This window comes from Panthera tigris, chromosome B1 (genome assembly GCF_018350195.1).
Source record: "Panthera tigris isolate Pti1 chromosome B1, P.tigris_Pti1_mat1.1, whole genome shotgun sequence".
NCBI lineage: Eukaryota > Metazoa > Chordata > Mammalia > Carnivora > Felidae > Panthera > Panthera tigris.
Genome location: NC_056663.1, coordinates 194,748,344 through 194,820,432, shown reverse-complemented (window position 1 = coordinate 194,820,432; position 72,089 = coordinate 194,748,344). Strand labels below are relative to the sequence as shown.

The following is a 72,089-nucleotide window of genomic DNA, read 5'->3' as shown; positions in this document are numbered from 1 at the left end:
GGGGCGTATGAGGAATGGCCCATGTTTGCACAGCTTCCTTAATGGAAGAATGTTCTGGCCTGCAATGCAAGAAGATGAAACCCAAGCAGCTCATGATCTCGCTGAGCTGAGGAGGAAGAGATGGAAAGAACAAATGAACCTGTGCCTGGAGGGAGATCCAGAAATATTCTGAGCAGTCTCCTTGAGTCCTCGGTGATGACTGAGCTGCGTAAATACTAGAGGGCAACTTTGCGAGTTTTGGTATATTCGTTTCCTAGGGCTGCTGTCGCAAACTACCACAGACTACGTGGCTTAAACAACAGAAATTTGTCTCACAGTTCAGGAGTTCAGGAGGCTACGAGTGCAAACAGGATCAAGGTGTAGGAAGGTTTGGCTCCCTCGAGGGCTGTAAAAGGAACGGATCTGTTCTCTATTTTTTTCTTTTTTGCTTTTTTTTTAAATGTTTACTCATTTAGTTTTTTGAAAGAGAGAGAAAGAGGGTGCAGGAGTGGCAGAGAGAGACACACAGAATCTGAAGCAGGTTCCTGGCTCCAAGCTGACAGCGCAGAGCCCGACATGAGGCTTGAACTCACAAACCTTGAGATCATGACTTGCGATCCAGCTGGACACTGAACCGACTGAGCCACCCAGGTGCCCCAGAAACTATCTGTTCCGCGCCTGTCCACTGGCTTCTGATGGTTGCTGGCCATCTTTGGCCTTCCTTGGCTTGTAAACACATCATCCCAATTTCTGCCATGGTCGCCTGCCGTTCTCCCTGTGCTCATGTCCGTGTTCAAATTTCCCCTTTTTACAAGGACTCTGGTCACGTTGGGTGGGGTTCCTACCTTACTCCCGGATGACCTCATCTTAATTTAACTAATTAGATCTGCAATGATCCTGCTTCCAAATAAAGTCACATTATGTAGTAGGTTAGGAGTGCAACATAAGAATGGGAGGCCTGGGGGACGGTGAATGACACATCTCAACCTATAACACCTGGCAAAAAATATGACCAGGGATTTATGGGCAGAACAGATTTCAGGGAGAGATTTTACAGCTCCAGCCAGACTGAGCGCAGAGAACTTGCTAAACCAGCCAGGCCTTCAGCTGAGACATTAGAAACATCATGTGTGAGGAGGGGTGCCTCCGCTAACACTAAAGTAAAGGACTCCCCTTACTCCAACAAATCTTTAAAAATTCCTCCAAGTCCAGACAGGTCCAAAAGTACGTTAACTGGCTACCAGATCACAACTCAACAATGCTAAAGGGACACAAAATCCAGGCATTCAACTGTGAAGAATCCACCATCTCCAGAATAAAGTACAACGTTACTGGAAATGCGGAAAAGCAGGTAAAAGTCAAGTCAGTAGAAGCCAGTGTGTCTATTTCTATTTAGCAGGATCGGATTTAACAGATGGGGACGCTAAAATAATTATCATAAAATGTGTTCAAAATATTTAAGGAAAACATGACACAATAAAAACAGAAAACAGAATATAAGATAAATGGAAGCTGTAAAAAAAATTTTAAAAACTAAATAAAATCTCTAAAACCAAAAATAAAATTATAACATCTGAAGTAAAGAATTCAATAGAGTGGTTTAGTGACAAATTGTGTGCTTCTGGAGAAAGAATAGTGTCTTGGAGATAGGGCAACAGAAACAATTCAAACAGAAGCAAAGCACAGGAGAAAGAAAGGCCTGGAAAAACGAGCAGAGCCTTGGCCGAACAAGCACAGGTAAGCTAAGAGGGGTGTGATTGGGTTCCCTAAGAAAGGAGGTCAGAGAAATCTGGACCAAAAAATTGACCAAAAGAACACAATGAAAATATCTGGTCACCTATTTTCCACATTTGATGAAAAAAATATAAACCAATAATATTATCACCCAAAGAAGGAGATAATACATCTAGGCATCTCCTGATAAGAGTGCTAAAAAACAAAAAACAAAAGGTGAAAGGAACAGCTTAAAAGCAGCTGTAGAAAGAAATGCATTACCTGTAAGGCAACAGCAGATGTGACTGCTGGACTCTCATCAGAGACAGTGTTATCCAGAAGACAATAAAACAGGTTTGAATTGCTTATTTTTTTCAAAAAAAACTAGAGTTCTATACCCAACAGAAATACGCTTCAAAATAAAGGGGATATAAAGATATGTCTCATAAAACAGAGAAATCATCAGCAGAAGACCTAAACTCAAAAACAGTAAAGGAAGTTCTTCAGGCTAAAGGGAAATTATAGCAGATGAGTACTCAGATGTACTCACACACACAAGTACCAGAAATGGTAACTATATGGATAAACATAAAATAATTTTGATTTTGGTGCTTAATTTACTTAAAAAAATAATTGACTCAAAGCAAAAATAACACGAAAATTTAAAATATATAAAAAAATAGCACAGGGGCACCTGGTGGCTTAGCGGGTTAAGCATCTGACTCTTGATTTTGGCTCAGATCATGACATTACAGGGTCGTGAGCTCGAGCCCTACATCAGGTTCTGTGCGGACAGTGTGGAACCACCTTGGGATTCTCTCTCTCTCTCTCTCTCTCTCTCTCTCTCTCTCTCTTTCTCTCTCTGCTCCTGCCTGCTCATTCTTCCTTTATCTCAAATAAATAAATAAATTCAAAAAAGAAAAGAGAAAAGAAAAAATAGCACAAAGGATAGGAAGAACAAAGAAAAATAAACGTTTGTAAGGACTCTTATGTGAAAGACGTGGCCTTAATTAATTCATAGTAGACAAAAAAATCAAAATCATAGATTAAATTTTAAAATATCTTGGGGCACCTGGGTGGCTCAGTTGGCTAAGCGACCGACTTCAGCTCAGGTCATGATCTCACGGTTGGTGAGTTCGAGCCCCGCGTCGGGCTCTGTGCTGACAGCTCGGAGCCTGGAGCCTGCTTTGGGGGAGCCTGTGTCTCCCCCTCTCTCTGCCCCTCCCCTACTCATGCTCTGTGTCTCTCTGTCTTTCAATAATAAATAAAAACGTTAAAAAATAAATAAATAATAAAATAAACAAAATATCAATAATCATGTAAATAGACTAAGAACACAAATCAATGGTAGAAATTCTCAGATTGAATTAAAAACAGAAGGCAAGATGCAATCATATGCTATATATTTTTGATACACTTTATATTGAAAGACAAGATATATTAAAGATAAATAGTGGAAAAACAAATATCATACCAACACTAATTATAAGAAATTTGAATGTCTATATCAGTAACAGAAAAAATACACTTTAGACAAGGAATACGAGAGATAACAGGAGACATTTTTAAATGATAGCATAGTCAATTCATCAAGAAGAAAGAGCAATATTAAATATATACTTACCAAATGAAAACACCTTACAATACATGAAGCAAAAACTAAATAACTAAAGGGACAAATAGATAAACATAAAATAACAGTGGGAAAGCTCAATACTACTGTCTCAGTATTTCATACCAGAAACAAACAAAAATTTAAGAATTATCTAGAATATAGGAACAGCCCTATCGACTAAATTGTCCTTGTTGGTTATTTACAGAACACGACAACCATCAGCTCCAAAATTATACATTTTTTTCACTTCTCAGTGGAATATTTACCAAGATAGATTTGGAAGGAATGAAATCGTACAGAGTATGTTTTCTAAATACAACAGAATTACAATAGAAATTGATACCAAAACAAGTGTCATGTGGAAAATCTCCAAATACTTGAAAACTAAGCAACACAAACACTGCAAATCAACTGAGGTCAAGGAAGAATTAGCAAGCTAAATTAGAAAATATTGTCAGGGTACCTGGCTGGCTCAGTTGGTTAAGCATCCAACTTCAGCTCAGGTCACGATCTCAGCGTTCTGAGTTTGAGCCCACATTGGGCTCTCTGTTGTCAGCACGGAGTCTGCTTCAGATCCTCTGTCCCCCTCCCCCCCACTCACATTTTCTCCCTCTCTCAAAAATAAATATTTTTTAAAAAAGAATATTTTTTCAATGGAATGATAATTAAGACATCTAAACATCCGTTGGGAGGTAACTAAAGGGAAATTTTTAGATGCTTAGCAAAGAATAGCAAAGAATTAGCAGAGAATAAAGGTTTAAAGTCAAGGATCTAAGCTTCCATCACAGAAGCCAGAAAAAGGAGAGGAAATTAAGTCTAAAGTCAATAGAAGGAAGAAATAAAGTACAATAATACACACTAATAAAATAGAAAATAAGTAAGTAGAGAGAAAATCGGTAAAACTAAATGTTAGTTCTTTGAAAAGTTCAATAATATTGATAAATCTCTGCCTAGGTGAAATTATTAGTATCAGGAATGAAAGAGGGAATATCGCCATAGATTTAAAAAAATATATTTATTTGTTTTGGGGAGAGTGCAATTGGGGGAGGGGCAGAGAGAGGGAGACAGAGGATCCAAAGCAGGTTCCTTGCTGACAGACTGATGGCACAGAACCCGATGTGGGGCTCTAACCCAAGAACAGTGAGATCATGACCTGAGCCAAAGTCAGATGCTCAACTGGCTGAGCCACCCAGGTGCCCCTACCGTAGATTTTACAGACCCTAGAAGAAATAGAAAATCTGAGTAGCCTTATATTTATTAATAAAATCAAATTAGTATTTTAAAATTATACCATGAAGAAATCTCAGAGCCAAATGGTGACACTGGTGAATTCTAGTAAGTGAGTAAAAAATTACAATCTTGCACACTTATTTTTTGAGCACGGTATAACCACAATCGCAAAATCATTCAAAAACACTCAGAGAGAACTAATGGTCAACATTACACATGAATATAATAGAGAAAAACTATTTTTTAATATTAGCCATTCAAATCCTGCAATATATTAAAAAAGGCGATGCATTATGAATCAGAGGGGTTCATCTGAGAAATCAAAAGTAGGCTTAACATTCACAAATCAATCAGTGTAAAAGTTTTCCCCTAAGGACGGGAACAAGCAAGTTGCACACTCCTACTTACATAGTCGGCTAAGTTTTGATAAAATACACAAAGCAATTCAACGTAAGAACGTTTTTCTATCAGTTCTGCCAAAATAACCAGACACGTGGGGGGAAAGAAGGTGTAAACTCTCCCCTCACACCACACATAAAAAAATAACTCAAAAAAGATTATAGACCCACAGGTAAAAGGCAAACTGCGAAATGCTGAAGATCACCATCCTTGGTGTAGGTAAAGATTTTCAGAACCGTGAAAGCACTAAAATTTAAAAAAAAAAAAAACCTCATAAAATGGATTTTATCAAAATGGGACTTCGATTCAAAAGACTCCCTTAAGAACATGACTGAACAGGCCAAACAATGGGAGAAAATATCTGCAGTATAAGTCAAACAAGGGATTGTATCCATAATCTATACGTACTTACAACTCAAAAATTAAATATCAAGAGATCTATATAGACACGGTAGGGGTGGGTGGAAAGCAAAATGCTTGAACAGACATCTCACAAGAAAAGATAGATGAAGAGCCACAAAGTACAGGACAAAGTGCACAACATCTTTAGTCGTCAGGAAAATGCAAGTTAAAACCACATGGAGATATCACTGCTCACCCACTAAAATGACTATAATTCAAGATTGAAAATACCAAGAGGAGGTGAGGATAAGGAGCATCTGGAACTCTCTTACACGGCTGGTGGGAGTATAAAATGCTACAATCGTTCTGGAAAGTTAAACGTACTTCTACTCTCTGATCTATGAATTACACTTCTCTGGATTTATCTGAGAAAAATGAAAACTTATGTTCTAGGTCCTCGAAACTAGCGGTCCAAGAATGTTCAGAGCACTTTATTCACGAAAGGCAAAATCTGAAGAGAGAAACACAAGCGTCCGATCAGAAAAATAAATGAACAAAATTCCGGGCTATCCAACGATGAAACAAATGTCAATATATTTACCTCATGGAATATGACCGGTAAAAGGATAAGATGCGTGCAACAATATGGAATGAATCTCAAAACACTGTGCTAATAAGTACATAAAGACAAGCATGAAAAGGCACACACTGTATGATTTCATTTCTATGACATTCTAGGCAAAGTTAAACCGACAGTTAAAGACATTAGAACAGTGGCTGGTTTGGAGGAGAAGAATGCGCAGGAATTGACTAGAAGGGGGCATGAGGGCATTTCCCGGACAATAGAAATGTGCTACAGCTGAGAGAGGTGTGGGTTAGACAGCCTGGATGCATTTGTCAAAACTAATTAAACTGTATACTTAAGATCTTTCTATTTCTTTGAATGTAAGCTATTATCTCAATAAAATATGACATCTTACTGATAAAAAAAAAAAAATGTTCCAGGGCGAATATAAGTGGTTATAATAGAAATGAGTGACAGGAACCACGGAAGTGGTCAGACTTGGCTGGGTGAGGTGGGGGGTCTGAAGAGAAGAACGAGATCTGGGACTGGATAGGACACAGAGGACAGAACCCAAGTGGAGGATGGTATTTGGGCCCAGGAATGTCCTGGAATGACTCAAGCTAGTAATTCAGGAGAGGCAATACAGCCAGTAGTGAAGAGCTTGCTATCTGAAGCTAATCTGCCTAGGTTTATATTTAGCTCCACCACTTACTAGCTGTGAGAACTTGGGACAAGCTCCCTAACATCTCTGTGCCTTGTGTTTCTTATTTGTAAAGTGGGAAAAACATTACTTAACCCAAATTGTTATTTGATAATATGACACATTTGATACTATGTTTTTTTCCCATTGGTTGTACTTATACATTTATTCACTCACCTATTCATTCACTCATGTGTGAAGACAAATGCATAGAGGGAACTCACAGTTGTTTTGATGCCACGAATGAAATGGAAATGGTAGCCCTTCACACTCTAGTAGGAAAGTTAAGAACTGCATGGATGACTCATGGGCTCTTAAAACTACAAATTCATGATGTTAAAGATGTACTTTATAATCGGTAAATTTGGGGAAAAGTCCTAATTGCATCACATTTAGTTTGGCATAATACCTTCCAGTTATTTTGCATATACATACATGATTTTATTTTACTTATTTTTTTGATATGAAATGCATTGTCAAATTGGTTTCCATACGACACCCAGTGCTCGTCCCAACAGGTGCCCTCCTCAATGCCCATCACCCACTTCCCCCCTCCCCCACCCGTCATCAACCCTCAGTTTATTCTGTTTTTAAGAGTCATGGTTTGCCTCCTTCCCTCTCTGTAAGTTTTATTTCCCCCTTCCTCTCCCTCATGGTCTTCTGTTAAGTTTCTCAGGATACTTAGAAAAAATCTGGTGCACACTTAGTGCTCACTAAACACTAATTGTCATCATTATTATGTTTTCCTGAAGACAAAGAATTTTGACAATGAGTCCTGGGGAGAGGGGAGTGGTAGGAGTTGAGAAGAATGGAGAAGATAGGAGGTTGCTGAAATATTGTGATTTATAAAAATATAGATATGTATTTGAGATGCCTGTGTGGCTCAGTCAGTTGAATGTCTGACTCTTGATTTCAGTTCAGGTCATGATCTCAGAGTCATGGGATTGAGCCCTGGATTGAGCCCTGCAGCAGGCTCTGCACTGAGCAGGGAGCCTGCTTGGGTTGGGATTACTCTCTCTCTCTCGCTCTCTTTCTCTCTGCCCCTCTCCCCTGCTTGCACACTCTCTTTTTAAAAAATAAAGTAAATCTTTAACAAATATATATATGTGTGTGTGTGTGTGTGTGTGTGTGTGTGTGTATACATATATATATACACATATATATATATGAACATTCAGATGATCAGATACATATTTCATATATTCTCATATATTCCTCATATATATCTGGTCTTCATCCACATTTCCTGGCTCACCAGGTCCCAAAAACCCTAGGAGTTTCCTAAATGATGAGAGCAATAAAGGGGCCTTTTGTTATGTTAAGGAGGTGACTTTTGGACCCTACCTAATCAGGAGGACTGGTCACCAGGAGAAAAAACCTGGGGATTAGGAGGTTGGAATTTTCAATCAGGGGACCTCCTCAGAGGGGGCAGGGGCTGGAGGTTGGATCAATCTCCAATGGCCAATAATTTAATCAGTCATGTCTATGTAGTAAAGCATCCATAAGTACCCAAAAGTCCATGCTTCAGAGAGCATCCAGGTGGATAAATACGTGGAGATTTGGGGAGAGCAGCACGTTTCGATTGGGCACAGGAGCCCCATGCCCTTTCCGCATCTTGCCCTGTGCATCTCCTCCATTTGGCTGTTCCTGAATTACATCCTTTATAAGAAATAATCAAGTAAATAAAATGTTTCCTGAATTCTGTGACCTGCTCTAGCAAATTAATTGAACCTAAGGAAGGAGGGGGTCATGGGATCCTCTGATTTGTAGACAGTTGGTTAGAAGCCCAGATGGCAACCTGGACTGGGGGCCAGCATCAGAAGTGGAGGTGGGAGGGGGTACTCTTGAAGGACTGAGCCCTCAACCTGTGGAATCTGATGCTGTCTCTGGATCGGCTTAGAGTCAGAATCGAGTTGGATTGTAGGACATACAGATGGCGTCCCAAGGATTGATTGGTGGTGTGGGGAGAATCCCCTCCCCCTCCACACATTGACATGGGGTGTTCAGAACACAAAGGGATTGCCTATTCCCCTATCAACCCAGTGAGCTGAATCATAACACCTATGAAAAAGGCAGTAGAAGTCAGAAAGATAAGATGCTGTGTAGGACAACTTTATGAGATTTCAAGGTATTGTTCCAGTGCCAGTGATGAAGTAGGACCCGCGGCTGGAGAGAGGTCATTCTCACCTCACAGAGTTGCCACCAACAGAGTTCTATGCAGGGGGACTAACTAGGTCACCTGGAAAAGCTGTAACTAATGAAAGTGACAATGATCACCATGGATGGGGAGGTAGGGGATCAATTCAATCAGTCCCTTTGGACACCATTTTTCATACTTTGACAACCATTCTGAAACATTTTCAGAGAAGCACAATGAAGCAGAAAGAGTGTGGGCATCAGGGTCAGACAGTACCTCATTCTGTGTGACATTTATTATCTATGGCACTATCAGCAAATTACCCAACTTCTCTGAGCTTTGATGTTGCTGTTGGTAATTGGTGAAAATAATAATATATCACGCATGTATACTGTTTGCTAAGTGCAGTATAATATAGAAACTACGTTCTGTCTTGCATGTTCCAATTAACTAGCACCATGACACCCCGTAAGGTAGGTCCTGCCATGACCTCCACTTTGCATTTTAAGAAACTCACGCACAGGATTGCATCATTTGCCTACAGTCCCAAAGCTAGCAAATGGTGGAGCTCAGAGAGAAACCAGGCCATCAGAATACATATTTGAACCTTAGCACACATTGGGTTGCGGCGAGGGCCACATCAGATCATGTAAGCAACAGGTGGGACACACGGTGGGTGTCCAGTGCTCAATGGGATAGGGAGAGGATGTTGTTTGCCGTTCCTGATCTTTCCCTCCACATAAAAGGAGACCTATCAATGGAGTGTTCTCAGCCCCACTGCCCCTCACTCACTACACCTAGTGGAAGAAGAAAGACATAGCCAATGGGTGACTTTTAAAGAAAATTTAAAAAGGCATGCCTGATCCTTCTCTCCATCCTCTTGGGGACATATCCATCACAGGGTACATTTGTCCTCTGGTGGCCGATACCCCAAGTCTCAGGATCTTGCCTCACCTATGACTTAGGTCGTCTGTTTGGCTGCCTCACCAGATATGTGGTCTAATCTTGCCACTGTCTCTCAAAGGTGGCATTTTGAACTTATCTGCCCGCTCTTTTATCCTATTTCTCACTGCAGATAGTGATGCCAGAGCAGGGGTCGAGGGGAGGTAGCATTTATTGTTCCTCCGCATCTCTTAAAGCCCCGTTGGCCCTCTCATCTTCTATTTATCTGTAATGGTCTATGAGATTTCTCCTGAACTGTACATCTCAGTCCAAACTTTTTTTGTAGATATCTAGAAACCAAAATAAGGCTCCTACGTAAATGAGGGTGACTTTATTTGAAGGTAACTTGTTTGAAAGGCGACATCTTGCTGCCTTTCTGAGTGACTTCTTTCAAACTTTCGTACCCAGTGAACTGCAACATTCCTCCATGAATCAGCTAATCCAGGATGGCCCTTGCCTAGCCGTCCCCGGCCAACAAACACACTCCATTCCAGAGTGGAAACTGTCCAAGGCACCGTGAATTTGGAGGAGCTGGTACCAAGATGATTCAAGCTGAGAGATATTTAAAACAGACTGAGCCTCACAGGGCCTTTCTGAGCTCACGCCATTCAAACCTGAGAGAGGCAGTTTCTTATTAATGTTGCCAGCTGAGAGTCTCACACAAATTATTACACTCCATCCTTCCCACCCTGAGAACATATCCAGTTCTTGGACTGGAAATAAAGACTCCAGCTCCCTCAGTTGAGCTGCTGATGTTTGATGTGCTCTCCAATCTCATTCTCTTGCTCTGCCAAAGTGAGTGCAATATTTCCACCACTGTCCCTGAGGCCATTATAGCACATGGGGTGGGTCCAGTTGACCCATATATACGTATAGTTTAATGGGGCTAAATTTGGAAATGAAAAAAAGACCTGCAATGCGACCAGATGAATTCTGTTCATAGAAAGCTTAGGACTAGGAAAGTGAGTTTTATCCCTCCTCAGCGTGGTTCCTGGATCTAAATGCATGTGTTCATTCATTCCAGAAATACACTTACTGTGTGACAATGAGGGTAGTTAGTATCAAGAATATACTGGGGCGTCTGGGTGGCTCAGTCAGTTAAACGTCTGACTTCAACTCAGGTCGTGATCTCACGGTCCGTGAGTTCGAGCCCCGCACCTGGCTCTGTGCCGACAGCTCGGAGCCTGGAGCCTGCTTCGGATTCTGTGTCTCCCTCTCTCTCTGCTTCCCCCCTGCTTGCACTCTGTCTCTCTCTGTCAGAAATAAAAAAATAATAATAATACATAAAAATAATATAAAATCCTTTCCCCCAAAGAGTTTATAGTATAGGGGGATTGACAGAAAAGCGAATCAGTGACAAACAAGCATAATCATATATGGTAAATTATAATATTTAGCGCATTGAACACGGACATGATGGAAAAGAAGCAGCACAGAGTGTGATAAGAATGGAAAGGCTGCATCTAATCCCGACCTCCAGCTAAGGAAATGATTTTCTGGTGAGGGGACCTCTGAATTAGACATTAAGAACACCCAGGGGTTGACCTGTCAGAGAAAGAAAAAAGGTGGTTCCTGTTTGAGACCAAGAACACGTGCAAGACATGGAAGTGTTAAATTGCAAGGCATTAAATTACATTTGAGGAACTATAAGAACATTTCATGACTGGAGGGAACTGTGTGCACACAGCTTATCCACTATCAGACATTTGGCATCATTTAGTATCCAAAATCTTACACAAAATAGTTTGGAAAGATACGAAAGAGAAGAAGACTTTGTGACCGCCATTTTTTCAAAAGACAACCATTTCGCTGGGACAAATGCTTACCGTCCATAAAAACAATACTCACCGAGACAACATAGAGAAAAGGAAAGCAGAACAGCCACCCAGAATGAGAACATAATTTATCAGGATACTTCGCGAAAGGGGATAATGTGATTAGCTGCGTTGTTTTCTGGTGAAATCATCACCTCTTTTTTTTTTTTTTTAGCAATACCCTTGAAACTTTTTAGAATTTGATGCCATGTTTTCTGTTAAATAAACACGAACTTAGAATGCCGTCTGGTGAGAGCAAGTATTACCTAGTAGTGGCCGTGGGAATCGCGGCAGAAAGTAGTTCCAGTAATAGTAGCCATAGGGAGGGCAGAAATAACGATAGAGCAGTAGCAGAAGCCATAGAAATGGTGGTAGGGTGAGCATAAAAGGACAAACAAGATACAACCTTGCTTTGTTGACCCTGAAACATGCAAAAATCCCAGAGTTCCTGTTAACCGTAGTATTCCTCTTTGGCCAGGCCCACAACAGAATGCTTTGGGAAACTATAACCTAATCAGAGAAGTTTCGAGTCAAAGAAGCCAGGTACCTTGACGTTAGCTTTCAAAGTATCTCTGCTTTCCACATCGTCACTCTCGCTCCTCGCCTCCTTCCCGGATGCCCTGAATTTCTACTCTGGCAGCAGCCCCATTCCCTCTCTGTGTTCGCGAAGCACTTTTCACCTGAAAAGCCATACCGTGTCGTAATTGCAGAGGTCTCTGTCTTTCCTCCTGACCGCCACTTCCTTGAGACCGTACTTCGTGTCTTGTCCCCATGGGCGTCTCAGGCACTCAACAGAGTCGCTGGGTCACAGCAAACGTTCAATTAACCAACACGACACTTAACGGACTCTCCTTGTTAATTGTCTCATTCTACACGTAGAATGTAAAGATGAAACTCTGGTGAAGCGAAAGTTCACATGACTAAGCTCCGGCCATTGAAGTTTTGCTTTTCCGAAGGGATGTGGACTAATGGAGCCCACCCGTAGCACACACGGAAAACATGACATCTTAGTGCTCAGTCGTACAGTTCACATGGTATGGAACTCCAGGGAAGGCCTGACAGTGTTCGAGGAATATCGTAGTGTTTCAACAAATATATATATCAGAAATCAATTTAAAAGAGAGAACATCTCAGTGTCAGGAGAGAATGCCCTGAGGGTGTTGGCGTGTGAGATCCTTCGTATCCACTCACGAGAAAAAGGAGGAGGACCCAGGGCCTGGCTGTTTACCCACCAACAGGGCACGGCAGGAATGAAGAGGAGCGTTCCAGCAGAGGGGACCACAGGGGGCCATTGCCGAGCAGCAGGGGATAGTGGCGACAGTCCACACCAGTCACCCAGTCAGCGTGGCCTCACGAGCTGACGAAGCAGGAAGCAGGGAGAGAAAAGACCACGATGGGGAGTCTGGGAGGCTTGCGCATCCATCCACGCAAGCGGAGATGGCCACCCCCACAGACTGAGCTGCAGGTCAGCGATCCCCTGCCAACCTGGGTTCCAGGGAAGAATCCAGGCCCTGGGAAGACAGGCGGTGGGAGGGATGGACAAGTTGGGTAAAGGAAACTCTAAATGGAAGGACAGTCATTACCCGTTTCATAAGCACTTGTCATCTCTCAGGTGCTATAGCAGAGGTGGGGGATACAGCGTAAACACAAAGCCAACCTCAGCATCACAGGTACACCTCAAGTAAGCCAGCATGGACAGTGTAACATGGTAAGTTCCCCCAATAAAATGAAATAGCTAAACGTGTTGAATGCTTAGTATGTAGTAGTAACTATCTAAAGAGCTTTATATGTAGGAATCCACATAGTCTCACAAAAACCCTATTCAGTAAAGAAAATAAAGCCCATTCCAATAGTTCAATAGAAAGAATTTAATGCAGAAACTTGGTTCCAAAGGTCCTGGAAAAGCTGCAAGAACCTAACAGAGAATGGTAAGGCAACCCAAAGAAGAGCAGAAACATGAAAATACAACCACACCTATAAGAGCTAGGTGGAGGGGACACAGGGATGGGGTGAGGAACCAGGGTGACCAGAAGAAACTTGATCCACAAATGACTACCCAGCAGGGGCTGGGGACCCTGGAGGAATGACTCCAATCACCTTGCTTCTCCCTTCCCTGACTTCCCAGTCTCTTGCTAGTGTCTCCCATTCACTGGACACAGGTGGGAGGCAAGAGATAAGTTTTCAGAAGAAAAGTGAATAATGGATCTGAGCGCAAACTGGCAACACCAAACCAGAGAGGTGGGTGCTATTGTAAGGAATGCAGATGAAGAAATTAAGTCACAGAGGAATAAAAACACCTGCTCAAGATCACAGAGTTGAACCCCAGAGCCCACGTTCTTATCCATCCTGCCACACAGCCACTGATAGATAAATAATGGAGTTCAGTGGGAATGCTAATACAGCTGGGGTGGGCAGGGGGGCAGGGACAGCTTCCCAGGAGACCAAAGAAAATACACTTGATCCCAAGAGCAGGATCACGGAAGAGATTCAAGCTCAGAAAATGTGCAGCCTCAAGAACTAGCAAATAGCACAGTACCCGCTACATATAGAGGGTTTAACAAATGAATCTATTAAATTTATAAGTGGATGAATGGGTCCCTTAAGTTGAACAGTATCTGGGGTGGAGAATAAGCCAACCCCAAAACTAAGAGGGACGGCTCGCCATCACCAAAGGGCTCTGTGCCCTTGTCAGTCTAAGAAGGAAGAGAAGACTAGGGGTAGCAGTTGGTGTTTACTGATCCCTTGTAGCATCGTGAAAGTGTACTAAGAGGATTGATTATCTCATTTAACCTCATGCCACAGGGACTATCATTATCCCCATTTTACAGATGAGGAACCTAAAACTCCCAGACTTAGGTACCTTGCCCAAGGTCAGCCAGTAACTAAGAGAGCCAACATTCAAATCCAAGGTCTTCTAATTTATCCCAAGTCCTTCCTCCTTCAGTATGGATTAGCCAAGGAACTAGGGTGGACAGAGGCTACCTTCGGGAAGGGAGAGGATGCCAGGGAACCTATTTACAGAGAACTGAGGAAGGAAGGGGCCGGGGAACCAATGGGGTTGCAGGTTGGTAGAAGCCAAATAATGAAAAATGAAATTACTCAGATGCCAACAAAAATCTTTTCCAAATTCTACCTTTGCAAAGGCAATTCCACTTGTACTTTGATCTTTGACCCGAACCCATACAATTAATTCCACATCATATTTCTGCATATTGCTCTCCAAGGAGAATTGAGTTTACACTTCCCCCCAATCCAAACCATAACAGTACTTAATTAGGTGATAATTTATGTAGTACTTAGCATGAACTTTTGGCACTTGCTGGAGAAGGCTGTACAAGTGTATACATGTTATCACCTGACTACATCAAGTAACGGGGCCCAGGCATTGGTGAGGTGTCTTGGGCTTTACAAGGTATCAAATGACTTTTATAACCCTGTAGTACCTGGCTTTCTAGTAGGCAGAACTGTCTCTGGTGTGTATTAATATACTGAATATTATGCCCACATGCACTTAAAACACTGATCCTGAGCACTTCAAAACGACAAGGAGGCTGGAAAATCGGAGAAACAGATGTTGGATGAATAGTCAGCCTACTCAGGGTCTATCATTCAACTTCAGGGACGTTGTATAACAGCCGAAGGGGATCTCTCAGACCTTCATAGTGGAAAATAAACAGAACATTCCCTGCTGGCAGACATGGTCCGTGGTGATAACGAGGCTTTGCTCGCTCCAATCCAACCCTCACGCCCCAGCCCTTGTCGACAGGACTGACCCAGAAATGGCTCTTTTTTGGAACATCCCATCAGGACTGAGAAGGTCATGACTGTGTGGCCCTGAAACACTGCAGATGCTCATTTACATAACACGTGCTTGTCGAAAGAAAGGAAATCCTGGGAAATGGCAGATGCCTGAACTTCAGTGAGGATACAAGCTTGGGTCCAAGCCTCTGAAACACAGAACCTAGAAGATTGCTTTCCAGTTGTCCCTAATTCTCCTTTATGCTCGCGAACAGAAGAAGAAAGAAATAGAAAGGGACATTATTTTGGCTCCTGGCTACTACATTGCATCTGGCCTCGCTCAGAACTCAAATCAATTCAAGAGAAAGTACAGTCCCAGACTTGGCCCTCTTCTGTTGAGTCCAGGAAGAAACAGAAATATGGAATATGTTCTAAGGACCACCAGTTTCTTCGAGGCCCATGGCCCTAGGTGCACTAGAAAAGTAGCTCATATCTGAGCACCTAAGATAGAAGGGAATCCACAAAGATGACTCACGCCATTGAGTCATGGCCCCCACACACCACAGACAACTGTTCCCAGCAAGTTCAGATCCCCCTTTAAGGTCATTCCCTCTCTGACTCAGGTCCACCTGGCACATCACCCTTGGGTTTATCTTATGGCTGGGGCCTTCATCCCGCTCCACGGGTGGGCTTTCGACGTGTGTCCTGAAGCCCTGCCCCTCTGCAGGCCCTAAGGACTGCATCTTGAGGTTGTACCTGGCCTCCCCCACCCCACCCCTTTAGGCCTCTCTCCACCACCTCCTTGTACTGGCTTTTTAGTTTACCTGACTCTCTGCTTGGACACACCCTCCATCCTCCTGCGGTCAAAAGGAAAGCAAGCAGAGGCTTCAAACTTCAGCTATGAGATTGAAATTTAACATGAACCCTCTCTTCCCTTCCTGGTACACTCCAGTCAAAAATAGAACTATTATATTCCTAGCTCCCACGCCTACACAAATACTACAAATCTAGTGTGGGTCTAAAATAGTGTTGAACCAAGCCTATAATTGTTTCATAAACCATATGCCTGTTCTTTCTCCAAGAATTCTTTTAAAATTGAAAATAAGGAAAACATTGTTCTGGGTGCTCTGAGGAAAACAAAGATGAATAATGTGCAATGTCCTTATGGAGTTTACAACCCAGCTCAAGAATTAAGACACAAGAGCCGTGTGGCTCCAGCAAATCCAGAATCGCAGATGACTGAGATCCCCGGACTGGAAGATTTCTCAAAGAACATCCAGTCTAACAGCCTGTTTGCCTCTGCCCGAGCACCTCCAGGGATAGAGAACTCATGACTTTTCAGTCCAAATCCTTTCATCTTTGAACAGCTCTGGACGCTGGACGTGTTTTACGTAAAACTGAAATCTATTCATCTGGGGCTTCTGCCAATAAGTTTACACTGGAATCTCTCAGGAAAATCTCAGTATTCTCTATTCATCACGGTGGACATCAATTACTCGAAACTGTTTCTTATATCTCCACCCTGTAAAATTCTTCTTTTTTTCAGACATGATATCTCTAACGCCTGAATCATTTTTATGCTGCATTATGCTTTTCATAATTATCCTGTTCAATTTTCCCTTAATTCTGTTCAGGCTGCTTATCCTTTTGAGAATATGGAACAATGCTAATATATGACATGTGGTTGAATTACCGTAGAGAAGAATCAAGCTCTTGCCCCTCTTTCCTTTGGTAATGTATTTTAGTGATATAACATTCAAGTTTTTTGAGAGCCACATCATACATATCAAACCTACAGCAACTCCGATCCTCAAGGGTGCCAATGGGACGGGACGACATGGTTTATCTACCTGGTTGGTTCGGGGAAGCCAACCACTGAATAAGTTATCTCGGGCTCACTGCTCCAGTTCCTCTTACTAATCCTGGATCCCTGCTCCATCACCCAGCAACGTAGGCCATATGCTCTAGGCAGGTCTTGCGAACCTGTGTGCTTCACAGATTGCCTGCTGTGGATGTAAATGTTAGTGAGAACCGGGTTAAGGACAGAGCTCTAAGACACCCTGCCAAGGACATGTCCTCTGCTCTGGAACATGCCTTCCCAGAACCCACCCCCCCATACCACCTGCACCTCCCCCGCCCTCACTGAAGCGATCTCCATATTGCAATGGGATTAATGCGAACACAAAGTTTAACACCTGCCCCGTCTTCACCCTAGCTCCCCACGGTCTATACTCAACAGCACAGCCAGACTCTGTTAGCACCCAAGCCAAATTATCTATGCCTCCGCTGCTGATCCTCCAACAGCTTCCCACCCTGATCCCAATAAAAGCCTTTAAATGGCTGATGAAGTGTGATATTGAACCCTCTCCGGTCTTCTGCCTCCCCTTCTACCCCTCTCAACCTGAGGCACTCTTCTCAGTCAAACTGGACTCCTTGCTGATCCCCAAACACACTGGGCAAGCTCTGGCCTCAGGGCCTCAGCATTTGCACTTCCTTTTCGTCCTTCCATCAGATAGCCCGTGGCTTACTCTCTCATCAAGTCATTTCAACATCACCTGCTCCTTACATACCCTGACCAATCCTCTGGCACACTCTCTCCCTAGGCCCTGCTTCACTTTTCTCTGTGGCCCTGATCAATATCACCTTCTGACCTAAGATCAAATTCACATATCTTTCATGGTTATTGACTCTCTCTACCAGAATGTGGAATGTTGAGGTAAATGACTTACTGATGCTTCTCCAGTGCCCTGTGGCACATGACACAAGGTAGGCATTCCTTACACATTTGTTGAATGAATGAATGAATGAATGATCTTTTAGTGAGATGTCTCAGTAGCTTATTTGTATTGATATGTTTCACTATTCATTTGTTTGGGGAACAAAGGATACACTCAAAGTTGGCAGGGAAAATCAGGGTCTCCAAGTTCTCAGGCTCCACGTTGCATCTCCATTCCTAAACCATGGAGGTAGTTCACCTCTCATTGGCTCTCCCATCTTGGCTTAAATGACCACCCTCTACCGTCAGCCCCAACCCATGGAAGCTGCAGACACAGACTTCCTTTATGGGCTACTGCCCATATCCCCAAATCCCACCCACAAACTTAGAGACCTACCTTCTCTCAATAGCCTCATTAACCAGGCAGCACCTTGGAGAAGGCAAAGGAAAGGCCTCAGGCAAACTTATCCTATGCTTTCACTGTAATTTCATTCGTACATCAATTAAACCATAGACCTAGAACCCCACAAGGAATAAAGGTGGCCTTATTTTCCATACTTTCTGCATGATTGTCAATGGAAGTCTTTGTTCTGTCTACCCAAAAGATCTTGGAAGTCTAGAGATGTCACCTTAACCTTTGAACCTCTCTTTAGTAGATAGCAACTGATCTGGGATAGTAGTTATGAGCAGGAAGCCCATCATCACGTGTCTGGGGTTCAAGTCCCAGGCCTACCACTTTCTACCTAGATGATGCAAGTCAGGTAGTTCAACCTCCCTGGACCTCATTATCCTCGTATGAAATCAGTGATGGTACCTACATCACAGATGATTGAAATTGTAATGCCAGATAGTGTCTGCGACATAGGAAGCATTCAGTGAATATTAGCTAAGAGTACAGTCTATTAACTTAATATTTAATAGCTTTATAAAACAAATTGAATGTTTTCTGTCTTGAACACTGTGTTATGTTTGCGAATTATGAGGAGAGATGAGTCACAGCTCATGCCCCCAAGGAGCATGGAATCCAGGTGGGTAAAGTATCAGCCGGGATCCGGGTAGGAAGTGGACAGCATGCTCAGTAGAATTTGTGAGGTAGAATTTAAAGAAGAGACTATTTACAGAGATATGTCCAGAGCTAAAGAAACCACATGAGGGGCGCCTGGGTGGCTCAGTCGGTTAAGGGTCTGACTTCAGCTCAGGTCATGATCTCGTGGTCCGTGAGTTCGAGCCCCGCGTCGGGCTCTGTGCTAACAGCTCAGAGCCTGGAGCTTGTTTCGGATTCTGTGTCTCCCTCTCTCTCTGGCCCTCCTCCGTTCATGCTCTGTCTCTCTCTGTCTCAAAAATAAACAAACATTAAAAAATAAAAATAAAAAAAAAAAACCACACGATTTGTTGAGGCACCAAGAAATGAACAATAGCAGGAAGCTGCGACCACACATGGGCTTGAAGAGGCAAGAGAGGAAACAGTTCCACTGGAGTGAACCCAGGTGAGATCAGAACCCTGACAGGGGTTGTCTGACACAGTCAGAGCACCTTGAATCAGGGATGGGGAGAGAGAAATAAATGCATCAACCCCCGTCTCCTCTTTCTCTCTTATCCCTTCTCTGTGTTTCCCAACCAGAGGCAGAGAGCAAACGAGCCTGGGTGGAGCAGCTCTTAGAGGGAAAAGGGGGGATTGGGTATAGCGGTAAGGGGATTGAGAATAAGTGGTACAAGAAACAAGCCACAGTCATTTTACTATATATCAGTGCTCGCACTAATTGCTTTGCATAAATAATCTCTAACAGTCAAAACAAAACTGAAGGAAGGTATCCATTTTCCTTCCACATTTCTCAGAAGAGGAAGTTGAGACTCCATGAGACCAAGTGGTTTTTCCAAATCTATACTGTCTGGTCTAGTCTCTCCGTGGGTGCAGGGAGTGTTCTTTCCATTGGGCCATAGTGTCCCCTTCACTCATTCAACAAACATTTATGGTGTTCTGTAGCAAAGACAATAATATTCACCAAATATTACATCTTCTCCTTGTATTTCCTCCTTGCACAGTTAGGTGTAGCCATGACCTGTAACCATTGGTTATTACCAATGAAACATGAGTGGAAGCTCCATGTATCACGTCCATGTTGGGATCATGAAGAGGCTATGAATAATTCTTGACCGTCTCTCTTTCTTCCACTGACATAGCACTGAAGAGATTACAAACTCCAGATCCTAAGCTAGGAGATGCTCAAGCCTCCCTCAGCCTAGACCCCTAAGTGACTGTGTGGAGAAGCACCTCCTGCTGTCATTCATGTTACATCAGCAAAGGTAAGAAATAAACTGTTGTGTTAAGTCACTGACGTTGGGGTTATTTGTTACTTAGCATATTCTAGTCTGTCCTAATACATGTGCTAACTTTATGTCAATTTCTTTGTGGTGCAGAAAGCACAACAGTAAACAATGGCTCCACTGCTCTTGGAGTTTCAGTCAATGCCATATGACAACTGCAAACAATGGCAAGTAGATAAAGGAGGAATTATTCCAGAGGAGTAAAAGAAAGAATAGGCAAGATGCTTTAGCTCTCTTGAAGGACACGTAGAACTTTGCCAGCAGAGAAGGGAGAGAGATAACTTTTCTGGGAGACAGATGGCAAGGCAGATACTTGGAGATTTGCAATATCAGGTGGCAAGAAGCTGGAAGGTCCCGCCATCGAAAGGAATCCACAATTATACCAAGTCTCTTACATGATTGGGTCTAGATCACCAAAATACAATCTAGAGGGGAAATGGATTAAAAAAGGAGGAAAACCTGTAATCAAGTAAAATGAGGAAATAAACTGTTACAGAACTTGATTTCAGTAGTACAGGAGAACCAAAGCTCTACCTGTGATCACATGGAAATGTAGAAATTTAAGGCGGGATTTGAGTGTGTGGAGCCACACGAGCTGGTTCAAGGGTTTGCTGTCGGCAGTGGCAATAACAGTGGGAACAGTAGCAACTTTCCTCCTTAAAGAAGTAACAGAGCCCAATAGTAACGGAGCCCTGACCCGTGTGCCCGTAAGGCACACATGACTTATATGCATTATTATTGTTTAACTGACTTATTTAACAAACTGTGTGCCAAACACCATTCCAATTACTTTCCAAACTATTCAATTTTCATAAGAACCTTAGTGGTAGATATGACTATTATTTTTATCCTTTTTTTTTTTTTTTTTTTTTTTTGCAGATGGAGAAACTATAACACAGAGGTTCCATAACTTACCCAAGGACACACAGCTAAGGAGTAGCAGACCTGGTCCGAGGCAATTGAACTGCCGTCTTGAGAATGCCGCTTTATGTTTTCATCAAATCCTCACCATCAAGCATTTTATTGTTGTTACTGTTATTGCCTCATCTTACAGATGAGCAAATAGGTTCAAAGAGCAGTATTTTTACCAACATCTCGTGGCTACTTTATATCACAGCCCAGCTATAAGCCAGACCTACGGACCCCAGGGCCCATGCCCTGCCCTTACATGGCCCTTCCAGTGGAGGCTTTGGCCTTCTGCATTTTTCATCAAGTCATACAAACCCACGTGGGCCTAAATTTATTTTCAAAAAGCTTTGCTTATTTAGGTGAGGGTTTAAGGTCACGAAAATCCATAAATCAACAAATGGCCATGGAGCACCTACTGTGCATAGGACAAAAGTAAGAAGTGTATCAAGCCATATAAGCTGTCCCTGACTCAGGATCTTACACTCGGTTGGAAGTAAGGCACACTTTCTAACTTCGTAAAACAAACCCGGTAATAGTCTGGAGCAGTGCGTAATAGATGGTGAGGAATTTCAGAAATGTCAGAAAGGAGTCCAGGAGGAGAACACAGAGAATGCATTGGGCCATGGTCAATGGGAAGGGTCTGAATGGATAGAGAGGAAACCATGGTGTCACTCAGGTTCTGAATCCAGAGTAAAGGAGGAAAAGGCCAGAACTGGTTGGAGTATAATTGGTGAGGATCGGGGCCGGGGCAGGGGGTGGGGGGCAGAATTCCAAGCTAAGGAATAGCATGCTGCTCTGTGATAAGTAGGTCAGTCTATTAAGAAAATAGAACCTTAAACCAATGGGACTTGGTGTAGACACCACTGGGAGGTCACCAGCCTAGTCGGCAGCTCCTTGGAAACACTGCTTGGATGGGGAATTATTACAACATCAGTTATTCTGCCATCAGAATGGCCTATTTGTGAGCCACCAGCACTTAGGCCTTAAGGAGAGAGAGAGAAATGGAGGAGGAAAGGAATGGGGGAGTGGAATGAACAAAGAGAAAGAAGCTTAGAGCTGAGACAAAGCCCAGGTTATATCTGCCCATGATCAACCCAACCAAAAACTAACCTTAAAACAAAGTTGCTCTCAGAATGCAAGTTAGTATTATTGAATTGCTCCATTACCATCAGGACTGTTTTCATTTTTAAGCACGTGTGTGGTCGCCTCCACATTGACGGACTATTCACAGCCAGGGAAAACACCCCCAAAATCATTTTCCAGGGCATCTGTGCCCTTGTGGAGGCTGCCACGATGTTTTAATTGCATTGGATAGAATTTCAATGGAAGGGGTAGAAGCAGTGCATTTTCAAGAACTAATAATTCTGTAATTTTGTAGGTGGGGCATACTTTTTTGGCACAAATAGGCAGGAGGCATCTGCATTTCTCTACAGCAGGCGTTCTCATTTGGAACAAGACCAGGACTATCAAAAGTGCACGCTGTTTCTTTCTAACTCCCTCAGAGGACCCTGGAGAAAATGTGCCTCAAGAGGGTCCTGCCTGATGCAAGAGGTCCCGGGAAGGTTTGCTGCAGGAGAAGCCAGGAGATGATGGTTCAGCCTCATTGAGTCCTTGGTTTCCTGGTCACCTTCTCAGTGACATCTACCCTCATCACTCCTGGGCTATTTGTCTCCACTGCATCCACCCATTCTCCTGGAGCTGGCCACACAGAGAGACAGCGGGTGCAAAGAGAAGCAAAGAGCAGTGGACTTTTGCCAGAAGGTCCCAGTATAGCATCTCAGAGCAGAAAGAATTCTGGTGTGGGTCCCTGAGTAAGTCAGTTCACCTTTTTGTACCTTGATTCCTTCTCCCATGTGACGTCTAAGGACCTTCTGACATCCTGTGGTCTATGAGCCCTTTGTACGTTATTCCAGTCTTCCCACAATAAGACCAGAATTTACTTATCCTTGGATCCAACATCATATGGATGCTCCCCCTCCCGCCCCCAAATCCACCCCTCGATTTGCTTCATTGATTCTCTCCTTTTGCCACAAACTCCCACTGGACTTTCTAACTTTGAGGTAAATTTCCTTCTGCCTCCCTAAAGCCACTTTCTCTTCCAGTCTCCTGCTGGCTAGACGTCAGCAGCCAGGGGCCCAGCAGGGAGGGAAAATTCCACCACTCTGAGAGTCCCCTAGCCGTTGCCTGATGCAGCATTGCATCCCCAGTGCCTAGGAACAAACTTGCACATAGACTTTATGGATTCATCTGGAGCTCTGTTCTCTAGGGTGGTGTGTCTGAAACACCCTGGGTCCTGGGCATACTTGAGGATCTTATAATAGCTGTGGAGGAAACTCCTCCCAAATAAATACACATGCAAACTGGCAAGGCCACCCAAGCAGGTGCGAACCATGATTTTCAAAGAGCATGGCTAACAATGATGGGATTCAGAACATTCTCGCCACCGGGAATCCAGACGTTAAAGTTCAGTGCAGTGCAGACACTAGATAAGGTGTTCGTATTGTGGAAACCTGCCATTTTTTTGGGTCTGGCTTGTTTTCCTTTGGGGAATTGTCTTTTCCTTGTTCTGTGTGATTCTCATGTGGCTATCAGTCACGTGACTCTACCTTTCCAGCTATCAGAGGTACAGCTATGATTGGTCAAGATGGGAACAGTGATTGGTCTTGGGCGTGCGGGGCAAGTTGGGCCAATTAGGGTATTTTTAGGAGATCAAGACAGTTGACAGGAAACAGAGAACCACATTCTTCTCTCTGGGGTTACTATTAGTTGAAATGTTATAAGCTTAGAGCCACCAGAAATTATCTGTACCGCCATGATGTAAGAGCAGTAACGTGCACCTGGCAGACCACTGTGATCTTGACTGGCCACCGCAAAGGAACTAAGACCGGGAAGAGTGGGTGGAAGTCCAGTTTGTCAGAATGGCCAGACAGCCGGAAGGGGAAGAAGGGCTGTGGTCCACGGTGCCCGCTCACACTCCTGCTGTGCCACAGCAGTGGGCTGAAGAAAAGACTGAGCAGAGGGGAGCCCAGCAGCTCTATGGAGCCTCAAAGTCTAACCTAACAGTAGAAGCAATGTCCACTCACTGACAGGCACTGGACTTGGGCTTCCCATGCACTGTCTCATGTAATCATTGCCATAAAACTTGGAAGCATTACAGATACATAAGTTATATATATGTCCATTGTGATGTGTGTGTATATACATACATATATACACATACATATATATATATATATATATGTATATATATATATATACAGTAAAACCTTGGTTTGTGAGCATAATTCCTTCCAGAAACATGCTTGTAATCCAAAGCACTCGTATATCAAAGCGAATTTCAAGAACCATTGGCTCCGTTGTGATCACGTGACATTGGGTGTCACATACTGCTCGTCTTGCAAGACATGACTTGTTATCAAGTTAAAATTTATTCGAAATGTTTGTTCGTCTTGTGGAACACTCACAGAACAAGTTACTCGCAATCCAGGGTTTCGTGTGTATCACAATGGACATGTATAATTTATATGTGATAGCATATATATCATGCGTTAGATCACTATATGTGATATGAGACATACCACATATGTATCTCCATCGCAATGGAAGGGAGGTTTACGAAGGCGAAGTGGCACAGCTGTGGAGCCAGCATTGACAGCTGTGGGTCTGCTGTGTGTGATTGCACAGCTGAAACCCTTCATTTCCTTTCAGCTTCAGGGTCTGGCAAGGAGAGTGGCAAGTTGAAAGTTAAGGGCCCAGAAGCTGAGGCTACATCCTCAAGTGGGGCCCAGAAGCTGGCTTAGCTGCCAAGCGCCCCGGACCCAGGAGTAGGGGGAGCGAGGTTGGGGGTGGTGGCTGTGCAACGCTGACTCCCTCCAACCCACTGCGTGCAGGACCCCAGGCAGAGCACAGAGGGGATACACAGCAACCCTGGCATTGCCCCCAGGAAGCTTACAGCCTAGACTCTTTGGGATCTGAGCCCCCAAAATCTTACCTTATCTTTTAAATTATCTTAAATGGCAGGGCGCCTGGGTGGCTTAGTCGGTTAAGTGTCGGACTCTTGACTTGGGCTCTGGTTGTGATCTCACGGTTTGTGCGTTTGAGCCCTGCATCAGGCTCTCTGCTGTCCGTGTGGAGCCTGCTTTGGATCCTCTGTCCACTCCCCCTCCCTCCACACCCCCCTCCCCAGCTCTCTCTTTCAAAATGAATAAACATTTCAAAAATAAATAAATTGTCTTAAATGGCCTTTAAAAATTGTTTTTTATCGTGTATCTGGTACACAGGGGACTGTATTCCCTGCTCTGTCACGGACTATGATCCCGCGTACTTCTCATCACTCCAACAAATCATGAATGCCTGGGGGCTGGAGTCCCGTGTCGGCCCCTGATGTCCCCCACAGGGTAGTGCAGTGCTTGGGAGGCTTCAATAAATATTCCTTGGAAGAGTCAATACCACACAGCAAGGTGCCACTTTTCCCCCCTCTATTGTAAAAATAAGGCAAGAGAAAAGCATTTATTGTACTAAATTATTTGTAGCAGCGTATTTAACTCTAAAGAAATCAGCAAGCCCCTATTACTCTAGGCCTATGGCCAGGTCTTTAAAATATCTTTGTTATAGTAATATTTTTGTAACCATATTTTCTATAATAAGATTTGACCTTAATTTGTTCTTTTACCACAATTCAAGTCAACCAATTATAGGGCTAGAAGTAGCCAATCAAAGGAACTCAAGAAATCAAGACCATCTACGCTAAAATTCCATTCTTAGATGTTCATAGATGCTACACACACACACACACACACACACACACACACACACCCCGCGGGTTGAGGTGTGGGAGGACTGTATAGATCAATGTACGACTTTACTTATTCCCGTTGGTGATTCATAATGTGCCTTAGCATATCTGAGAAGTCCCAAAGGAAAGAAAATGATCTCTGAGCACTTAGCAGTTCTCAATTTATTGCAGCAAAACACCAATGAAGGCACAGACAAGCCAGCTGCTGCATTTGGAACACCAGCTTGAGAAACCGATCTGGCATATCCTCCTCTTTAGAGAGACAGGGAGCTAGAGACAGCGCAGGACCATGTGCAGCCTTGGGGATCAAATACGCAGACACCGGGCACTAGATTCCAATGCTACCACCTCGGAGTTACTATCTGACGCAGGCAAATGAAAAAATTCTTGCGTCCTCTTCCAACAAGAATTGGTTCAGCACCCACCCTGTTCCCGGCACTGTCCTCGTCACTTGGGATATATCAGTAAACATAAAACGACCCAAATCTATACTACAAAGTAGGGACAGAAATATCTAGGGAGATACATTGGGGGAGACAGTCTTGAAACACCGGCCATGATGTTAATTAACGTTTAGTAGCTGGTATCCTGATGGGGAAACTCGGTTGAAAGAACGACCTACAATGAGGAAGAATCTGAAAGAAGAGGTGTGAGGGCCAAAAGAAAGGATAATAGAAAAGCAAATGTGACTTTAAAGAAAATGTAGAAGAGAGTGACTCTCTCCAGACTGAACTGTTTTCCTGAATATTCAAGACCAAATTTTCAACTAACTCCTAAACAGTTCTACCTGAAGCTCCTCAAGGATCCAACCCTGACTCCCCAAACCAAACGTCTCACTTTTTTTAATGTTTATTCATTTTTGAGAGACAGAGAGACAGAGTGCAAGCAGGGGAGGGACAGAGAGAAAGGGAGACGCAGAATCCGAATCAGGCTCCAGGCTCCCAGCTGTCAGCACAGAGCCCGATGTGGAGCTCGAACCCACCAACTGGGCTCATGATCTGAGCCGGAAGTTGGACACTTAACCGACTGGGCCACCCAGACGCCCCCAAACGTCTCACTTTTTTAAAGCTACTTCTTCCTTTTCTGTTACCCACCAAGTTAAACAGCATTACAGTGAAATGAGTTGCTCCAGCAGTCAGCTCTGTGTTTGTTCTCCCGACTGTCCCCTGGCTTGCACCAACCAGAAGACGAAAGGGAATTAAAATCGGTGACACGTGAACCGCTTTGGAAACCGGTCTGGCAATGCCCGCTAAGCACAGCATTAATATATGTGGAAATGAATGAAGACCAACCAAATGGGAAAAGCCAAAGGCTATTTATTCAGAGTTAGCTATAGCAAGGGAGTCAGCCACTACCACTTGTGCCTCGGTAGAGACTCAGAGGAAGGTGGGAAAGCTTTACAACGGAAAAAAAAAAAAAAGGAAGGTTGCAGGTACACCGGGAGTGGAAGCTGGCGACACGAGGGAGCTAGAGGCAGGCTAATTAGAAGCGGGGCACCTGTGTGATTGGTTAGGGGCGCCTATTTGGCTTTCTCTGGTTGGTCCTACTTGGAAGCCAGAACAAAAATCAGGGAAGCCGTCAGTTACCAATCAAGTCCTGACCACCTGGGGTCAATCTTTACAGCAGTTGTTACTTAGATTCCTGGAGGGTTATTAAAGATGGCAGGCTGGCTTCCGGCAAGCCTGACTTCTGGCTTTCTGAGCTGTTTATTGCAGATAGGGAGATGGATCTGTGGGCAAGTTGCTGCAGGTTATGGGTCTGAGTGCTGTTTTCGTGTATGATCCGGACATTTTCCGTCTGTATATTCGGTCTGTCACGTATGACTCAGAAATTCTACCCCTAGGTATTTTTACCCAAGAGAAACTAAAACGCAAGCCCTCAGAAAAACTTACCCCCGTGTTTACAGCGCATGACTCACAATAGTCTTAAAAATGGAAGCAATCGGAACGCCCATCAACTGATGAATGGATAACCAAAATGTAGTATGTCCACAAAACAGAATATTATTCAGCGATAAAAAAGACTGAATTATCGATGCATGCGACACCATGGATGTACTGAGAAAACATCATGCTAAGGGCCGGAAACCAGACACAGAAGGCTGCATATCAGATGATTTCACTTACATGAAATGTCCAGAATAGGCAAATCCATAGAGATGGAAAATAGATTCGTGGTTGCCAAGAGCTTGGAGGGACAGAACAGGGAGTGACTGCTAATGGACACGGGGTTTCTTTGGGGGGTGATGAAAACACTCTGAAATTAGATAATGGTGATGATTGCACAACTCTGTGAATAGACTAAAAACCACTGAATGTGTGCTTTAGAGGGATGAATTCTACTGTATGCAATTATATCTCAATAAAGCTGTTAATTTTTTAAAGTCTGTGACATGTGTCTATGTTCCATTGTTCCCCAAAGTCTTTCATTAGTTTTGCCAAGTGTGTATTAGGTAAAGTGCCTTAAAATTCAATAAGCCCCCATTGCCTTTCCTGCCCTTGTCTTAAAAGCAGTCTAGTTGGAGGAGTTATTAGCTAGATTCCAGAAACTGACTTTTTGCCCACGGTCCTAGAAACACCTCACATGTTTAGGATAAAGAAATAAAGGCACAGAACGCCTTCCTGAAGTGAAACAACAACAACAACAACAACACAGGAATCCGAGGAAAGAAAGGATTCAATCGTGAACTCTGATAATTTATCAAGAATGTGGGTAAATCCTGAAAATTTTCTAAATAATGAGTCCGTTAGAGATGCAGAGATAAAAGGATGAGGTGAGAGGCAATGCCAACCATCTCCAAATTCGAGATTAGCGTTCAAAGCACTTGTGTGCCAAATTGCCATAAACTTCAAACTAATTCCACCCCATTAATTTCCAAGTGCTCTGAGCTACACTGACTCTAAGAGACGGACTTCTGCTGGCAGCAGACCCAGCTGGACTCAATTACATGTTTCGTTTTCATTTTCCCTTTTTGTCGCCACCAGTATTTTCTTTCAAAAAAAAAAAAAGAGGAGGGAGCCTTCTGATCAGTTATCTTCAGAGGCTTTTTTTTAACCTACGGCGCTGCGATTCTGGCTGCCCATAGTGTCTGTTCTCACTTACGGCAGAGTTCCAGCCTCCATCCGCGGCAATGCTCGTCTGCAGGTAGAAACAGGGAAAGTGGACCACGTTGTAAGAGGCTCTGCCAGTCAGGATCCTGGGGAGGGGCTCTGGAAGTTTCAGTGGAACCAACATACAGCATCTGTGTCCTTCCGGGAGCTTACTGACAAAGCTAGAAATGAAAACAAGAGTGAAAACATACCAGAACAAAAACAGAATAGAACGTCTACAGTATACTAAGTAATAGTAACAGCGCTAGGTAGTGAGGCATTTAATATATTATATTGTCAAAATTAGAAGTAATTACCATACTTATTATAATATGACAACTGTATTTAGTGAACACTTGCTATGTGCCAGGCACTGTTCAAAGTACTTTCTAAATGCTAATTCCTTTAGCCTGTGAAGTACATATTTTATTATTCCCACTGTGCAGATAAGAAAATGAAGGTTCACCGAGTTTATGCAACGGGCCAGAGTCACAGAACTCACTCACAGCTCTTTTCACAATATCTGCAGCAGTTGCCAAAGCTCATTTCCATTTGCCTTGCTGGAGACATTATCTAATGGGCACATTAACTGCAGTTTTGTTTTGTTTTGTTTTGTTTTGTTTCATTTTTGGTTCAAAAGGCAAGCTCTTGCAATTTAGAAGTGGTTTATCTAAGTAATAATATTTAATCAGAAAGCTCTGAAGCTCTAGAAACTGGAAAAAAAAAAAAGAACCTAATCAGGTAGATTAGACAAACATGTATTTAGAGGATGTCTCCATTCTTTCATTCATTCATTCACTTATTCAGTACACAATTATTGGGTCCCTAAAACATAGCACCAAGAGAAACAGGCAGAAGGTATCATGATGAAAATGACAGTCCAGTGGGGAGACGAACTGAACTTTTAAACAGATATTCCTAAAACTTAATTGTTTCAAAAAAATTAACACTTAACATATATAATACATGAACAATATTTCCACATGCGTATTGAAAATTTAGTATTTGAAAAGGAGGAGGAGCTCTAAATGTTTCCTAACTATTCACCTACTATCGTCAAAACACATTCCGCATTTTAGACCGAAGGGTACATGTTACGTGTTGAACACCCGCTTCGTGCCGGGACCCGTTCTAAGCTCGTTACGCATTTCAGCCCATCCTCCCAACCAGATGAAGTAGGTCCTACAATCATCTCCATTTTATAAGAGAAGAAACTAAGGCACAGAGAGGTTAAGCAGCTTACCCAAGGTCACACAACTAGTAGCAATAGAGTCAGCATTCTTGTCCAACTGAATGTGAGAAAATGCGTTACGAAAGAACGCAAGTTGACACGCAAGGTTCAGAAAGAGATGTGCTTGAACCCTCCGGAACAGTCAGGGATGGCTTCCAAGAGGAGACCACATCCTACTCTTTCAAGATCTTTGGGCATCTGTTTCAGGTGCTCTTAAACAGTCCTCTTGGAGGGAAAATGGATGAAGGCACAAATCTGATCGTGATATTCACAAGTCCAGGACTTGTAGCTAGTCCAACGACTCTCCATAGTTTCAGCTTAATTAGAGAGAATTTTGGATGAAACTGTAATCTGCTGTCTCACGTGACATTTTTATCGCCTGCTTAACATTTCAAATGAAATGTTTTACTGCATTTGATGTTAGTTAAACACTTAAAGTGTACTCTTCATGGTTACAATTCGCAGTGTGTTCTGACTATATTAAGCAAATATTTAAGAAACATTTGGGCTGTTTTTCCATTTTTAAGTATTTAATCTGTAATAAACATATAGTATGTTAAAAATACATTTCTTGTACAGTATGTGTTAAGTGTTGAGAATATATTTTTGAACTGCCTTATTTGAGCCCGTCAGACTTTCCATTACAACCCCCTAATTTAAGGGGGTTTTAAACCAACCATAAAAATCTCTTCATGCTGATATTTCAGGTAAAATATCTCTCCTTCCAGAAGTCTTTTTTTAGTAGTTGGTGGGTTGTTTTTTACTATTGACACATTTAAAGAAAAGTTGACTTGAGGGGCCTGGGTGGCTCAGTCGGTTAAGCGTCCAACTCTTGATTTTGGCTCGGGTCATGATCTCACGGTTCGTGGTGGAGCCCCCCGTCGGGCTCTGCACCGACAGCACAGAGCCCGCTTGGGATTCTCTCTTTCCCTCTTTCTCTGCCCCTCCTTCACCCATGCTTGTTCTCTGTCTCTCCCCCGCCTCTCAAAATAAATATTTAAAAAAAAAAAAAAAGAAAAGCTGACTTTACAAAATTGGGTATAAAGCAAAGATCCTTCTCGTAGGATTTTAGTGTGATCTTCTCTTATGCTTTTTAATAATCCATATATTAAAGGCATATCCTTAAAAATCATAGATCTGAGGTGCCTGGGTGGTTCAGTTGGTTAAGCATCTGACTCTTGATTTTGGCTCATGGCATGATCTCATGGTTTGTAGGATCAAGCCCCATGTCGGACTCTTCACTGACAGCACGCAGCCTGCTTGGGATTCTCTTGCCCTCTCTCTCTGCCCTTCCCCCATAGAAGCGCTCTCTCTCTCTCTCTCTCTCTCTCTCTCTCAAAATAAATAAATAAACATTTTTAAAAAAATCATAGATTGGGGTAACTGGGTGGCTCAGTCAGTTAAGTGTCCGACTTCGGCTCAAGTCACGATCTCACAGTTAGTGAGTTCGAGCCCCATGTCAGGTTTTCTGCTGTCAGCCCAGAGCCCACTTTAGAACCTCTGTCTCCCTCTCTCTCTGTCCCTCCCCCACTCACATTCTGTGTGTGTGTGTGTGTGTATGTGTGTGTGTCTGTCCGTCTGTCTCTCAAAAATAAATAAACATTTAAAAAAAAAATCATAGACCTTACCCCAATACTTTGGAGAGAAAACGAAACATGGCTGAGATACTAATATCTGTATATTTCCAGACTGTATTAAATTCCAGAATCCAGGGTGTGAAATAAGGCTGTGGACACTTCGCCCAGAATCCTAGAAAACTTCTGAAGCATACAATAATGTAGCCACTTTAGCATATCACAGTTTACACTTGGATCTCACATCCTTCCTCTTACATGCCCTTCAGGAAACTGAGAGGAAGAAGACTCTTGTCAAATTCCCACCCATCTACAGACAGGCAGGCGAAGTTCTGGGAGAAGTGGAGTGATTTGCACTGAGTGTGGCGCCTGCTTAAGATTCTAGCTCTCCCTCTGCCTCTCTCCTCTGCTCACATGGACTCTCACTCTCTCTCCCTAAAAATAAAAATAAAATAAAATAAAATAAAAGATAAAAAAAAATTTAAGGCATTAGACTTTGAGTAAAGCAGATTACCCTTCGGAAAAAAAAAAAAAAGAAGTTAGTGATTTGCCCCAAATCACACAGCCAGTTATTAGTGACGCTGAGGCTTGAACTCAGATCCCTTTGATTCCTCCATGTTACTTATGCCCACGGGTTGCCAGAGATTGGACCCATACATGACTTGGTGTTTCCATGTAATTATTACTTCTTGTATCTGTTGAAGACCTTAAAGAGTTCAATCCCCTGTGCAGCTAAATAACCAGATTTGTTTTTTCTAATGTTACTTTTCATTTTAAGAATCGAGGCCATACCAACGAGCCAATTCAAGAAATGTTTCTCTTCCTCGTTCAAGTCATCAAGACTATGACCTAAAGAAAAGAGGCGTTCATCACATCACACTGGAATATCGTAGCTAACTGTGTTACAGAAGGGCTTGAGAATCTGTGTCTCCATCCCACTTGGTTCTAGGTTCTTTGAAAGCCAGGGCTTGTCTTCGTTGTCTTTGTGTCTTTCTCTCTCCTGTCCTTACCTGCCCAAAGACTAGCACGGTGCCTGGCATATCATAGGGGTTCGATAACGTCTGCCAATGGGAGGAATCTACAGAACTTCACAAAGACAGCTTGTATTTGTGCGATCTCATGGAAATGTTCGAGATGATGGACACCTCAATTACCCATACCTGCATTTCTCAAAGTGACTTCCTTGCTTCCTAAGTTCCACCAGACTACACGACAAAACAATGCCATGAACAGGTATGTTTGTGAAATGCTCCCTCCCCACAAAAATAATGCCATAGAGCTTACCGAGAAGACTCTTTAGAGCATTATTTTCTTCTTTGGAGCAGAGTGACTGTCGGGAGCCAGTGGCCTCTGCTGTCACCAAGGAGTCCCACCCTACTGGCCAGGTGGAGACCAGTTCTGTCCACTGCACTGGTAGTATGGTAATGTCTAGCTTTTCCTAGGCTCAGAACTCTTTGGCCCTTGCCCTAAGCAATCCCAACTCTTACCAGTAACTAAAGTGATATTTTGGCCTATCTATGTCAAATTCCTTATTTTTTTTTATTTCTCCATTTGTGCAGAACATAAAAGGGGGTGAGAAATGCTATTTATTTTTGGTACCCATAAGTTCCAACAGAGAAAATTACCTGAAGTCCTCAGCCGTCAATTGCTTTTCTTTCAAACCCATCTTCCTTCCAAGTGTACCAAAAATATCCTCAGGCCTTCAGAGTAATTATATTTATGATCATTCATTTTTTCATTAGTCTAGAGCAAATATTGTGGGAACCGAAGAAAGACGATGTTCCAAAGTCAACCTCAGGTTTGGAGTTGCGCGAAAGAACCACAGATGGAATTGGAATCAACTGAACCCTGGATACTCTCTCTCAGAAGAGCTCTACACAGGAACCACATATTATACGGTCTCAATATACAGCCTGAGGAAGTTAGGTGGGCTGGTCCCCAAATCATACCTATGAGACTTTAGCCGCAGAGGCAAGGGACAACGCTCCAGGACCCAAAAGGAGAAAGCAAGATTCAGCAGAGGCATCGACAACCGGGTGGAATATTTGAATGTTGATTCCTAATTCAGACATAATGTCAAATAGTAAAAATGTCCTGACTTAATTAACTGGCTCAAAAAATATTTACCGAGTGCCTGTTATACGCCAAGCACTGCTAGAGGCATTATAGATGCGGCAGCGAGCTCAGAAGACAAAAACCCCTGCCTTCGTGAAGCTTAAAATCCAATGGAAAGAGATCTGTAATAAAAAATAACTGAGGTGTGCAGAATGTGAGAAAGGTGACATCCTGCAAGGAAAATAAAACAGGGAAGGGAGATAGCAAATGCAGGGGTATTGGGTAGGAAGGAGACTGCTATTTTCAATGGGTAACTAGGAGAAACCCAACTGAAAACCTGACATTTGCACACACACATGAAGGAGATGCCAGTAACTGGATTAGAAAGCATTCTCTAAATTGGGACAAGGAAATACAGATGTCATAAGAAGGGGTATACTTGGCATGTTTGGTAAGTAGAAGGGAGATATCTTAGTCAGCTTGGACTGCCATAACAAAATGTCATAGATGGGGTGCCTTAAACAATAGAAAAATGTATTTTCCCACAATTTGGGAGGCTGGGAGCCCAAGATCAAGGTGCAGCAAATTTGGTTTCTGGTGAGCTTCCTTCCTGGCTTGCAGACGGCCCCTTCTCACTGTGTCTGCACGTGGCCTCTAGGGGCAAGAGCAGAAGCTCTCTGGTGTCTCTTCTTATAAAGACACCAATCCCATCACAAGGGACCTCATCTAAACTAATTACCTCCCGAAGCCCTCACCTCCATACACTGTCTCACTGGGAGACTGGGGGTTCAAGCATTTGAATTTTGGAGAATGAAATCTGGCTGCTAGCTGGGAACTAGTGCACCTAGAGCTGGAGATGACAGTCACTACAATCACCCCGTCAAATTGTCCTCAACTTCTTGCCCATCTCACTACATGTTGACGAATATACGCAGCTCTCCCCTTCCTCCGTGGCTAGAAACAATCACAGAACCATGTTCCCGGAAAATATTAATGCCTAGCCCAATTCCCTGGGCATTACAGTCCACTCTCCCACCCTCCAAGACAACTTTGTCCTATCTTCTCCTTTCTCCTCCAAACCCTAACAACTTCCTCCCTCCCTCTTTAGCTTGCTATTTCATGGATAAAATAAAAGCAGTCAGAAGAATATTCATACATATACTCTCTTGTCCACCCAAACCATCATTTGCCGTCACGGACGGACTGTGTCAGGCCAGCCTCTCCTCCTGAATCCCAGACCTCATGTTCTAGAGCTCAAGTACATCATTAGCAACTCTTCTTTCTCTCTCCCACTCCATCAAGTTCCCATCTTGACTGGATGATACCCATCAGCTTTCAAATTCCTCCACAGCCTTCCTTTATCTAATTAAAACAAAATCCTCTTGAATTTACTTTCTTTTCAAGCTTTGACCCCGTTTCTCTGCTCACCTTTAGAGCTAAACCCCTGAAAAGAGGTGTCTACCCTCACTCTTTCTAGTTCCACTACCCCTATTAGCTTGTCCTTTTTGTGACCACTCCCAGTATCTCTTACTTATAATTCATATACAGTAAAATTCACTCTTTTTGAAGTACCTTTCTCTGAGTTTTAACATACGGACACATTTGTGTAACTGCTACCACATTAAGATATAAAACAGCTCTGTTGCCCCCAAAGATTACCTCGTTCTCTTTTGAGGTCCCATGTACCCCATGCCTAGGGTGGCAACCAGTGACGTGTCCCTTTAGATCTGTCATATAAATCAAAGCATACCATCTGTAGCCTTTTGAGTCTGTCTTCATTGTCTTCAATCCACTTTCACCCCTATGCCTTCTCCAAAGCTATCTTGTTAAAGTGATATCAGTGCCTTCATATCTGATGTTTAAATCTCAGTGCTAATCTCACTTGCTCATCTTCCAGAAACATCTTCCTGGCCTGTCTTCCAGGACTCTACACATGTGTGATTCCTCCTGCTTCACCATTGCTGCCTGCTCATCTCCTCAACTTCTTCATTTTGGAAAGCACTAGACCTCATTCAAAGTTGTTTTTCTCTTCTCTACCTACATCCAGACTCATAGCTTTAATCTATATTTGATGACACCAAAATTTATATCTCTAGTTTAGACCACTTCTCCAACTCTAGATGACCGATCCAACTGCCCACTCAACATGTACCTCTATCTCCTATTTATCTATCCCTCCATCCATCTGTCCATCCATCCATCCATCCATCCATCCATCATCTCCAAGAATTAGCATTTCCATAACTGAGGCCCTGATGTTACCTCTCCCTCTCCACTCCCCACTTCTTTTCCCAGCTTTTTTCTTCTCACCTACTGTCAACTCCATTCTTCCAGTTTGCAAGCCTTGAATTCATCCCTGGCTCCTCTCTTTCTTTCACACACCAGGACCAGTTCTACAGACTTTATCTTCACAATATACCTCTGCATTTTTTAATGACCTTCATATATACTTGAAAATCCTGCTACTAATTTTTAAATGGCCATTCATTTTAATGGGAAAATTATGATGCATTGCATCCCAACCCAAGATACCCAAGCAATTTTTACAGATCAAAAAATACCTCGGTGAAAAAACTGAAAAAAATAAATTAAAATTAAATTAAAATGTGTATATAAGCAATACAGAGTAATTGGAAAGTAAACAAATATAGTTGTAGATGAAGTGTAAAACAAGGATAGCTTATTGAACTCTTCGAAGGGGGAAATGAAGTCTTGATAGTTTATGCGGAAGGCGGATGAGGTGCTGGGGATCATTCTTTAGGAAGTGCACTCTTAGAAGCATTATTTTATTCATTAATTTTTCAACTTTCCCTTGAACTTACACTTCAGCTTAAAAATAAACTTACAGAATAGAGGAACACTTTTAAGGCAGAATAAAGAATAAATGTCTTAGAAACACCTGTAAATAGAACATGCACACAACCTTTTATGTATGAGCTCTCCATCCCATTCACAACATGGTTTGGGTGTCTGTGGCCATGAACTATAGTTCTAACTTTTCCATATGATCTTCTCTGACTAGAGATTATTGGGTTGAGTACATCACTGAGCATGCCTTTGCCTGAGATGCGATGTAGCAGTATCACTACTTAAAACATGTTTATTTAGTTTGTTTTCAAGTAAAAAAAAAAAATCAAAAAGAAGGAGTCAAGGGAATTAAGAGCACATTTATCTTGATGAGCACTGAGTAATATATGGAATTGTTGAGTCACTATATTATACGCCTAAAACACTGTATGTTCATATAATGCTGGATGTTAGTTACTACACTGGAATTCAAAGTTTTAAAAAAGGAGTCACGTAAAAAATGGAATTCTTCACCAAGAGCTTTTATGGCAAAAAGTTGTAAGCTCAATAGTCATATTCAAGATGAGACTGAATATCCAGGGTCCAACCCCTTCCCATTGCCTCCTTTGCTGACACCATTATCTCCCACCTGTATTGTTGTCATGGTCTCTGCTCAGCACAGTACATACATCATGTCCTCCACTCTGAACCCTCTGGGGGACCCCCCTCACCCAGTACATGCCAATGTCCTTACAGTGAACTGCAAAGCCTACAAGACCTTGCCTCTAACATTTCTATGACTTATTCCAACTCTGCCTTCCTCACTCATGCCACCTGGCCCTCCTGGCCTCCTTGTAGCATCTCAAACACACCAAGTACACTTATACCACAGGCCATTTGCATTAACTATTCACTCATTGCTGATATGGCTCATTCCCTCATCTTCTCCCCATCTTTATTCAAATAATACCCCTTTAATGAGGACATCTGCTATTATTTGAATGTGTATGTCCCCTCCTACGCCACAAATTCATATGTTGACATTTCAATGCCCATTGTGATGGCATTAGGAGGTGGGATTTGGGAAGTGCTTAGGTCATAAGGGTGGAGTCCTCATAAATGGAATTGGCACTCATAAAACTGACCCCACGGAGTTCCTCAGTCCCTTCTGCCATGTGATGCCACAAGAAGTCTGTGAGTAGGAAGAGGACCCTCACCCAACCATGCCAGTACCTTGACCTCAGACCCACAGCCTCCAGAACAGCGAGAAATAAGCTTCTGTTGTTTAGAACGCCCTGAATGAACAAAGACAACATCACTGACCATCCTATCCATAATTTTAGTAACCCCTCACCCCTAATACTCTATCTCCCTTCCCAGCCTCATTCTCCTCTACTGCAGAACTCATTGCCTAATATTCTATAGTATTGATTCAATACTTCCAGCTAGATTGTGAGCTCTTCAGCTTTTGTCTGTCCTGTTACCTGCTATGTTAGTATCAATCAGCGACATTCTCCATCCACAGCTCTGTGGCTCACCGCGCTAATGACATCACGGGCCGGATTGTCCAAGACTCTGACAGCTTCCTCTAGAGAAATTGTGTCTTGCTTAGAGCAAACGCACCTTAGCTCAGTGCCTTCTTCGATCCTATCCATGTTTCCTATCTGCTTCCACTTAGGCTGCTTTTCTCCTTCCCCGTTTTACCTTTTTTTTTATGTTTTCTGGTGAGTTTTGAGGAAAAGGATAGGGGCAGAAATGCTCTTTTATCTACTGAATTTAAAGCAGCCATATCTCTATTTTAAAAGTGTGTACATGGATTTTATATCTGAGCCTCAATAAGAAGTAATAGGTAAATCTCTGGATATGTGGCTGATTATAATATGATAATATCGTAGATTTTCAAACTTTGTTATGCATCAGAATTACCTGGAAGCCTTGCTAAAACACAGACTTCTCAACCCACCTCCAAAGTTTCTGATTCAGTAGGCCTGGGATGGGACCTGAGAACTTGAATTTCTGACATATTCCCAGGTGATGCCAGTGCCATTGGTCTGGTGACCACACTTTGAAAAGCACTGTGATAAGAAACTATTTTCATTTTAGCTGTGACTAAAGGACTGAAGGTGGGGAGACATTGTAAAACATTCTAAGATCGGGGCACCTGGGTAGCTCAGTTGTTGAGCTTCCAACTTCAGCTCAGGTCATGATCTCACGGTTTGTGAGTTCAAGCCCTGCATGGGGATCTGTGCTGACAGCTCAGAGCCTGGGGCCTGCTTCGGATTCTGTGTCTCCCTCTCTGCGCCTCGCCAGCTGTGCTCTGTCTCTCTCTCAAAAATAAATAAAAACATTTTAAATTTTTTAACAAAATAAAACATTCTAAGAAAAAGAACATTCTAAGAATTCATAAAATATTTTAAGAATGATAGCAGGCCTACCATAACCAAAATGAACATGTACAGTATTTCAGAGGGGCCAATGTCATGGAGATTCCCAGGCCCTCCTGACTTCCTCAGGATATGGATACAGTCCTGCTTCACGGTGAACCAGCCCTGAAACTCAGAAAAGTCGTGCTTATGGCCTTCATGCCTGTAGAATGACAATCTGAAACCATATGGTCTCAGTATAACTGTATATATAGATGCATACGTTCATGCACTTTTTCAAACCCTTTTGCTAAATACAAGATTATTTTAAAGCAATTGTGCAACGAGATAGCCAACTAATGAACATAAGACAAGTGCCAGGTAGGTAAACTTGAATGTTTCGGGGTAAATGCTCAGATTTTCATGCTTCTCCTCCCCAGTTCTTTGGTTTCCCACCTCTCCATCTAGCTGGATGCCAGAAGAAACTCTACAAAAGTATGAAATCAAGAGAGGAGTATCTGAGCTGTGCATCATCCCTCCCTACTGGCTCCTGCTAACCTCTGGTTTAAGGGAAGTTCATACTTCCTGGTTTGAGGTCATTTTAATTCTAACCCCTGGCCTCTGCCCTCAGTGCTTCTGCAGAGGAAATATCGGCTGCTCCTCTAAGGTGAGTGCCCCTGGAAGCTCAGCCATCTTCCCCTGCTGGGGGGCTCTCTCTCTGTGCTCTTGCTGGTATGGTGGACCCTCTGTCACCACTCACTGCCTTGTCCCTCTGGCTGGGTTCTTTGGGCTTGCCCATCCTGCAGCCTCTTTAACAGAATGCCAGGCGCAGGTCTCCATGAACTTGTAAATTATCTCATTTCTTGCTACCTTCTTTGTTCCATGCAGGGTCACCTTGGAAAATGTAGATTCCTTCCATGTCACCTGCAGTCTTTGAGGAGAACTGAAGGTGCCATTGAAAATTCCCTGCCTGGCTTCTGCCAAACCCTGCTGTTGCTTGACTATGATCACCTTTTCTGTATGTTGGACACTAAAACTTCTCCCTTTGGAACTTCAGAAGCAAGCCCTCTCCCCTTTCAGCTTCTCTCAACCTATCAGTGAAATGTCCAGCATGTTGCCCAACATGAGTGGCAATCCAGACCGTGAAGACGCCAGGTGACACTCGACAAGCCAGCAGCATCTTCCTTCTAGCCGCCCGGCTCTCCCGGCACATTAGCAGAAGCTTCCCCTTCCTGTTTGAAACAAACTTACCTACATATTCCTCCTTGTCTTCTCTGCACAATGGCTAAGGGCAAATAAAGCTCAGATACTTGTTTTTTTTTTTCAATAAGTAAATGGAAATGTGGGAAAATTTAAAGGAAAAAAAAACAAACCTCTTCTCTCTCCATGAAACATAGGCTGACAAGACTCCTATCTATGTGCTTTAAAAACTCTAGTATGAAACTCAAGATCGAGCAATGAATTCTTTGTTCTAGTTGGTAGCCCAATCTCCCCAAAGCAATGAATGGCATTGATTCATTACACAGAAGGAATTGCTAGGCAACATAGTTTATGGGGAAGGAAAAATATCTTGTTTTAATATTTTTTGAAAATATTATCCCTACTTCTAGCATACTTGAAAAGGGGGAACAGCAAAATCCCAGAGAGACAGAAACAGAAAGTTTTAACTGTGGCTAATGCCAGTGGGGAGGCACAGAAGATAAAGAAAACAGAGAATTAGGAGGGGGTGAATGTAATGGATGAAAACTCTGGATAGTGGAATCCGGAGAGGAATCTGTACTCTTCTTGCCAAAAACAAACAAATAAGCAAACAAACAACAACAAAAACAGAAACCAGAAGTCCCAAAAAATCTCCTCCCCTACAGTGTTAGCAGAGTATACGACACCTTGTGGATATGTTAGGATAAAGGACGGTACTAGGAGATGAGAAGCATCTCCCCAAGGAACCCACAGTGCTTGAACAATGAATGGGTCCAGTCACAGAGAATAAATAATTAAGAAATTTCCAAGATCAGATAGAAGCTTAAAAATATGGAAACCTCTGGGGCCAAATGACTCTCTTCCCTCCTGTTGGGCTATGCAATTTATGAATATATGCACACATGCAATGGAAAAGGGACCTCGTTGTGGTGGAAGGATTTCATCAACATATCTAGTCCATATACCCAAAGTTAATTCTGTATTTTCTCAGAACATGTTTCATCTTTTCACACATTCCAGTCTCTTTGGGGCATAGCAGACCCTCTCAGGTGAGACAGCAGGATGTTTCCTGGGCCTCTACAGGCATCACCATACATATGGAAGTAGCATGATGCATTTGAAACCAAGAAAATTTTCTTACCCACCTTTGAACTTCTAGTGCCTAGTTCGGTGCTCAGGAAACAGCAGGTACTCTGCAAATGCTTGGTGAAAAAATCACATTATCTGGAAGCTATATAAAAAATAGCCTATCACAGGCTAAAGAAATAAACTCCTAGATTTCGAACATCTGAAGAAATTCCAGGATGCATCTGGAGATATCCAGCCACCTCATTTTAAGGACAAGAAAACTGAGGCCCAGAGAAACTAGAAGACTTGGCCAAGATCTCCCAGGAGAGAAGTGGATAGAATCAGGACTGGAACCCCAGCCTTTGCCTCTTATTTCCTTTCTCCTTCTCATTCATTTCACTGCTTTAAAATGTAGGTTTCCAGGTGCCTGGGTGGCTCAATAGGTTAAGCAGCCAACTCTTGATTTCAACTCAGGTCATGGTCTCCTGGTTCATGCATTTGAGCCCTGCATCAGGCTCTCCACTGACAGTGTAGAGCCTGCTTGGATTCTCTCTTTCTCTCTTCCTTTCTCTCTGCCCCTCCCTGCCTCTCTCTCTCTCTCTCAAATAAGTAAATTCATTTAAAAAATTAAAATGGAGCTTTCATTATTATTCAGATATGGCCAGGCCAACAGATATGGAGACAGCTGCCATTGAAAAGATAATTTGTCAGGGCAACAGATCCAAAAAGGAAGGGGCAGGCCATGGCTTGGAGTGGGGAAGTGGGGGCATGGCGGGAGTCACACAGGTAAACACCAGGGTGGTTCAGGAGGCAGAGGGAACAGGAAAAAATGGTAAAGAGCCTTTGGTGTGGTTTCCACAGGTAAGACCAGGTAAGGGAGAGACAGTGGGCTGGGGATTGGCTAATTTGAATCACTTGAGGGGGCTCTGGAGCACAGGGGCTGCCCCTGTTGTCTCATCCCTGGCCCTGGGGGGATAGGGTAGGGGGTCAGTGACCCAGAGTGTGAGAGCCGGACAGAGGAGGTAGTAAGAAGTATGAGCTCTGGATAGGTCAGTATGTGTATGTATGAAAGCACACTCCCAGCTGAGATGTTTACTGTCTCTAAGAATCAGTTAACCCTGAGGGGGGCAATCCCTCCAGGATCAGCACGGCCTCAGATAGCAAAGCATCAAAATACAGAAATAAAAAGGTGTGCTGAATGTACTCACCACGCTGAGGTCGTAAGTCTTCGCTGCATTAAAAACTCTGCTTGGGCCTTGGTGGGTTTGTCTGCCTTCTCTTCAACACTGTGCAATAAAATAATGAGAAAAGCGGGCTTCCACATGAAGTGAAGGATTCTGGATCCTCAGAGCTATGAAAAATGGCTTTTGGATCACAATCTAGACAATCTTTTTTGATTATTTATCTAAAACTAAAAGCAGGAAATGATTCATTTGATTCCTGCCAATCCTGGCGTATTGCCACTTTCGGCTCAGGAAGAGCCGGCTTCCCTTGGCAGCCCTAACTTGCAGGATGATGAATGAAGTTCTATGTTTGGTGCTAGCTAAAATTTTATAGGGGCTAAAAAAGCAATTTATACATGCTTCGGGAGGTGGCTATATTTTTTCTTTTTTAGATAGCTCTTAGTCACAGCAGGGTACTTAATATACATATATCATATCGAGTGGCCATTTTACAGGAGAAATGAAACTTTGCCCTGTAGGTTGATAAACATGTTCTGGGCCTCTACAAGCCTTATGTCTGCTCAGAACCCAGCAAATAGGTATTAGCTGAATTCTGAATTTTCCCAGTTATTGTCACACCTCAAGAACCCATGACCCTCAATGCGATATTAGGGAAAAGAGAAATCGTCAGGCCAACGAAACATTTCCCTGGTTCCAAAAGTCAGTGTTGTTATTCACAAACAGGCGGGGCCGGTCCCCTCCTCTTGGGAATGTCAAGCATGGGTGGAATGGTCTTGCAGGCTAGCCAGTCAGTCGACTAAGTTGTCGAAGGTCAAAGCCAACTGGAAGAAAGTGGCCATGGGCCAAACCACCCACTTATTCTAAGTGATGAGCAATGTAAACACTCACAACCCACCAAGCCTCATCCATACCACTTTTCATTGAGTTTTTGGTTTGTTTTTTCTCATAACTATGTATCTGGTTTGAAACATCTGAGCACTGGTCTTTCTTGGTCACGCTTCAAGATACTCTCGAGATTATCTTTCCAGTTTACATCAAGATAAGGGTTTGATTAGCCTTCTTCCTTTTGCATTTCTGAATGCGCGTCCTTACAGAGCACTCTGGAAGAAGTCTGGATAGGAGGGCTGAGGACCAGCACTGCCATATACTGGCTGAGGGCCTCAGGCGAATGACTTCGCCCCCACCATCCTCGTCTGTAACATAGGAACATAGTATTTATCCACTCCTTAGAAAGATTATGTAATAACATGGGGAAGGCTTATGATTATTTTTAGTGAAAATGTAATCTACAAAATATGTATTTAGAGAGGAATTTGAATTTGTGGAAAGGCTGCTGCAAGTTCATTAAAATCCCATCCTTGTCCTTCTGGGCTCTCAACCATACTACATTGTTCAGCCTTTCTTGGGGTTAGTTGTAGCCACACTACTCACTGATTGCTTAGCATACTACTAACCTCCAGTGAAGTTTTAGGTAAATAACTACAAGAGAAACCGGTGTGGCTATTTCTAGGTCTTCCTAGAAAACCTTTCCTTGAAGATCCTCCAGTCCTGTTCCCCCAAGTCAACATTTTTGGAAGCCCTGGGTCAAGGATGGAAGAGCCACAAGATGGCAGGAGCCTGGGCCTCTGCATCATCACTGGGAGAAGAGATTCCCCTAATTGGAAATGTCCACTTGAACTTCGCCTGAGGGAGAAATAAAATTTTATTGTGTCAACCTGTTAATATTTGGAAGTTTCTCTATTACCGCACATAGCAATATGTTAACTAATATACAATAGTCTTTAAAGTGTATATATAAGAAACTATAAAATATAAAGTCAGAGGGGATTTTATCAATGTATTTGGGTGGTAAGACAGCAAGTGTATTTCTATTTTCTTAATCCTCTCCTTGTTCTGAATTGTTCAGATCTTCTCTAAGAAATATGCATCGATATTATACTTTCAAAAAATCACCTAAAGGAAAAAAATAACCTCCCTAATCTGGCCATTGTCTGTGCAAGTATATTCTCATTTCACATTCAGTCAACAAGTGCAACTTTTACATTTACCTGATACCAAGTGCTGTGCTAACGGTTGAGTTACTAAGATTAATAAAATATTACCCCAGTAGGCCTCAAAGAATCCGCAGCATATCAAGGATTACAGCATACAGAGAAAGATCTAGCTACCCTGGGAACACACAAAGGCACTGAACCCAAACCAATGCCGTACAGATAAGACTTTCTAAATGGAGGGATACCTGCGGGAAGCTGTAAACAGAGGAAGGTGCGAAAAGGCATTTAAAAAAAGGCACAGCACTGACAAATAGCATGATGTGCGCCAAATAGGTAGCTATAGATCCCGCCTAAAATTCCAGTCGAAGTTTTAGACCCCCAACTTTCATTTAGTTTTGTTTCTGCAGCGCTTAATACAGTGCCTGGTATATAGTGAGTGCCCCGTAAATATTTGTCGAATAAATAATTAAAAACGGACATTTCTGCCAAGTGGTTATCCAGGCTCTTGCTTACACGTCCCTTACAATAGTGAGCATCTTGTGAGGCTTTCCACTCCATTTCCAGGCGGCTCTGGCCACAGAAAAGTCGTCCTTGTATTAAGCCAACACAGAACCCCATTGTACCAGGGAGCATATTTACATAAGGGAGCAGGGTCAGTGGCAGTGTGATGGTCTAAAAAGGTGAAGGATAAAGGGATTGGACGTGGGGGGAAAAATACAGAACAACGGGTCTCCTTCCGCTTTGTTCTTACTTAAAAGGATTCCTGCATGCTTCTCACATGAAGCTCTGTCGTGTATTGGACTTGTGTGTTCAAGCTCGCCAGCACCTGCTAGATGTTCGACCAGCACCTTGCCTACTTGATCTCTTTTCTGCCTCTTCACTGCTTGCTGAGCTCTGCTCACGTGGGAAAATCCACGTCTGATGGATAAGGAAACCAAGACAAAGAGTGAGGTGATCGGTTAGTGATACAGCCAAGACCTGAAGCTCTGTTTTCCCGCCCCAGTCTACGGGCTACCAGACAGCCTTTCCTCCGAGAGCCAATTCGAGCACTGCTCCACGGGAAACTTTGGGCAGATGTCTTTGCACCACGTAGACTCTGCCTGATCACGAGCTGAACTGAGCAAGCTGTGGGCTCTGTGGCTGGCGAAGCTGGTCTTCCTCTGGCCTGCCACTTAGCAAGACAGTCCAGTGCTTTAACTCAAGTGGGAATGACGGAGGAGTTCAGGCTCCACAGCAAGGCCAACCAGAAGGTAATTATGGAAAGGGACATAGTGACAGGGCTCTGGGTGCAAGAGTTCAACTACTGAGAGCCTGGGAGTGCTCTTATTACAACAGCCATGAGGCAGGGCTCATTCCTGGCAAGGTCAGGAAGCCTCACTCGATGTGGGCTCCTAAAACACTAGAATTTTGCTGTCGAAAAGCCCGACACTTCTGTTTTCAAGGACCGAGAGCAGAACTGACTGCTCAAGTGGCTCCAGCCGTGAGAGCAGGAGGCAAGTAGTGGCAGGGAGCACGCCGCCACGGGCTGTGGCTCGGGAACCCCCAGTCCCCTAAAGTCCTAGTCCTAAAGCTCACCTTCCCCAGCGTTCCTCCAATGTGCCCTTCCATTTGGCATAAAATCCCACCCTAGTTCACAGCCCAGCAGTACCCACTGGCTGGGAGAACACGGTCAGAGTTAAGAAACATGGGGTTGCCAAGACCTTCTGGAAGAAGCAGAGCCCCGGTGTGGGCTGCAACCCCCTGGTCGGTACCTTCCATACCAAGAGTGGAAAGCACAGTGTGTCTGAGAGTGCACAACTCAGCAGTCACAAAAAATGAAAGGGGATCCTATTACAATCACGATAAGCCCCCATGCTTGCAGAGTGGGCTTGAGTCCGTGATAACGTCCTCATTCACGGTCTGACTTGCTCTTTCATACATGTGGTTTTCATATCCATTAGATATGAAAGTGTTTTCAAGTAGAGCAGAGCAAGTGTTTTCATATCCATTAGATAGATGTATACACTCAAGCTGAGATATTAAATAGCATGCATTTTTTATCAATATAATTTTACTTTTATACTACGTTATGGCTTGAATTGTGGCCTTTGAGAAAAGACATTCTGAAATTGGAAGCCCCCAGCATCTAGGAATGGGACCTTACGTAGAAATAAGGCCCCAAGGGCACTTGGGTGGCTCAGTCAGTTAAGTGTCCGACTTTGGCTCAGGTCATGATCTCAAGGTTCGTGAGTTCGAGCCCCACATCGGGCTTTGTGCTGACAGCTCAGAGCCTGGAAGCTGCTTTGGATTCTCTCCCTCTCTCCTTACCCTTCCCCTGCTCACACTCTGTCTCTGTCTCTGTCTCTGTCTCTCTCTCAAAATTAAACATTAAAAAAATAAAAAAGAAAAAAAGAAATGGGGTCCTTACCTATATGATTAGTTGAGATGAGGTGAGGTCATACTGGAGTAGGGTGGGTGCCTAATCCAATATGACTGGTGTCCTTATAAAATGCTGCGATGAGAGGAAACAGATACGCAGGGGAAGCTGGCCCTGCGGAGACAGAGGCAGAGACCAGAGTCATGCCGTCACAGCCAGGGAGTGGCTGCAGCCACCCGAAAGTAAAAGAGGCAACGTGTGACCTTCCCCTAGAGGCTTTGTGGGGAGGCATGGCCCTGTCCTGCCTACACCTTGGTTTCAGACCTCTCACATCCAGGACAGAGAGAGAACGCACGGAGGAGTCGGTACCAAGAGGAAGCATCATCGACACCATCAAATATCACATCTTTAACGGGAGAAGACAAAAGACTGAAAATCTGACCTTTGGGTCGGGTGATTAGGGGTCTGACAACGACCTTTGCAAGGTGACTCGCAGTGGAGTAAGAGAAGCGCTCGCCTCCTTGGAAGCGAGTGGGGCGAACGAAACGTGAAGCGGGAGAGACACCCAGTGACTGCTGACTCCTTTCCAGAAGGCTCCCTGTGGAAAGAGGCAGGGTGACGAAAAGGAAAGTGGGGAGAAAAGGTGGAGAGGCATGTAGGTAATGGGGGAAGTGCGCTCGCAGTCGGAGGGTGAAGCCATCAGTGCACCGAGATGAAGTGAGGTCCGGGAGGGGAGGTGTTTGGCACAGCACCCCGGGGGGTACGGGTGAGGGTGGTCTCCAGAGGGGAGGCAGGGTCAGGACCAACCTGTGAGCCTGTAACCTCTGCGGTTCAGAAGGACCCTGCGCTTTGTTTCAAGCTCTGTGCTTGCGGTCTTCAAATCCCTACCAATGGCATCCTTGATTTTCTGTTTCGCAAGGGGGAGCATGGGCTGGGGGCACGGAGCCCTGGCACACAAGCGGTCTCACCTCCCTGGGATGGACCCTGAGCCGCCCGCTGGGGTGCCGGGTGCCTCCCGGCCTGTCCCCGTGCATCCCCCACGCATATTCGCCTGCCGCACAAGGTGGAGAGCTGGTCGTGTTGGTAGGGAGGCCACGTTTGCCGTCACCTTCTCGTCCCAGGGCGGCGGCCAGCTCTGACCCAGGCCGGCAGCACCAGGCTTTGCCCGGTGGAAGACACAGTGAAGGCCCCTCGACCACCCCGACCAGGCATTAAGTGAGTTCCACCGTGGGGCTTACCGTCGCGTGGGCGTCACCTGTCCACTGTGACACCTGTCCTCGGGCCAGAGGAGGGGGACGGAGCCTGACTACCCTGCCTGGATTTTCATTTTGCCCTGTGCCTTGCGAAGCCCATCGCCAGCCCTGGGTGAAGGCAGGAAGGCAGAACATTTTTATCCTAGCATTCGAAAGACAGAAGCCTCGGTGGCCATGGTCTGCATGACGAGAAATGCCCACCTGCCAGACTCTCTGGTCTCTCAGGTACAAAACCAGGACGATGGCTGCAGCAGGATGTTGGGTGGAAACAGGGTCCCCAAGCTGGGTGAGGACTCGAGGTGAGGGATCCAGGCACAGGTGAAGCGGCCACACCTCCCCCAGGCCTTCGTTGGAGCGTCAATTCCTGAAAGAACAGAAAAAAAGGCTACTTTAGGGGAAAACAAATAAATTAAAAAACCAAGGCTTAAGTATCTCTTTATGTACACACAAAGCAGGTTTCCAACCAGCTTTACATGCCAGAAACTTCCTTTCAGTGTTTAAAAGGGCCAATTCTTTCTTTTTCCCCCTTTAAGGGAATATTTTAAAATAATTAATCATAAGGCACACTGGGTTTCCCTCCCTCGTATATCAGATGTTCCATAAATATCCCGGTAGGTTTTGTTGACAGATTGATGGATCCCGGATTGCCAGGGGCTAAGCTCCCCTTTGTATCTCTCTGTCGTGTGCCTGACTGGCAGCCCCAGGAGGTAGAGAGCACAGGCTATGCTCTCTCTTGCGCAAGGACAGGAGGGGAAAGCTGGGATAGTTCCGACTCAGCCAGGCCCCCCACCCCCATCCCCTTGCCCCCTGCGTTGCCCTGTAGACTCCTCTATGAGATCACTAAACTGCCTTCTGTCTGCACTGCTTGAGTTATTAGTCCCCTTGCGGTAATTTGCGGGAGTGGAGGACGTTCATGGACACCGGCGGGGGCGGATTCTCACTTCAAATAAAGCATATCTTCTCTCAATTAGAAATGGAAGCAAGAAAGGGGAACGTGTGTGTGACGGGGACCCGAGGGCAGGGACACAAGTCTCAGGCCCCCAGCTCGAAGGATGAGTCATGCTCCCTGAGCTCAGGAGCTGAACGGGCTCCAGAACCTTCCCCGTGGGCCGCCCCTCCGTCTTCATTAAAGTCTCCTATGTTCCCACGTGGAGGGAGCCAGGGGGCCGCTCATTAGCGACGCCAGGGTGGGTGTGCGCCGGGCAAATAGCAATCCGGTTACAGGGACCCTGGTGCTTGCAGTGTAATCTGGACGCTGGCTTGGCCTGCGCTTCTCGCTGCTGGCACCTGCTTGCGCTGCCCTTGGGTCGTTCCCCGGCTCCCTGCTGCGGGTAGAGCCAAAAAATTAAGCCTTTCCTACGGCAGGCTTGGCCGCAGGGAGGCCGCTGGCATGAAGTCACGTTCGCCAGCTCTCCCAGAGCATTCATTCCTGGTATGAGCGGTGCTTCAGGAAGGAACCTTCAGTGATAAGTTAATTCTATTGACAGGCGGCCAGAAAATGGGTCAGGCCTCCAACAGCTCCTAGTTTGCTGGAAACGCTGGCTGCGTTCCCCCGTAAGTCAGGGGAGGTTCGGAGTCCAAAGGGACCTCGGGAGAAGGGCTTTGTTTTGTTCAGAAAATCGAATCGCAGAGAGGTTGTGCGACTTGCCAAAGTCACACAGCAAGTGACTAACTGTCCGGGTTCAGGTGCAGGCACATCCGATTCCAAACGCAAAGCTTTTTTCTGATGACGGGAGAGTCACAGAAACTCATCTCCTTAGAGTGTGATGCTAAGTGAGATAAGTCCTACAGAGAAAGACAGATACCATATGTTTTCACTCTTATGTGGATCCTGAGAAACTGAACAGAAGACCATGGGGGAGGGGATGGAAAAAAAAAAGTTACAGGGAGGGAAGGAGGCAAACCGTAAGAGTCTCTTAAAAACTGAGAACTGAGGGTTGATGGGGGGTGGGGGAGAGGGGAAAGTGGGTGATGGGCATTGAGGAGGGCACCTGTTGGGATGAGCACTGGGTGTTGTATGGAAACCAATTTGACAATACATTTCATATTAGAAAATAAACAAAGCAAAGTAAAGCAAAGCAAAGCAAAGCAAAGCAAAGAAAAAAGCAAAGAAGAAACTCATCTCCTTGAAGACGCTTCAGGGATTTCAGAAACAAAGTGTTTTCCATCAAAAAACTAAAAAGATCTTTTTATTAAAATTTTTAAATTATTTTTAAAAATCCAGTCACAAATAAGCGTATCACCTATTTTCTTAATTGAGATTCCTCATCATTTCTTTACAAAGATGTTTGAATATTATTATACTGAACCGTGATATCTGCACGTTTGATGAAAATGAAAGGAATCAGTAGGTTGAATTAGAACTGGCCAAAAATATGGTAAAATATGAGAAGACATGGCTAGTTTAAGATACAAGAACTGGGATTTGTCTCCCCTAGAAGAGGAGGGGGCAGTGTGCCCCCCCCCCAGATGCCCCCATCACGTTGGAGGAGAGTTGGCTCTGAGATCTCACAGCCTCAGGTGGAAGAGAGATGCTTGCCCAAGGTCACACCGTTTCCTGAGAGGCAACTCCTGTCCCATCACTGGCCTGGTGAAGGGGAGGGGCGGCTCTAAAGTGCCAGCCCTGCTCCAACCCCTGTGGGATTAGCTCAGACAGCCCACCTTCTTCCATTCGGTTCCCCTCCGCCACCCCACACCCTCCCCTAAAACCACCTGCATGCAAAACACATTCTCAGAGTCTCCTTCCAGAGAACCACACCTAAGACAGGACACAGGGGGGACTGTATCACTTAGAACTATAAGATCTGTCATTGAAGGACTCTTCTTAAATAGAAAAAAAGGTGTTAAGTACAATATACAGTGATTTATAACAATAAAAATTGTAGTTGAGGTTATTTAATCAATATACATCTATCTTTATATATGCACGTCTATTTATTATCGATCTTTAAATTATATCAAATGCTATATCCTTCAAATATGTGTGCACACAGCATTCTAGTTTTTAAGCTGAAACACATAATTTTGAATAGACACAAGAATTATTTTTTTTAATGAGATGATACTTTTTTTTAATGTTTATTTTGAAAGAGAGACAGAGACAGAGACAGAGGGTGAGAGGGAGATGGGCAGAGAGAGAGGGAGACACAGAATCCAAAGCAGGCTGCAGGTTCTGGGCTGTCAGCACAGAGCTCACCACGGGGCTTGAACTCATGCACGGTGAGATCATGACCTGAACCAAAGTTGGACGCTGCACCGACTGAGCCACCCAGGCGCCCCAGACACTAGCATTATTAATTAGATTGTGTCTTGTTAAGATCAACGGTCACACCTGAGAAAATGTTGTGTTTTGGTTCGCTATTAGCCAACACACCCCCAATCACCACACAGCACCTATGTAATGCCAAAATACATAATTTTTAAGAGTATTTACTTCCAAGCTGGATCCCAGCATTGCAGCAATGCCCATAAAACAGATGTATGACTTATGATCCTGCCATTGACATGATGCCCAGCATGTCACTTGTCACCAGCTCCCATCACCCCAGTGTTTTCCAGATTGCAAACAGTGTAGAATCACAAGTTGGAGATACAGTGTCCCTGTGAGGTAGACTGCTCTTCTCTCCCGTATCTTCCCTATCTTTCCTCCTTTCTTCCTTAGAAATAGAAACCCCGATAGTTACTGAGTACAAGGCAGCCTGGAATAGATAAATTTTCCCCCACTCCTTGAAGCTAAGGGTGGCCATGTGATCAAGGTTTAACCAATGGATACGTGTTGCTTCCTGGATGTGTCTTCAAGATAAAGACATAGCCCTTTCTCTTTTTCCTGTTGGTTGGAATGAGGAAATGGAGTTCATGTTGCCATCTTGGATAGTAAGACACCATCCTAAGAACAGTGAAGTGGCAAGACAGAGAGTTGTGGTGCCAGACAATTATGGTGCATGAGCCCTGGACCCGAGTCTCTGTTTAACGAAACAAGAAAGACTGGCTTATCTTCATAAAATCACTCTATTTAGGAAGTTTGGGGTCATCCGTCTTATGTAGATGAACTTAGTCATAATAAAACTCACCACTAAAAATCCCATCATTTCCAGATTGGGCCACACTTAACTTATTCTGAGAGATGACACAGCTTTAATTTGAAAACGTCCAAAGAGGTAGAAATCACAAACACACGCTAAGTAATGCACTTAATCATCATAAAATGTGCTTTTGTCATGTGTCCCAGTGACTCAGAATCTGGGAGGTTATCATGTAGTCACATGAATTATGACTTGTTTGCATCTGGGTACATGGGATGGAGTAATGTAGAAATTAATAAAACTGCCTGTATCATTATCGTGATTCATTACTTCTTTTTATTTAACAGACCAATTTTTCACACCAGATCATGAATTGCTTGAGAATACAACTAGCTAAAACAAGGTTTTGTGCATGATAAATGTTTAGGGGATATTTTTAGATTATTTATAAAAGGTCTAATGATATTGTAGAATTCAGTATTTAATAAGTAGACTTGAAATTTATTTTTAACATCCTGCTCAAAGGATTGAGCAATTTCGTCAGGTCACTAAAAGCAAAACATAGTCACTTGGGTTAAGGAGAAAGACAATGATTCTGAATTTTAGTAATATCACACTAGCATGTAATTCCTCCTCATCCCCTAACCCCAGCTTTCAGCCAGAGAGTAAGAAGCAAGATTTAGCCTTCAGGTAAAGATCGCAGACTGAACAAACATTTAGGATACCTTCTTCTGAACACCTCACTAAAAGAAAAAAAGAAAGTAATATTTTAAAGGATACAAGCACAAGGATAAAGAAAAGTAGAAAAAGAAAACAATAGCCACAGAATTTTGGGAGTCGAGAAACAGAAGAATGAGTAGTAATTGACTTGAAAGATGCCATGGTACCTCTATAAGGATCAGGAATTAGCATTGCAGGACCCCATGGAAATGGGCAGAAATGTGAAGGTAAAAATGGTAGGTAGGTTGAAAATCTCTTCGTGAAGCCACTAGACCTCCATATCCTCTCCACCATTCCAACTCTGGCAGTAAATGCAGGTTTATTCTCTAGGGAATAGAGAAGTGTACCTTCTAAAATAGAAGGTATATGGACCAGGGGGCACAAAGCTAAATTTAGATTTGGTTCTCTGAAAGCAAAGAGATTACATGAAAGTTGCATCCTAATTATTCTCCTACGGTCTAAGGTCTCTAAAAGCCAGACTTTTATCTTCCAGGCATGACTCTAAAAGACTCTCTTTAGGAAAACTGACCATCCCAAGAAAAATTATCTAAAGATACTCATATCAGAGACCTCCACCCCTACAAAAAGTCCAGCTATTATTAGGAGACTGAGGACCAGGGTCAGGTAGTCTAGCCATGTGCCTCAAACCAACCCAAAAATGAATTAGGTACCATATTGCTCAAGAGGGACTCCTGAATCTGGAAGAAAATTGGAGAAATGTCTTCAAATTGCTCAGGGAAAGTGATTTCCAACTGTGATGGTTAATTTTATTTGTCAACAGGACTAGATGATAGGGTGTCCAGTTATTCAGTCAAATGTTATTCTGAAGGTTTCTGCAAGGATGATTTTGGATGAGAGTAACATTCAAATTGGTAAACTGAGTAAAGCAGATTGTTCTTCCTAATGTGGGTGGGCTTCATCTAACCAGCTGAAGGCCTGAATATAACAAAAAGGTTGACCCTCCAGTGAGTAAGAGAGAATTCTTCCTGTTTAATTGCCTTTAAACTGGGGCACTAGCTTTTTTGCTGCATTCAGACTCAAACTGAAACATGAGCTCTTCCTGAGTCTTGAGCCTGCAGGCCTTCAGATAGGAACTATACCATTGGCTCTTCTGGTTCTCAGGTCTTTGGACTCAGATTAACTAAACCATTGGCTTTTCTTGGTCTTCAGCTTAACGGCTCACTCTGCAGATCTTGGAACATACCAACCTCTATAATTACATTAGCCAATGTAATAAATCTATCTATCTATCTATCTATCTATCTATCTATCTATCCATCCATCCATCTATCCATTATCTCTTTATCCATCCATCCATCCATCCATCTATCCATCCATCCATCCATCCGTTCATCCATCCATGTATCCATCCATCCATTATCTATCCATCTATCTATCTGCACTTCCTACTAGTTCTCTTTCTGTAGAGAACTCTAATATATCAACTTAGGCAATGAAATGTCAATTCAGTGTGAACAAAGAATAATGACATATTAGATCCCCCCCCCAAAATTTACCTCCTTTCTCCTTTTCTCAGAAACCTAGAAAGGCAGGGCCTTCACTACTGAGAGCAGACCAAAAATGCAGCCATCATGAATATGGGAAACAGAGACACCAATACAAGAGACAAGGTATTCCTAGAATGATGTTTTAGGAGGGTCCCAGTAGCAGTTCTAGAAAGCAACTAGTCCACTTGAGTAAATAAAAAGTCTCCAACAAAGCTGTCTCACAGGTGATAAAAATTCAATTCTCCACTTATTTGATTGTGTTGAGAGGATATTCAGCAAATTACAAGAGAGCTTGAGGAAGATTTATTAATAACGTTTTTATTAAAAAAACCAACCCATCAAAGAAACAAAAGTACCAATAGAGGGAAAGTATTTATAATTGCCAAATGGCTCAGCTATTATTTTATCTCAAATTATGGCATAACTACAGGTTATGAAGATACCAATGTTCAAACATTTTTCACCAAGAACAATGGCAATCTCATAGAGTTCAACCTAATATAATGGAAAGTTATGGATGGGTGGATAATGGTTAGAAATGTAGCTCTTGGCCAAGAGGAGGCATGAAAGAAAAAATTATGTCCTCATCTTCCATCATAGGGAATCAGTAAGACCTGAAACCGACAAATCCAGAAACAATAGGGTAAGCTTATTTTCTGGATTTATGGAAGAAAATATCCAAAGGAAACCAAAAAATGGTGAGAGTTTCTATAGTGGGGAAACCACACTGTCCCTGTCCCATTTAGCTACATGCATCTTCAACCTACACTGTCCACTAACTGTAATGAAAATTAAAGCCAAAAAAAAAAAAAAATGACTAAAACCAGGAGCCAGGGAAAGATAAGACTCTTGCCTCTAACGCTGTAGCAAAGCAATTAGAGCCCTTCTGCTTGGTAGATCCAAGGAAGATTAAAGTCCACAGACTTCAGATTAGCCAGAGGATCAACTCTATGAATTCACTTCAATTCCTTCTCATGACCTTTTGTTATACATTCAAAACAGTCTTGCCTATAAAGGGGCACGTGTTTATATATCCAAGCAGAACTTTCACCAAGAAGTATAAATAGTTTGTGATTGTTGAAGGAAACATTCATAGTTAATAATTAGTTAAGTCAAAATGAAAACCTGAGCTAGACTAAACAATGATAGAGAACGCTAAAGGATCTGTGAAAACAGATCATAATTCTACAAAAGTGTGTTTTCCTGAATATTTTGTTTTAAATTGGGTGCCCCACTTAAATATATTGTTTGTGCTAATATTATAATTTCTGTGCTTAACTCCTTTTTTTTAAGAAAAAGCACAATTGAGTGTTAAAGCAGTCTTATTGATTTCCCCACTGACCAAGATGATGATACTTCCACAGATTCACTTTACAGAACAGTAACTAAGACAAGACAAGAGAATGTATCCAAATTACATGCAAAATGTCCAGTAGAAAACAGTGTTCCCCCTGAATGGACAAGCAAATACAAACCTATAAAGAATTGTAAAATGCAATCAATGTAAAAGTACTTCAATAAGTGTAACATGATGATTCACTGGTCTACAGAAAATGTCTCCTTGAGGAGAACATTTTCAGTGGAACAGTAGAGGCTGAAGCCAAGCTCCAGAAGGCTACTGAATATGTAGGCTATGAGGAGTTTATATACCAAGTACAGAGAACACTTCATGAAATTTTACCATAAAAGGATAAGCAAAATAATAGCAGGAGGAAGATATCGGGTCAAGAAAGTCTGTTTTTTATCTCTCTTGTTTTAATTTTAAGATGAATTTTCTTTTGTTTAAGATGAATTTTCTTTTGGATGCATTCAAACTCAGAAAGACAATCCAAAAGAAAAAGAGTGAGTCAACATACATTGGAAGGAAAAAGGGAGAGAGAGGTAAGGAAGGGAGAGAGAGAGCAAGAGAGGGTAGATGGATGGAGTTTTGAGCATTTACCCCAGGTACTGGTAGGCATCCGTGTTCTAGATGAGGAAACTGAGGTTGGGAAAGAACATGCAGTAGCCAAAACAGGATTTAAAATCCAGTCTGACTCCAAGTAGACCATGCTCATGAACCCCATGCCTTTGTATCTCACAGGTACACAACAATGACTCAGCTGGCACTCAGCTCTTTTGGAAGTAAGGGAAAATTTGAAGCAGATATCGATACTACTTGTCAGTTATCCAACTAAACCATTTCTAAAAAGCTAGATTTGAATGAGAGGAGTTTGGTCAGAACTGACCATATAAAAGGGTATAAAAACCAGACAAATATGCGGGGGAATGCTCCTATCAGCCCTTCAAGCAGCTCACATCTTCACAGCAAGAATGCACACATTTACTTAACATATAGGAGCCCCTTGGTGTTGGTTACATTTCTACAACAAAAGGGAAGTCAGCACAGACAAAAACTATTAATGCATCCGGCAGACTCATTTACTTCTGCATTTCTGGGCCGTTCCTTGGCCCCTGCTGAAAGTGCCCCTGAGACATCTCAAGCAACACAGTGAAAGGTGAAACTACACACAGCAGATTTGTTAAACCAGGCTAGCACATTCAGAAGGAAATATCACCCCCAAATAGCATTGCCATTAGCAAACAATATAATATTTATTAAGCACTCTACTGCCTGGAATACCCTCTTGTAGCCAGTAAAGATTAGGAGTTAAAGGCCATAGGAAACATGAATTTTCCTTTTGTAAATGCAGACAGGGAGCTCTTTATAGTTTTGCATAAGCCGGAGTAGTGCATGCTCTCTCGGAGAGCTATCATTTTCCACATCACCTCAACACCGAGTCATTCAAGTTCCCAGGGCCCTTGGGAGATGTCATTCTGGCTCTCCTATTCTTCAGGTCTTTCTCCAAATCTAAACACAAGTCCCCTTCAGGAAGTGGAAACAGTTGGAAGTGAGTAGCGAGGGGTTCTTCAAGGATGTGTGTGTGGTTCAGTTCTATTCCCAGCATCTCCAGAGAGCAGTTGGCCCCGGCTGGCACATGGGAGGTGCCTAATAAGTGCTTGTTAAAGTTACAAATGAATGCTTCGATGGGTCAATGAATGGAAGTCGTAGCATCGAGAATGGAGTAGAGATAAATGCGGAGCAAAGGTACCTGAGAAACAAGTCAGGAGATCCTGGTTCCAGCCATATCAACTCAGTGAAATCAAGGAATTTGAACTTAGTTTCTTGTTGATGTCTAACAATCAAGGCAGGCCAAGTGTATGGAATACACGTCACCCCCAGAAGCCTTCAATCAAAGACTGATGACAGATGATAGAAAAATACTTTGGTTCCAGGCCACCTGGGTGGCTCAGTGGGTTGAGCATCCGACTTCACCTCAGGTCATGACCCCACAGTTTGTGAATTCAAGCCCCACATTGGGCTCACTGCTGTCAGCACTGAACTCGCTTCAGATCCTCTGTTTCCCTCCCTCTCTGCCCCTCCCCGACTTGCACACGTGCTCTCTCTCTCTCTCTGTCTCTCTCTCTCAAAAACAAACCGTTAAAAACATACGTCAGTTCCATCATCCCTCAGATGTGAGGTGCCCCATCCACTTATATGCTTCTAACCAGCATCCACCTAGATATCCAAAGTTCTCTCTTGAGCTTCCAGGTTTACCTCCACCATGTGGATACCTCCACTGGGATGTATCAAAGGCATTTAAAATTTAACCTCTAGGGGTGCCTAGGTGGCTCAGCCAGTTAAGCATCCAACTTTAGCTCAGGTCATGATCTCGCAGATCGTGGGTCCGAGCCCCACGTCAGGCTCTGTGCTGACAGGTCAGAGCTGGAGACTGCTTCAGATTCTGTGTCTCCCTCTCTCTGCCTCTCCCATGCTCATGCTTTGTCTCTCTCTCTCTGTCTCTCTAAAATAAATAAATAAACATTAAAAAAAACTAAAAGAACACTCCACCTCCAAAATCAAACTATATTTCTTTCTTTCTTAATATTTTTAATCTCAATTGTTTCATGCATCATTCAGTCACCCCTCCAACACAGAAAATCAGGATTCATTCTTGACCTTCTCCTTTCACTGGCTCTGTGCTCAGCCACACCGTTCTTTACGCTGCGCCATGCTCCTGACTTTACCTCTTAAGGTGTCTCTAGATCAGCCCCTCTTTCTCCATCTTTCCTACCAGGAACATCATCTTGACTTACCTGGATCACTGGACACACCCCCAGCTCCGTTTCCTGCTTATGGTATTGCTGCTCCTCCCACCCTCCACCCATCCTCTGCTCTGTGCTCCTCACTGATCCAGTGCTTCCTCCATCCCCCTTCCCACTCTTTTTGCCCACAACTGAGTCCCTCTGTGAGCCAGTCCCCAAGCCTCCTCGCTACAATTTATGCTCCAGTACATACTGAGTTTACAACTTGTGCCCCAGTAAATATTGAGTGATTTGTTGTTTCTCTATCCCACAAGGTTGTTTGTTTGTTTGTTTTTGTGCTTAAATATTTTGTTTTCTTGGCTAGAATACCTTCCCATCCTTTGTCATCTGGGCATGATCTTTACTCATCAGGATTCAGAACATCCATGTTTCCCTTGAGCAAACCTTTTTAACACAGACCCGATGCTATATTGGGTTGCCATTCCTCTATGCTTACATAATAGTCTAAACATCACATTAAAATGACCTATTTCAGGGCACCCAGGTGGCTCAGTCAGTTAAGGGTCCAACTCTGATTTCAGCTCAAATCACAATCTCATGGTTTGTGAGTTCAAGCCTGATGTCAGGCTCTGTGCTGATAGTGCAGAGCCCGCTTAGGATTCTCTTTCTCTCCCTCTCTCTCTGCCCCTCCCTACTCACTCTCTTTCTCTCTCTCTCTCTCTCTCTCTCTCTCTCTCCCTCTCTCTCTCTCTCTCAATAAATAAGTAAACTTTTTTTAAAAAGGGAAATTACCTGCTTCCTCAACACGACCATGAAATGCTCAGATCTAGGGCCATTGTGTGTTTAATCTAATAGTCACAACATTCCATCCCATGCACCCAGCAGATAATAGGGAGGCAACAAATATTTCTTGAGTGGAGATAAACTTCGTCCAGCCATGTCATGAAAATATTAGTGTCCAGCTAGGGACTTTGGGCTGTATCCTGAGAGCTGTGGGAAGCCAATGGCATGATCCAATCAACATCCCAGGAAGTCATTTGGTAGCAAGATGGTGGACTGAAGAGAAGGAGACGGTCTTAGAGATGGCATTTTATTCTGCTTTCCCTTTTATGATTATGATCACAATGTATAATTTTGTATTTATTTGTCTTTTAACTTCTGCCTCCCAGTGGCCAGTAAATGCCATGTCTCTGCACAGAATATCCAGTGCCCAGCACAATGCCTGCTACAAGCATTGGCGCAGGCCTTTGGGGTAAAGGAAAAAGTGCGTAAAATAACTGAAGTTTTTGTTTTCAATGACAGTGGACAGTAAAAGCATTCATATAACTGCCTGCAACATATATTAAAATGTGTCAAAAAATAATAATATGAGGACATCTGGGTGACTCAGTCAATTAAGTATCTGACTCTGGATTTTGGCTCAGGTCATAATCACAAGGTCATGGGATCAAGCCCCATGTCAGGCTCCATGCTGAGTGTGGAGCCTACTTCAGATTCTCTCTCTCTCTCTCTCTCTCTCTCTCTCTCTCTCTCCCTTTCCCCCCTTTGTGAGCTCTCTCTCTCTCTCTAAAATAAATTAATGAAAAAAATAAATAGTAAATAAATAAATAATATGGATTAATGGGTAGTAGAGACAGATGAATAGAGACATGATTAAACAAGTATAGCAAATTGTTGATGATAGAATCTAGGTGTTAAGTGGACTGGATTCATTGTGAAATTCTTACAATTTTTTGATATGCCTACAGATTTTCATAATAGAAGTTAGGAATAAGAAAACATTCATGATAAATATTGACCATTCCCAAATGGAAATGCATGACGATGAGGAACGAGATCAGGGAATGATTGATTTTCTCTTCTAGTATTAGAAGCAATTCCCACTTCCGAGCCCCTCCACAATCCCAGCTGCCATGTCACTAAAAATGGCCTATGAACCATGTGTATCTATAAGCCACTGGTGGCCCCACCCTTCTCTGCTTCAGATCCAAATACATAATGAAACAAAACAGTCTATGTCCTATCACATCAGTAATCCAGAGTTTCTCGTGTGTGCAAAGCAGGTCAGAAAGCTTGTCTTTGTTGAATCTCCTTGTTATTCTTGAAACAGGAAGTTGAACTTCTTCACCTGCAGATGAAACTAGAAACTTCTTCTCCCCACCCCCAAAAGAACTGAAAATGGGGGGATGTCTTCAATTGGGAGAACTTTTTGTCAAACACACAGAATACTTTTCTTCTTTCTTTGGACTTAACAAGAGCATCAACTTTCTCTAAAAATGCTGAAAAGATATCTAGGAAAGCTTCACAATTGCTCATTAGGAGAAAAATCACATCAGTCCTAAAAAGAGGTTGTTATGTGTTGTTTTGCAATCTTCTGAATATTTTGGATTATTAAGAGTTCTCTTCCAAAAATACAACCCAAGTCAATGTACCTATTCTCCAGGTCCTGAAACTTGTGGACTTCTCATAACTTCGCAAAGAGAAGGCAGTTGTTTGCCTGGCCTGAACTGTACACTGACTCTTTCATGCAAATATATCTCTCTACCCCTGTGGCCAAGTACCTTTCTGTTATTGCCGCCTGTTTGTTCAAGTGGTGAGGAAATATTAAATATCACACATTCTCAGCAGAGACCGGACAGTAATTATCAACAGATGGCAGCGGTAGGAGACTGAGAGAGCAGGAGAGTCCTCTCTGCAGGAAGGCTTGTGCCAATCTCCAGGCAACTCATTGGTCCTAGACCTGCGGGGATAAGATGAGGTTAACTACCCATCCCTCTCCCCGATTTTCACATTATCTTAACGTTTTCTAGGCCTCCACCCTGAGCACCTAATTCTAGGATCCCTCGGAAGTGGCAGAGGATTTATTTGTGTGCTGGGGTCACTTACCAGTCCTCTGAAAAAGAGAGGCACCATCAGGAGGGATTTTGAGTGTTTCAGGAAATGCACACAACATAACTTGAAAATGGATATAAGTCAATTCAATAAGTACATATCGAAAGCCTGCTATATTCTCTACACTTGCCAGAAATATAATTAGGAACACAGAATAAAAAAGATATTGGGGCATCTGGTTGGCTCAGTTGGTTCAACTCTTGATTTCAGCTCATGTCAGGATCTCACAGTTCATGAGTTCAATCCCACATCAGGCTCTGCACTATCAGTGCAAACAGTGCAGAGCCTGTTTGGTATTCTCTCTCTCTGTCTTCTCTCTCTGCCCCTCCCATGCACTCTCTCTCTCTCTCTCTGTCTCGCAAAATAAATTTTAAAAAATTAAATGTGTGTGTGTGTGTGTGTGTGTGTGTGTGTGTGTGTGCGCGCGCATAAGCCTGGTCCCTGAGGAATCAACATTTAGTGAGGGAGACAATTAATTACAACACACTGTACTAATTGCAGCCATTCTACTACTGAACTGTGCAGTTAAAATTAAATTTTCAGGATTTTTCCATGTTATTTAAGGCAACATATGTATTTTTCATTTATCATTTGTATTGGCATTCTCTGAAGAAACAGAATTAGTAGGATATATATTTAAAAAGAGATAGATAGATAGATAGATAGATAGATACATACATACATACATACATACATACATATAAGAGAAGATTTAGTATAGGAATTGCCTCACATGATTATGGAGGCCAAGAAGTCCCAAGATCTACCATCTGCAAGGTGGAGAACCAGAGAAGTTAGTGGAGTAACTTAGACTGAATTTGAAGGCCTGAGAATGGGTGCTGATGGTGAAAGTCCCCATCTGAGTCTGAAAGTCTGAGAACCAGGAGCACCAATGTCTGAGAACAAAAGATGGATGTCTCAGCACAAGCAAAGAGTGCATTCTCCCTGCCTCCATATTTTTGTTCTATTCCAGCTCTCAATGGATTGAATAATGCTCACCCACTCTGGGGATGGACATCTGCTTACCAGTTCAAATGCTAATTGCTTCTGGAAACACCCACACATCTGAAATGTTATGATCAGCTATCTGGTACAAGCCACCTGGATATCCCTGAGCCCACTTAAGATGACACATAAAATTAACCATCACACCATCCTATTTCTTTACTTCTTTTGTCCTTATTTTTGCCTCTCTGAGATGTCTATATTCCTTTCTTTTTTCATTGCTAGCTTGCAATTTGTAAATCGTGGTTCTGTTTTAGAACTTAACATTAAAATTTTATAATTTGCTAACAAGTCTAAAATTATTCACTTTTTTCTTCTTACAAACAAGTTAAGGACTTTATCATGTTTTAACTATCCTTCTAAAGCCCTATATATATATCCTGTGTTTTGTATTACCTAGTCATTTCATTTTATATTTTTCTTTTAAGTTATTTTTTCACCTTAAGTAAATACATGAAGATATTTTGTTACTTCTGTGCTATTTTTACTTGGATCTATTTCTTCCTTCTGAGTTTACTTTCCTTCATTTTCAAGTACATCCTTCATTGGTTCTTTTGGTAAGAGCTATGGATGGTAAATTCTCTTAATCTTTGTCTGAAGTTTTCTTTATTAACCCTCCCTCCTGAATGATAGTTTACTTGGGTATAAAACTATAAATTGACAGTTATTTTCTCTATCACCTCAAAGATATTATTGTATTGCCTCTGGCATTTATTCTAATAAAGAGAAACCACTATCAGTATATTTGTCACAAGTTTGTTGTCAACAGGCCTCTTCTCTCTGTTAGCTTTAAGACTGAACTTTTTAAGATTAATGTTCTACAATTTGACTCTGATCATTTAGGGGTTTTATTCTCTCCTACTCAATCTACCTGTCCTCCTCAACTCTGGGAAATTCATAGCCATTAGATCTTCAAATATCTCTTTTCTACCATTCCCACAATTTTTATTTCTTTATAGTTCCTTCTATATTTTAAATAAATAACTTAGTGCTATCTTTCAAATTATTATTTTTTTCATGCTTGTCCAATCTGGCATTTATTCTATTTGAGCATTTTATTTCTATGATTACATTTTTAATTACTAATTTATTTTTTGAAAAATTTAAATATTCACATGTTCTTCATTCACTAATAGCCTATTTTTGCTCATTATACTTTCCTTTATGAATCTCTGATCAACCCTCATATATTTTTACAAGTCTTCTTCAAATTGTTTTATTAATGCTATTGCATGTGCCACGACACATCTAGTCATGGATTTTCTTGTCCACCTTTCAATTTTTTCATGTTTTTTTTTTTATAAATTTGGTTTGTAGGCATGGTTTGGATAGAAAAATTGTTGTTTTTCTGTGGTGGAGATGGAGGGTTGAATATGTCTGTATCTATTTACTCTTCCATGTCTAGCCTTTTCTACCTTCACCTGGGCTTCTGGAACTCAGGGCCAGAACTAGGTCCCATATGGGAAACTAGAAGCTCTTGCCCCCAAAAGCACTCACAGATACAATCACTGAGCCAGGAGATTCTCTTGGCCCATAACTGAAAGGTGTATAACTTCATACAAACTAAAAAGTGGCAACCGTTCACACCAGTGGGGAGAACCACCTCCTAAGGCTGTTGAAAAGCAGTGATCTTGGCACCAATAGGGCATCTTAGTCCCAATTACCCCATGAGGCCTCAACACCAAGCCTCTCCTGCCTCCATGGGAATCCAGAAACCATCAGGGCCCCAGCACAGCTCTCAGATCTGTATTTCTTTTCATTTTTCTGAACTGCAGAGAAAATGTGTCCTATATTTGAACTATTTGGGTTTTTTTTCTCTTTTGTTATATATTATCATATATCATCTGGGACGCAGCAGAGCTGAGTGGCCTCAAAACATAAACTTTCAATCTCATTCTGACATGTTACCCATCCTTCAAAAACCAGATAAATGCTCAGTTTCACCTCCCTACTGTGGTCTACAATTTTTCCTCTGCTCCAAACACACACCAGTGTTTCTGCCATAGTAGTTCTTCAAGACACAGCTCAGCCTCTTCTTTTTCAAGAATGCCTCCATAACAGTGTCCACCCTTCTCCCCCACCCCTTTATTTGTCCCTCGCCCTCAACAGATTGTAAGCTTCCAGAGCATAGGTTGGATTCCTTTCATCTCTTATCCCCTCTTAAATTTCATTAGGAGTGCTTGATCAATATTTAATGAATGCATACTTATTTCAGTTTTAGAAAATCCAAATGCATGGGGACTTATTTTGACTTTTCTAAAATCAGCCAGCAAGGCTAAAAATAAAAAATAAAACTAAAACAACTCTTCTCTTAAAGACATCCCAAACTCCTAAAACCTATACTCAGATGTCCTGAAAACGTGTAGAGATTTTACAGTCTTCCAACTCCATGAAACCCAAAGCAGTTTGCTCTCCTTGCCATTTTGAAAGATAAATAGGATTTGTGGAGAAATTATGCAAGCTTTCCCTGGAAAATGAAAAGATTTCTACAAAACCCACAGGCAAACTTCTGAAAAGCCAAAATCAACCAGCTTCATTTTACATGTAGGACTCTCTACACCTCAGTATAAAATAATGTGGATGATTAAATCTCACTAAAATTTAAGAAAATCAAGGTACCACACTTCACCAAAGAATATTAATATATACATATATATGTGTACATAATGGCATATGTGTGCATGTATATATGTCTATACATACGTGAACAAAAATAGCATCTTCGTCCAACTGAATGAATAATTGCATGAATGAGAGAATTTAAGCAATTAACATCATTTGGATAAAGGACACTTAGACTCTAAAGGTACAAACACCTTATAGTTCTCCCCCAACACAAGTTGCTCCCAAGACCCCTGAATTTGCAGTACTATCCTTGATGGACTCCTCTATCTTGATTAACTGGATAAGTCTCAGCTTAAATCCTACCTCCTCTGGGAAGCCTTGACTCCTGGCATACCCTCATTGCCCCTTACACACCTCCTTCAGAACAAGTATCAGAATTATTTCTTCACATGTCTGCCCCTCATCACACTGTAGGTCATCTAAGAGCAAGGACCAAGTATTTTTATCTCTGAATCCCAGTCTAGCCCAGTGCTTGTACATGGTAGGTATGTAATACATTTTTGATAAATGAATGAATGAATAAAACCCATGGGTAGAACTATTCTGCAATATATTTTTCATCAAAAATGAAGCAATAAACAGCTTCTGCTTTATCAAAGAGTCTTCTGCCAAACAAAATCTAAAGGGGATTCTGCAAAGGCATTGCTAACTTTCAGTGTGAACACCATGGTCCTTCTAAAATTAAAGACCCTTAAAAAAAAAATCTCAGCCATTTTACTCCAGCAAATAAACACTCGAATGACATGTTTTTCTATTAAAAACTCATGGGCCTTAAATTTCTTTTTAATCACAGGATTTAGTATTATTACACGTGTTCCATTAACAGGCATATCCAATGAATTCCCTTTCATAAACACTAGTAAGTTCAGTGCAAACCAGCCAGGTGATTAATTTATAATTCTTGACACATTAGGGAGGTGGGTTGGAGGTAAGAAGTAGCAAGCAAGCCTAGGATGGACTGCCTTTTATGCCAACACGACGGACACACACAGAGAAGGGCACACACATACAAACACCTGAGCACATGTACACACGTGCACACACACACACACACACACACCGTCCATGAACACCCACTGTGCTGAACTGGCATTGGCTCCAAATTTGACAAACCAATGCCTGAAGGCAAATAGCTGAGCCTAAACTGTTGCAGGTTCCTTTTCCCATAAAAATAATAATAACGAAGAAAAATCACTGGAGCTTGGCCAGAGCCTAATGCAGCACAATTGCTAAATTCAGCATCCTCCTTCCCCACACACACGTACTCCCCACTTGCTCACCACCTCCTTCTTGCCTCTTTAGGCAGGTTATTCTACCTCGAATAAAAAGTCATTCAATAGCTGTTTCAATCCCGAATGCCTAATGCATTAGACTTTCTCCCTAAGGGGAGAAGCCTAAGCCCCAGGGACAGAGATTCTTTCTGCAGGAAGGAGAGGAGCTTCTGAATGGAACACAGCAGTCGCTAACTTGCTGTGATTTTAGGATCGTCAGTTCCTCTCTCTGAGCTACATGAGTACATTTCCATGTGAGTAAATGAGAAGGTCAGCTGTGATGATTCCCTTCACGTCCAACTTTTTATGTTGCACCTGAGAGCATGGCCTCCAAAGCCAGACTGATGGGGTTCAGATCCCAGCCCTTCGTCTGGTACATAGTGATGATGATGATGATGATGATAGATGGATAGGTGATAGATGATAGATAGATAGATAGATAGATAGATAGATATAGATAGATAGATAGAGCTGCTACTCATAGGGTTATAATGAGAGTTAAATGGCATATTTTATATAATGTTTAAAAGGCAGCCTGGTCCATAGTAAGCTCGATATACAGGTTAGTTGCTGTTATAACAACTAAGAAGGGATTTCCAGAGGTTCTACCATTAACACTCCCTGTCTCATTTCTCTATTTCAGAATAAGAGAGTGATGAACTAAAGCCAAAACTTCACATTTGCTTCCAGACACATGAGGAGAGAGATGTTCCAATGAATCCCTAAGACCCATAGCCCTTGGGCCCCAGGTCAGGTAGGCCCGCAGGGAGGGGGGGGACGGTCACTGGCCCTGTCGGGAGGATGGAGGATTGAACGGAGGAGAGCCACAGTCAGGAATAAATCGTGCTGGCAAAGCAAGAGGAACTCACACGGAGCCTTGGCCACACAGCTTTTGGCAGCATCCAGGCCTCTTCATCTCTCAATTTCATGGTCACCAAAAATCACACATAAAAAGCCCAGTGACTAAATGAATATGGAAACGGAACAGCCTGAAACCCCCAAGATGTGGTCAGTCTGGGTCACCTTCAAGACGTGCAGTGGCATCCAAGGACGATGGAAGGTGGGTCTCGGTGACCTTCACGAGGGCATGAGAAGCGGATGAAAATGATATTTTAATCCCCTGAGCTATCGGTGCAGACACCTTCACAGGATCGAAGTCCAAGACAGAAAAACAAACATAGTTCAAATTATTCAATCTTCCAATATCCAAGTTCCTAGGAAGATTTCCTCCTAAATGAGTCACTGGAAACTGCTATTTAAAAAGCAAGTATTCATTTTCCTTTTTTAAAAGCTTGAATACATTGCTGAGTAATAATAACAAGGGAACAAATAACAACCATGTAAACTGAGGCCAGAGGAATGGACTGCAAAATGATTATCCTTGATTCGTGCATTTACCTGGAACCCAATCGACAATGGGCTCTCTCTTTCTTTATTCCCCTCCTAACAGAGCCCAGAAACCAAGGATCTCATCCCCAGAATGTCCACTGAAGGGCTGTGTGTCGCTGAGAAATCCCTTAGCTTCTCTGGGCTTATGGCATCATGTATTCAACAATAACATTACATCCATCTTAGCCCTTGTTCCCAAAGGTTTTAGGCCGTCATCCATCAGCCCCCACCCTCCACTGGGAGAAGGTTTCCCCATGAGATGCTTAACACCCTTAAACATGCAGGTTTCCACATGCATTCATGAGAATGCAGGTGTCCCGCAGGTGTCCCAGGGGGTTGATAGGCACAAGAGGTGTCTAATATATCACTCCTTGTAAAACTACCGATAGAACTGTAACTTAAATTATAGACCTTAGTAAATAATAATATATCAATACCAGCTCATGAGTTACAACACTTGTAAGATATTAATAATTAGGAAAACTGTGTGCAGGGAAAGAAGGCATATGTGGGAACTCTCTGTACTTCCTGCCTTGTGTATCTGTAAACCTAAAACTAATCTAAAAAATAAGCAATTAATTTTTTAAAAATAAACAAACAACAAGGCACACACACACACACACATAAACCAGTTGTAGTTCTACCCATCTCCAGCACACTTAACAACATATCTTGTATCAGTCAGCTCAGGCTGCTATAACAAATAGCCTTAGACGGGGGGAGTACAAACAACAGAAATTTACTTCTCCCAGTTCTGGAAGCTGGAAGTCTAAGACCAGGGTGCCAGTGTGGCCAGGGTCTGGTGAGGACCCACTTTCAGGCTGAAGACAGATGACTTCCCTTTGTGCCCGCACATGGAGGAGAAAGAGCAAGCTAACTTTCTGGTCTCTTCATTTAAGGGAACTAATCCCATTCACAGGGGTTCAACACTCATGATCTAATTACCTCCTAAGGGCCCCACCTCCTGTACCATCACATTGAGGATTACATTTCAACATATGAATTTGGGGGGCACACAAACATTCAGTCCATAACATTCATCTTGCCCACAATGTTTATTTTTTTCCCCATGGCACTCATGGCTGATATAGCATTATTATAATTATAGTTATGTTTATTTTGGTGTCTACCCCATTCTGGACACAGACACAGTATGGAATGCAGCATCTATGAGGATAAAGGTGTTTCTATCTTATGTTTGCTGATGTATTTGTTCCCCAGTATTGCCTAGTGCATAACAGATATTGGAAGACTACTTTTAGGATGAATTAATAAATGAGTGAATAAATGAATACATGAACAACCTTAGCAGTCTCAAACTCCTTGGCAGACTAACAGGAGAACAGAGAAACCAGTAGAGATGGGAAATAACCCATGGGCAAAGGAAAGGGATGGGAAGGTTTACACTGGGCTCATCAAGCCCCCCTTCCCACTCTCCACACCCATGAAATCAGCAAGAAGCTAACCTGGAACCATCAATCATCTAGAGCCAACTGGGAAGCCCAAGTCAATGGCAAGAAGCACAGATTATCAAAAGGTGGCCTCTTAGGGGCGAATTTTAACCGTGCCCCATTTGAGGATCAGACAGAAGCCCTGGGATTGTGGCTCTAAGGGGAGTGATTCCAGCCCCCTGGATTATTTGCAATCAGTGTGCATGGGGAGGACTAGGAGATGAACAAGTGGTGATGCTGAGGATTAGCCATGTGCAGAGTTAAGAGGCCAGATGTCGAGGGCTTACTCTATGTGCTCCATTTGGACTTTCCTGTGTAAACTTCACAGCATCTCTGGGAGACAGAAAAACTATTACCCCCATTGTAGCAAAGACAGTATCAGGAGTTCTCACTGCTGTGTTTTATCCAACACACAGGAAGGCCTCCCACGGCCACTTGCCTGGATTCAGAAAAGGACCCTATGCCTGGCTTCTGGCTAGTGGAATGTAGGCAGAAGGGATGCACCCACTTTCCAGTGTGGTTCGTCAGAGTCTTTCACTCTCTCCTTCATTAAACAGCAAATGAGGAAGGAAAGAGGGAAGGCAGAAAGGAGGGAAAGGAGTAAGGGAGGGGAGGAGGGACAGGAAGGAAGGAAGGGAGGGAAGAAGGGAAGGAGCAAGGGAAAGACGAAAGGAAGGAAGGAAGGAAGGAAGGAAGGAAGGAAGGAAGGAAGGAAGGAAGGAAGGAAAGAAGGAAGGAAGGAAGAAAGAGTAAGTATGTCAAGCTACTGAGAATTGCTCTGTTACCACAGCTGGAATTATGCAACCATTTTACACAGGAGAAAACTGAGGCACAGTTGTAGTAATTTGCCTTAGTTGGTATTGCAGCTAACACTTGAACTCAGGAAGTTGGACTGAGCCCTTGAGCTTCATCCACTACAAGTGTGGGTTCCAGGGGGCCTAAGTTCCTTTCTTCAGTGCTGTTCGCTCACAGTAGGCGAGCCCAGAGGCCAGCATCAGGGAACATCTCACACTTCCAGTAAGGGGACGGGCAGAGCAAACAGGTTCTACAGAATGAGGTCGCCCAGGAATCCCGTGTCTATGCACAAGCTACATACTTAATTTTGAGACAGATGGTATATGGCATTTTCTGTTCATTAAATTCCTCAATATAACTTTATGGTAAGAATGCTTGTCTTGTATTTCATATAGTCCCAGGAGTGCTAGGAAAGGGGATTAAGCCACCCAGCAACACTGCATGAAATTAATTAACTGGCAGAATTCACAAATGCTCACTACATTACGGTACTACATGCAGAGGAAAAGAAGGTAGTGGAAAAGGACACTTGATGATCTCTGAGAAGAAGGAAGGAAGAGCCCATGCACACTCACTCTGGGGCAATCTTGAGAAGGAATGTCTGTTTACTTTATTTCATTTATTCCATCATCCCGCCAACACTGCAAAAGAGGCATTATTGTCTCCATCTATACAATTGTATAGGGACAATAATTATATAATAATTATTATGTTGTATAATATAATTATAATTACAGTTAATCTCTACCTTAAGGCAGAGAAGAAAATCAACATCAGCTCTCACTGGCGGCAGAGTTCAAACTTTTTCACTACAATCCATGGCCCCTCAACAAGATTGTTTTTAACTGAAATAAGTTCTGACAGAAGAAAAAGAGCCACCTGAGATGGGTTAGGGCATCTCCTTTCCTGGAACTGTTCCAACAAAATTGATCCTAAAGCCAATTTCTATAAAGCAAGTTCAAATTTCGTATTGACCCTCAGAGTTGGGAAAATGAGTTAAGTTGTTTTATAGAACAAGGTGGAAAGACAATAATAGCTGATTTCTACCAAATGCTTACTAGGTGCTCAACACATTATGTGTGTTATTTTTGTCACATTCCCAACAAATCTATGGGATATGCTGTTATTAGTCCCATGTTGACAGATGAGAAAGTGGGGAAAATCAGCGGATAACTCATACACCTACAGCCACACAGCTGGCCTCAGCCAGAATGGAAGCACAGGTAATCTGATGGTGGAGGCAAGGACCCCTTTAAAACCTACACCAAGCCAGACACTGTGCAAAGCATGTTTCACCTATCAATTTGTTTAATACTCAAAGTAATCCTATTGTTACCCCTATTTATAGATGAGCGAACCAAGGTATGGGAAAAATTAAGTAAGATGAAGTATCCACAAGTCTACACAGCTTGTACATGGCAGAGCCAGAAGCCAGATACAGGTGGGTTGGTTCCAGTGTCTATTCTTGTACCTGCCACTCTGTACTGTCTGATTCCAGAACCTACTCACATCAACACTAACTATAATTTTTCCCTTGGCTAGAGGCTACAACTGCACAAAGGGAGTGTCTCTGCTGTATTTAGTGACAGCATGATTCCTCACCCTCCACCCCCAGTCACCTGCCCCAAATTTCCAATTCTGTACTGTTATAGACTGAATGTGAGTGCCCTCTCTACCAAATTTGTATGTTGAAGTCCTAACCCCAGTGTGCTGGTATTTGGAGGTGAGACCTTTGGAAAGTAATTAGGGTAAGACACAACCATGAAGGTAGGGCCCGCAAGATGGTATTAGTGCCTTTATAAGAAAAGATACCCCGTAGGGCACCTGGGTGATTCAGTCAGTTAAGCATCTGACTCTTGATTTTGGCTCAGGTCATGATCTCATGGTCCTGAGATCGAGCCCTGAGTCAGGCAGGCTCTGTGCTGAGCATGAAGTCTGCTTGAGATTCTCTCCCTCCCTCTCCTTCTGTCCACAGCACCCCCCCAAAAAAAAAAACAGAAAGAAAGAAAGAAAGAAAGAAAGAAAGAAAGAAAGAGGAAGGAAGGAAGGAAGGAAGGAAGGAAGGAAGGAAGGAAGGAAGGAAGGAAGGAAAGAAAGGAAAGGAAAGGAAAGGAAAGGAAAGGAAAGGAAAGGAAAGGAAAGGAAAGGAAAGGAAAGGAAAGACACCAAAGAGCTTGAAGCCTGCTTGCTCTGTCCTGCGACTCCCATAAGCCTGTGCAGACTCAGCAAGAAGACAGATATCTGCAAGTCAGGAA

General features: G+C 42.9%; 1 protein-coding gene across 1 annotated transcript; it reads left to right on the top strand.

The window, feature by feature from the left end:
• The first annotated feature begins 27,671 nt into the window (after window positions 1-27,671).
• LOC122238096 lies at window positions 27,672-40,336 on the top strand. The gene is made up of 6 exons (XM_042984797.1): window positions 27,672-27,762; window positions 29,005-29,090; window positions 33,139-33,234; window positions 37,726-37,849; window positions 39,459-39,685; window positions 39,907-40,336. The coding sequence occupies exons 1-6, from the start codon at window positions 27,672-27,674 to the stop codon at window positions 40,117-40,119; spliced, it is 837 nt and encodes a 278-aa protein (XP_042840731.1). The 3' UTR covers window positions 40,120-40,336.
• The last annotated feature ends 31,753 nt before the right edge of the window (window positions 40,337-72,089 follow it).

Excerpts from the sequence above, each read along its gene's own strand:
- LOC122238096 (XM_042984797.1), top strand. The coding sequence starts at position 27,672 with ATGGGTCTGAGTGCTGTTTTCGTGTATGATCCGGACATTTTCCGTCTG. Across the intron at positions 27,763-29,004 it reads CTCAGAAATTCTACCCCTAG|TGTCTGTTCTCACTTACGGC; the intron begins GTATTTTTACCC and ends GGCTGCCCATAG. Across the intron at positions 29,091-33,138 it reads CAGGGAAAGTGGACCACGTT|AGTGACTGTCGGGAGCCAGT; the intron begins GTAAGAGGCTCT and ends TCTTTGGAGCAG.